At 37.6% G+C, this 72,089-nt stretch overlaps 2 long non-coding RNA genes across 2 annotated transcripts; one reads left to right on the top strand and one right to left on the bottom strand.

Annotated features, from left to right (window-relative positions):
- Nucleotides 1-21,322: 21,322 nt before the first annotated feature.
- Nucleotides 21,323-56,024, bottom strand: LOC125270544. Its single transcript, XR_007185386.1, has 3 exons — nucleotides 55,898-56,024; nucleotides 32,134-32,302; nucleotides 21,323-21,751 (listed from the first exon to the last, which is right to left on the bottom strand). It is a non-coding gene; the product is annotated as an uncharacterized LOC125270544 (long non-coding RNA).
- LOC125270543 lies at nucleotides 52,313-58,962 on the top strand. The gene is made up of 3 exons (XR_007185385.1): nucleotides 52,313-52,851; nucleotides 55,915-56,003; nucleotides 58,681-58,962. It is a non-coding gene; the product is annotated as an uncharacterized LOC125270543 (long non-coding RNA).
- The last annotated feature ends 13,127 nt before the right edge of the window (nucleotides 58,963-72,089 follow it).

The following is a 72,089-nucleotide window of genomic DNA, read 5'->3' as shown; positions in this document are numbered from 1 at the left end:
GGAGGTGTTTTATTATTATTATTATTATTATTTGACTTCATCAACACAAAAAATTGATGTTACATGAGCTGCTCACTGAGCAATACTTGGTGTTATGTTTGTGCTCTGGCTTCTTAGAAACATCTTAAATAGTTAGCAATTGCTAACTGGTTTATCACTTGTAATTAACTGCAAACATTTTATTGAATGTAAAAAAAATATGTAGATAACCATAAATCTAGTTATCAACCTCCATTTTGCCAGAATAATTACAGTGCGGTGAATTGCACACACATATTTTCTCTCAGTTTCTTTTAATCTATCTTTCTAGCTTGCTCACATTTTATTCACTCTCTCACCTTCCTCTTTTGCCCCCTTTTTTTCTTCGATCAATCCCAGCTGGTAAGCACATTTCAATGTTGAAAGTCAATTCAACCGGTCAGCACTGAATTCACTCCTATGAAAATGATTTCAAGCAATAACAGATGACCAGTGGTCTAGTGTATTTACTTTTAAATTGAGATAAAACAACCAAGATCCAATTTCAGAATGTAATATTTGTGTCAGATGGTCCTGTTCTCCTTTCTGAGCCACTACACATTGATTCGCCAAAGGTGTGGAGACCGATTGAGCTTTTGAAAGCGCCCCATTGCTTTGTGAACCCCATTACAACCATGAACCCACACAGAGAGAGACATTTTTAAGAGCTCTCCCCAGAAATCCACACAGCTGATGTAATTAGTCATTTCAGAGTCATGCACTTCATAATACTCCCTATAAACAGACATTCAATCCTTTCCTCAGTGTTCACTGTTTATCCTAGTCTTTTACAATCCGTTCTGGACCACCGTCTGTTTATCCTTCCCCAACAATAATGCTCCTATACTGTGGCAGAGGAATGCAGTTCATTTGTCCAATTAAACAAGGAAAATAAATACAAATCGATTATGGACACAGTGTCAAGATTTGTTCCCAAAACACTTTTATAATGGCACACAACTTTTAGATTTACGATGCACATATAGTAGGGGTGATGAATGAAAAACGTCCTTGACATGTTTTTCAAAGGTTTGATCTACATCATTATCTAAATATATCCAGCCATAAATCTGCATTACACAAGCAAAGTGACCTTCCGTTTGCCAATGAAAGTTTTCCGTCCCATATACTAACATATTGACAATGAACGATCACTGCTTTGCTACAAAAAAATTGATTGGTTCATAGTGATTATGTGCTTTCAAAAGAAAAATATACAAATGGTAGCTTTGAAAAGACACTGGTAGTATACAGAAACTCATAGTAATAGCTTGTTTTATCTCTTTAAGTCAGGCACACACAATATGAATGTCAATCTTATCCGAATATTCAGGAGTAGCTAGGGCTAGATCTGGACGTGAGCAAATGTTGTTTCAGATGTCAACGTAACCTCAGTTATAGATGCACACACAGCGGACACACAAACCGACACATGGTGAAAAAGGACCCGACTTTCTTCCCATGTTCCTAACTAATATAAAATGGTTGAACGCAACAGAGGCTGTCACACCCATGTGTTATTCACCCGTTGTGAATAACTTTTAAGACATGTCTACAGATAATTTATAGTCTACATACTTCATTTTTGAAGTATAACAAGAAGGAGACCGGGGCTAGTTGTCACACATCAAAAGTCAAAAGTGCACTTGCACAAATGTGTGTTTTTTTTAGCAGGGAATTATATTTCAAAACCCTTTTAATACAATTTGTTTTAATATTATTATAACTACAATTGGCCAAAATCAGGATCACGAGCCTAAACATCTCAAAGGCTATCGTCTGTGACATCTTATGATCTTTCTTATGTTAACTCACCCCCTCAAAAAAAATGAAAAAATCGAGTAAAAAATATTTTTGAGAATTCTTTATCGAGTAAATCAAGAACAACTGGAAAAGTCATGGGTTCTTTGAATATTGTTGTGGACAATGGAGGGCCTCGGGGTCAAAAAGTTGAAAAACCTCCAATATGACAACTTTACTAGTATAGTATGACACAAAAAGTCAACGTACATTAAATGAACTGCATCTTTTGTCCTTGGCGATAAAACAAAATGAAAATGTTCAATGATTTTTTTCATTGTAGCCAAGTGTGACAACTAGCCCCGGCCGTCCCTGCATATCACTGGGTTCAGCTGTCTGGCAGCAGGTGTGGGTAGGAAAATCCAACATCCGTGATTTTGAGCAGAGGATCAGTGGGGATGATAGGATCTCCTGTCCTAGGGATCTCTTTGTTTTGTCCACTGCTCTGTTTAGATTCTGTATGCCGTTTCTCTCTGTTTCTAAACAGATGTAATTATCTCCAATTAATGGATGTTTGTAAAGTTCACCAGGGTCTGGTATGTAAACATCCCTGCGTGATGGACGTCTAAGACCACCAGACGGTGTGTGTGCGAGGACCACATCGATCACAGCTAAGAATCTGTATTTAGACTGTTGTATTTGTGAGGCTCAAATCAGTTGGGCTGTGAGAGCCTTCAAAGAACGCCCGTGAAGTTCCTCTGGCATCGAGACTTGATATATTTCTGCAGTCTGTGAAGAATTGAAAGTAAACCAAGTCAAAAACGAGCCGTAAAAAGCGAATTACACACAAAAAAAGTCAGTGAAAGGTTGTATTCATTAGAGACTATATGGTTTTTCTTTTTTACTGGGAACATGTGGACTCGGAGCCCCACATGTCAGAAATGCCTTCGGGGATGCGATATTCATGCCTGACATGGGTATGGTCAATCCCTTTAAGGTTTACTTTTTTTTTTAAAAAAGGAGGAGGACAAAATAAAAATGTCTTGAAGGCATGCAAGCTGTCATAACCATCCCTCCCCCCACACTAGCACCGCAAAGACCACCCAGACCGCAGAGTGACCTGTCAATCATCAAACATATGCCTTCATTTTTATAGACTAAGCAGTAAAACTTTCTCAAATTAGCACTAAAGATCCCATATTTCTGATGTGAAGGTATACCAAGAGATATAAACACATCGGCTCACCTAAAATGTCTCATATTTCATTGACCACAGCACAAAAAATAAGTCAAGGAGCGCTGCCACCTTCCTATTCGAGAGAGCGTTCAAGGTTCCACACCGCTTCCCTTCCATCTGTCAGCACAACCGGATTGAGACGTAGATCTCGCTCTAATCTTTTGGCCAGTGATCACACCTCAACTGGTCCCACATCACAGGACCCCCTCCACCACCATCTCCCTTCTGAAAGCCCCGGGGTTTGGTGTAATCCTGCACTAATAACATCTCAGCAGCTTCAGCACACACTAAGAGGCCCAGATCCGTCCCAACACCCCCGTACAACAAAGGCAGACGTACTGACTGCTTCATATTAGCATTTAATTAAGTTAAAGAGTGGCCCCCGCGCTCGTTCCCTCTCTGTATGCGGAGCAACAAGCCATTCCGATGGGCTGCCATCACCGCGACGGGCAGGACGCCGGGCCTCCTGCAGCCTCTGGCCAAGGTTGGTCTCCCACTCATGTGATTAATTCAATAAAACCATTAAAAGTGATCCCCATCTGAAGTTCTGCACAAACAAGCGGAACACACACACACACATACAGACGCTCCCCGAGGCACTGAAAGATCTCTGCTTAGCACCTTCATACGCTACAGATAACCTTTTTAGCACGGGCTAAACAGAGCCAGACCTGATCTCCAGAGATCTTCTCCAGAAGAGCGAGATGTAATCTCGTATTGGGTGAGAAGAAAAATCTTTTTGGTTCGACAAAAGTGTTTTTGGTGTCTTGAGTTACATTTTATCTGGCCAAAGTGCCACAGGGCCATAAATCTCTCTACGCAATAAAATATTATGTGCGCTTCAATGACATGGCCGTTATTACAATGCCCCACAAAAGAGAAAACGGTTTAAATCTATCATTGAACATTTTACAGTACGGAGTCTTGTATTTATTGTGGAACATAGTATTTAATTTCAACTGCATTTCGAATCTCATTATTACACCAGCATACAGTGTAATATTTATACAATTAGATCCCTCTTTCCACACTGAAGGGGAAGGGGGATTTAACGGCCCCTCTCTTATGAAATTTCATGCTCATAGGGATGTAAGATCACACTTCGCTGAGGTACTGTTAGGGGGGAAGTGTGGCTTTGTTTCCCTTGAGTCCCTTAGACAGTGCCCGTATGGAATTTATACAGTTGTTAGTTCTAGTCCTCCATTCTGATTGGCCGAGCAGCATCCTGAGAGTGTTGATATTTATTATACCAGCTCTGGGATGTTTCACTGCTTGTAACACTATTCTTCTTTTTGTTAATGGTGATCCAGACCGCAGTACACGACCGTTCAATAGTTTGGGGTCTGTTATTATTTGGGGTTTGTTATTATTTTTTAAAGAAATTCATATTTTCATTTAAAAAACACACATTAAATTAATCAAAAGTCTCAGTAAAGACATTAATAATGTTACAAAAGTTTCAAATAAATCTTTCTATTCATCAAAGAATTCTAAAAAAAAAATTTAAACAAAATAATTAAGCAGCACAACTGTGTTCAACCAAAGTCCCTTTAAGACAAGTCATTTCACTCGGCGGCCATCTTTGAAACGCCTCTCGGGCATCCTGGGCATCATGCAATCTCTTTGAATGGGGAAACATCAAATTCTCCAAAACTGTTCGCCAACCTTACGATTAAATTTCATATTTGAAATCACCAATGAAATCTAACAACCGGCTCATAAATTTAGTTTCTAAACGCTCGAATCATGACAAAAAAAAAACTATTTTTCAGGCTGCATCAAGCTAATGCGCATGCGCAGACCTAAATGCGCGTCTCTTCGGAGGCTAAAACTACTAAAACTTCGGAGGCGCGCGTCTGACTGACCGGTGATTCTAACCATAGACATATAATAAACACGTCTATCCCTGCGTCTCAATCAGCTCCCTAGCTTCCTAGGTCGTGTATCAGTATACCTTGTAAATGAATGTGGCCGACACCCTGATCAGTGCCCTGACTAGAGAGAGACGCACGCTATGATTCTAACGGCCGCTGAAGTGATGCGATGACTTTACCAGTCGGCGATTGGCTCTTATTTAGAAGGCGGGACTTATTCCGCCATATTGCACGTTACACTTTCTCCCATTTAAAACAATACGAGTGACACGTCTTGTGTTATTCTAGAGTCTTTGGTTCAACATTGATAATAATAAGACATGTTTCTTGAGCATCAAATCAGCATATTAGAATGATTTCTGAAGGATCATGTGACAGTTGTGTGATATTGCAGGTTTTTTGAAAGTCGGACTGTCTGTTTTCCACAACATGGGTTTCTTTCTGTGGTGAAAAAAGAATTTAAACATACTGCACTAGGATCTATAATTTCAAAGAAATCTTGCATGATATAACAAATTGTGAATATATAATATGAAGGAGATGGAAAGTTATAAATCCAGTACTGTGGTGCTTTATTATTTTCAGAGCCTGGTGTGAGTTATGACCTACCCTGAGCCTCTTTTTAAGAAGTGTAGACTGCTTCATTACTGTGACAGATCCTTCCTCCCTCTCTCTTTCGCTCAGTCTGCTGTACTCCGATAGGCCCAGATCTTCTTCCCATATTTCAACATCTCAGTAAATCTAAGCAGCTTGCATCTAGGCATTAAAGGTCCTCTGTAACCCTGGTCCTTGCTTGACATTTGGGTTTCAGTATGGCACACCAACTCCCCAGACAGTTAATATAGTGTTCCAAAGGGTGTGCGTTACACTGCAGGTGTTTATGTATCATTTGTTTTAGCCATGACTGAAAATATGTCTGCTGGGTCACCATACAGTATATGGCCATTGTCAATTCCGCATCATCATAGAGAAATACACCAAATAATCAAGGTTATCATTCAACCGATCGCTTTTCGGAAAATAAAACAAGGATTAGCTGTTGTTATGATGATGTCAGCGCTGTACTTGAGTTTTCTCTGGCAGTCTTGTGTTTGTGGTAACTGTGCTGTACTGGGGACACGCTCGGCTCTCATTCTGACTATAGGTCTCTCTGGACCCCTAAAACACAAGACTGCCCCTGTAACCTGATTCCCAACACACATGTTCAGCCTAAAGCCTGTAAAACACAAATATTAAGCACCTGATAATTTGATGGGAAGCAACAGAAAAAGTGCAGAGTTGAACTGGACACCTTTAGTCTACGTCCTAATTTATATACTGACCCAATTTCATAAGGCTGTGAAGCTACTGTAAGAGGTTTATAGGTAGACAAGAATTTGGCCTCAATTTTATGTTCTTTTATTGTCAGATTTTGACAGGGTATAGTAAAATTTTAGTAATTTTATATATTCTATTATATTAAATATATTATTTAAAAAAATACACAATGGCCACAATGTATAAACAATGGCCATTCAACTACCATTACCAAATTTGCAAATCCAAATGGAATCTGCAGACCTGGAATCATTTTTTGGGGTAAAATGTGTATAGTAAAATGTGTATAAAATATAGTAATGCTGCCTTGGCACCTAACTGAAATAAAATAAGTTTATATTGAAATACTAAAACTGAAATACGCACATAATTAAACTTAAACTACAATTAAATGAAAACTGAAAATATAAAAATATTAATAGATACTGTAACTAATGCTGGGCAGGAGATGTTTTTCATTTTATCTGGTGTTTTGCACGCACAGACACCATGTGGGAATGGTAATGTGAAAACAATACATTCATATTTATATGTAACTCATATGTTTCCAGTCATATGTTTAAAGCACAATCAGGGAATGTTAGCCAATAGTGATTACTTTCTAGTAGGAGTATTCAGCCAGATCATGGCTTGTGGCCAATGCTTCAGTCAAAAGAAGGGCTCCCCTGCAGCAGGATTGAGAGGTTTCTCTTCACTGGAGATCCTAGTACCTTCTATGATGGCTGCATGTCACCAAAGAAAAAGAACCCTGTATATTTATGCATGTGTGTGTTGAGGACATACCGGAAAGAAAAGGAGCAGAGGAGCAGAGAAACAGGAGGAGAACAGGAGCGAGGCTGAGGCGCGTGAGGAGGTGAGGAGAGGGCCATAAATTCATCAGAAGCTTGAGCTGGGAGAGGTGTGGATGCAAAGGAAGAAAGACCTTTAGAAATTTGCTGACAAGATTAATATGCAGTTGATGGGAAGGTTTTCACGACAGGGTGCCAACAAATAAACACAATTCAGGGATGCCAGATCTCCTGTGGTGTGGCTCCACAGAATGAACACCACCATTCCCAGGATTCCATGGGGGTGATCCAGTGTCAGGTGGTCCCAGCCGCTCTCACTCTGCCTCCGGGGACAGAAAAGTTATTTCATTCTCTGACAAACCAGAATATTGAAGTGCGATAAGGTTCACTAGGACAGCTGGAAACTAATCTCACATCCATGCCAACCAAAAAGAGAAACACCAAAGGAACTGAGTCCAGACATACGATACTAGTGAGAAAAGATCTACTCAAGATATCAAGATCATGCCATTAAAGTATTTTCATCTCTTTCATTCTATTCTTAACTTAATGTCACACTTTGTGGTCCCACTTTATATTAGGTGGCCTTAACTACTATGTACTTACATAAAAAATAAGTACAATGTACTTATTGTTTTCATATTGTATTGCAAAACACTTTTGCTGCTGTTGAGGTGGATACGGGTAAGGTTAGGGACAGGTTTGGTAGTATGGGTAGGTTTAAGGGTTAAGGTGTAAGGGATGGGTCAACAGTGTAATTATACAGGAATTAATTACAGATGTAATTACATGCAAGTATTTTTTTAAATATAAGTACAATGTAAAAACATGTATGTACACAATAAGTGCATTGTATCAAATGATTAATTAAAATAAATTTGGACCCACTTGGTTTGGGAACTCAGTAAACTACTAATGACATGATACAAAGTTTTTTTTTTGTTTTATGTATTATTTTGTCCTATCATATTAAAAAATATCTAGTTTATACATACAACGACTTGAATACACATGTTCTATGAGCTTGTTTGTAATTTCAGAATGAAAATGCATTTTGTTATTTTTGGGGTGCAAATCAGAAAATGTAAAAAAAAAAAAAAAAATGTTAAAAAATGTTTCACTGATTTTAAGCCACTGGAGTCACATGGAGTACTTTAATAATGTCTCTCCTACCTTTCTGGACCTTGGAGTGGTAGTTGCATTGGATCTCTATGGAGGGACAGAAACCTCTCAGACTTCATCAAAAAGATCTTAAAGGGATAGTTCACCCAAAAATTTGATGTTTATCTGCTTACCCCCAGGGCATCCAAGATGTAGGTGACTTTGTTTCTTCAGTAGAACACAAATGATGATTTTTAACTCCAACCGTTGCCGTTTGTCAGTCATATAATGCATTGCAATGGGAACAAAATCTATGAGAGTAAAAAAAACATGCACAGGCAAATCCAAATTAAACAATGTGACGACACATTGACGCCCTAAGACACGAAACGATCGGTTTGTGCAAGAAACCAAACAGTATTTATATAATTTTTTACCTCTAATACACCACTATGTCCAACTGCCTTGAGCGCGCGCATAGCATCCGGTGCGTGAGGTGTGTACGTGCTCTGGCGTAGTTTATGCAAGCGGCGGAAGTGATCTCTCCCGCGCGTATACGTCATACGTATTGTTTACACAGTGCACAAACATTGTAGGTACGACAGCTAATCAAAATGGTACTTACTTGCGCTTATCCGGATTGTTCAAACCAACTTAAAACTAAAAGATTACTGATGTCTTAGGACATCAATGTGTCGTCTAGAGCTGCAGGGTTTAATTTGGATTTGTCTGTGCATGTTTTTTTTTACTCTCATAGATTTTGTTACCATTGCCATGCATTATACAACTGACAGAATGCAATGGTTGGAGTTAAAAATCATCATTTGTGTTCTGCTGAAGAAACAAAGTCACCTACATCTTGGATGCTCTGGGGGTAAGCAGATAAACATCAAAGTTTAATTTTTGGGTGAACTATCCCTTTAATTTGTGTTACGAAGTTGAACTAAAGGCATTACAGATGTGGAACGACATGAGGGTGAGTAATTAATGACAGAATTTTCATTTTTGTGTGAACTAACCCTTTAAGATTAAATGATCAACAAATGTAAACTTTTCCTGAAAATTGTATAAACATTTTCCAAATTCATACGAAACCATAATAAAACCAAAAAAATAAATCGCACTCAATAAAAACACTCAACTATGCCAATGAAACAATTAATTTTGCAAAATGTAAAGCAGTAGCAAACAACCATATTGCAAATTGCTGATAAACTTATTTCCAAGTGCAAAAGCCTTTCAGCTGGTATAAGCATGCAATGTACAGATCCCAGTGTCATGTTTATTAGCTGGCAAGCAAAGTCTCGCTGATAACTTGTCCAGATCAGAGATGCTAAGACTAAGATGCCATGTCCAGGATCACATTTGAGCCAACTTTACTACCAGAAGCCTCCAGCGTATTGTCATTCTGTCACGTTTTGGATCAGAGGTGAGCCATTTTTATGACCTGGTAGCCAGGACCAAGGCTTAACTGAGTCACTGAGCTTGATCTCTAAATACGTTTTAAACCTCCATCCATTTCAGGACAATGATAACTTTACATAATAACTGAACCCACAGCTGATGACAATGGATCTGAAGCACTGGTTTTCCTCAAACCACAAGGGGCCTTTAAACATTGGCAACATAGTCTTTTGCATAAAGGCCTGAATCAGTTAAAACTTGTCATGTCATTTGAAGGACGGGAACAGCAGCAAGACACCATGGTTAAAACATTTTCTCATGATGACTTGAATTCTAGAAGCTCATCTTGTACTACACTATTCAGATGTTTAGCCTCTCTGCCAGCTTGTTACTGAACCAGTGTGGTGTAGTCTTACCTTCAAGAGGAACGCCATGGCAAAAATGTTAATGGAGAAACGCACGATAGTACTGTTTGTCTCAGAAACATGCCAGATACATGGAGACTACCCACATGTGTTCACCTTCACTCATCTGCACAAGCAAAGCCGCTCAAACACTCACTTAGCAGGCCCCTGATGCACCTGATTTATGTGGCAGTTTGTATCGGGACAGAACCACAGGGCTCTAAAAGCTGGAGATGCTTGCTGAGGGAAGGCGTGAGATGAAGGAGACTTGAGCGCTAAGGTGCCAACAGACAAGTGATGGACAGACGTGCTAGGGTTTAGAAAGATCCTACAAGTGGAGAGCTCATCACTTTCTCCTTCTGCCTCAGCTCATGTCTCCAAGAGCACATCCAATCCCTCCATCTATATTTAACTCAAGGTCTTGAGGACTGTGAGAGCCTGGCTTGTCAGACCTGTCACCGTGCTCCACTCTTTTCACTAATACTTCTCATGAGCTGCTGGCTTTACACATTCTCACTCTTTCTAGACTTTTTCAGTGATATGCCAGTAGAAATTTGTCAACAGGTACTTTTTCAAGTAACATGTTTATTGCGGTTATGTATGTATTTCTATCTGACAGAAAAAAAAAGGAAAAAGAATGAAAAGGTAATTTTGAGTTTAATAAATAAAGTCACATTGTGAGATATAAAGCCACACCTTAAAGGTGCCCTAGATTATGTTTTTAAAAGATGTAATATAAGTCTAAGGTGTCCCCTGAATGTGTCTGTGAAGTTTCAGCTCAAAATACCCCATAGATTATTTTTTATAAATTTTTTTAACTGCCTATTTTGGGGCATCATTATAAACGCGCCGATTTTATGCTGCGGCCCCTTTAAATCCCGTGCTCTCCACCCACAGAGCTCGCGTTTGCCTTAAACAGTGCCTTAACAAAGTTCACACAGCTAATATAACCCTCAAAATGGATCTTTACAAAGTGTTCGTCATGCATGCGGCATGCATGAGTCGGATTATGTGAGTATTGTATACTGTTATATTGTTTACTTCTGATTTTGAATGAGTTTGATAGTGCTCCGTGGCTAACGGCTAATGCTACACTGTTGGAGAGATTTATAAAGAATGAAGTTGTGTTTATGCATTATACAGACTGCAAATGTTTAATAATGAAAATAGCGACGGCTCTCTTGTCTCCGTGAATAAAGTAAGAAACGATGGTAACTTTAACCACATTTAACAGTACATTAGCAACATGCTAATGAAACATTTAGAAAGACAGTTTACAAATATCACTAAAAATATCATGTTATCATGGATCATGTCAGTTATTATCGCTCCATCTGCCATTTTTCACTATTGTTCTTGCTTGCTTACCTAGTCTGATGATTTGGTTGTGCACATCCAGACGTTAATACTGGCTGCCCTTGTCTAATGCCTTTTATAATGTTGGAAACGTGGGCTGGCATATGCAAATATTGGGGGCGTACACCCCGACTGTTACGTAACAGTCGGTGTTATGTTGAGATTCGCCTGTTCTTCGGAGGTCTTTTAAACAAATGAGATTTATATAAGAAGGAGGAAACAATGGAGTTTGAGACTCACTGTATGTCATTTCCATATACTGAACTCTTGTTATTTAACTATGCCAAGATAAATTCAATTTTTCATTCGAGGGCACCTTTAAGATAAGTTTTTAAGATTAATTGATCTAACTTTGTTTCACTGGAAAAGAGTAATCTGTGGCATTGTATTAATTTGAATGCCAAAGCTTTTCGTGTCTATTCTTAATTAGGGATTTGTGCAGTAAAAAAATATAATTTTTATTTTTTTTTATTTTAAAGTGAAAAAAATAAAATTAGCTAACAGAATTGGCACAGAAGGCCCAGAGTGGAATGTTACTAGTGTTATTGTAATTCATGGGGTTATTATTCACTAAATCCATGAGTTAAATGAAATTTCATATATCATCGCTATTAATTCAAAACCTATAGGCTAACTTTTTTAAGTTGCTAAATATCTTAATTTCATATGAAAATTAAATATGTACATATAGACCTTATGTAGCCCCGCTACATTATACATATAAATTAAATATTAAAGGTGCAATATGTAAGAATTTTGCAGTAAAATATCCCAAAACCACTAGTGCTAGACCAGTGTTATATATTTTGTTCACTTGAGTTCGCAACTATTTGTAAACTGTGAAAATATTGAAATTTTATCAAAGGCTCCTGGACGTGCGAGTGGCCTGTCAATTGCCTCATACCCGCGTTACCCTCCGTTTTCGGTTTTATTTTGAAGAAACTATGGAAACACCAAAGACGCTTTAATATAGTACAAGTTTTAATAGACAAGGGAACAACTGTTTTGATATATTTATAGACAGAAAACTAATTATTGTTATATAGCTCAACACGTTTAGTCTTATTGTTTAAATCTAATTTTCTTGATTTTTTGCGAGTACCATGCTTTACCATGCCTCAGAGAAAAACACTATTTTGTGAAATAGCTAATATAGCATAATCAGATGCAGCTTTATTTTTAGTAACAGTAATACAGAATTTTCTCCATCATACAATACGTTTTAAAATGAATTGCATGCCATTTATCAACACAAGCCATCCAGGATTTAATATGATATTCTAAAATCGATCTATCTTACTGCAGTGTGTAACAGTGTCTCACAGCAGAATAACGTTATACCATTTTCAACACACTCAAATGTATCTAATATGATAAACAGAGCTGCGTTACCTCACACTCATGACCGGAAGAGCGGAAGCGGCGACTGTGGCATAATAAAAGTTCGCGGTGTGTGTTACACAATCGCACAATCGGCCTCGTTCAGCTCCCACAACACTCGGTCCTGCTCTGCTTCATACTACAGTAACGTTAATAATCACATCCTGTCACAGTTGTTTTCCACCGGCTGTGATTTGAAGACCACATGTCCCAAGATTCCACTCTCAAACTTGGCATCAACAAGCCTTTGTTTTGAATAGGCCTCTAGCAACCTCTAGCAGACAGAAAATCTTACATATTGCACCTTTAATGTCACTTTAAAATATATAGATACTATCTGTATATTAATAAGAATGGTATTGAAAGGCTGTTCATACCTTCTTATTGTCCTTGAATAATTTTACATTTTGTGCTATGACAACAAAATTAGCAAATGTTTCTATTTATTTCCCTTAAAGTCACAATGACATCAAAATTGACCAAAATAAATAAATAAATAAATAAGGCCACGCCCTTACTTAAATGGCGCTTTTATGTTAAAAATAAGGTGGATAAAGTTACATTGTGTGATATGAAGTCACAGTTATGCAAAAGCACAAATGGTCTTCCACAGTTATGAGAGTGACTGCTGCACACTACAGCAAAAGAAATCACGTTCAGTGAATTGTGAATGCGAGTTCTGCCTGAAGTGTATGTTTTGAGAGAAGAAAAGTGTTTTTCTATTGAGTCGTTCTGTCCTCGCAAGCTGAAAGCACAAACAAACATGCAGCACGAGATGAGTGTTCGCATCCCTTGGAATTCTGTGGAATTCATGTCTGCTCATAACCTCTTGACCCTTTTGGGGAAAAGTAGACCATGGATCTCATACTAACCCTGACCAATGATTATCACTCACTCCATTATCACTCACAATAAAAAATGAGATCTCCCTAAATCGCCACATGCGGCTTTAAAGTAAAGGCCACAAAGCTTCTTTATTGAGTAGCAAAATTAACACTATCCTTCACTCCTCAGGGTCTCTCACTGACATCAGCACTCACACATATTCACACTCAGCATACAGACCCATTGTTGCATTATCACATTGAATGAAGTTTAAGGGGTCAAAGCAGAAAACCATTCTCCTGAACAAGGACTTGTGTAAACATGGCACCTTATAAGCACTGGACAGTCATGTTCACATTAAATCCATACACATTTATATTCATATGTTCACAAGCGAATTCTAAAAGTAATGTGTATTTGGGTGGCAGGCAAAAAATAATGTTCAGTTGGTTCCAAGGTCACTGGCCCTGCTCCCCTTCCCTTGGCACAGAGGATTGTAATAGCTGTGCTGACAGACGTGTCTGACCAGCTGGGACCGTCCGCACTAATATGTTAACCCTTTAAGACCAGAGGACTTATATTCCATACAGCAGTCAAAACCTCATGGGTACACTTTCAAGGGTACAATGTTTGTCATATCACTTTCATGCTACTCTTTTTCTGGTGCTTTTTCATGCATGTTCTTAACTGTTTTGTGCTACATTATCCTCATTGCCTCATCTTTTCATCTACTGTCATTATTAACTCTGCAAAATGTCATTTTATTAATCAGTATTTTGTCTTGTTTACTACCCTTAAAACAAGATACATTACCATTCAAAAGTTTGAAGTATCAGTAATATTTTTTTTTGAAAGAAGTATTTTATGCTTACCATCAAAAATAAAAACATTTTTCATTTGAATATGTTTAAAGCATAATTTATTCCTCTGATGGCAAATCTGAATTTTCAGAATCATCATTCATAAGTCTTCAGTGTCATGATCCTTCAGAAATCATTCTAATATGCTGATTTTTGTGTTTAAGAAACATTTCTTTTTTTAATCAATGATGAAAACAGTCATGCTGGTTAATATTTTTGATGACAGTGATACATTTTTTCCACCTTAGATGAATAGAAAGTTCAAAAGAACAGCAGCATCTTTGTAACATTATAAATGTCTTTACTTTTGAACAATTTTATGCGTACTTGCAAAAAACAACAACAACAAAAAATTTGAATGATAGTGTAAATTTACTATAGGTTATAAAGGTGTTTTTTTTTTTTTTTTTTTAACTTTTTTTTTTTTAGAAAATAAGACAAAATACTCATTAAGAAAATTTTTGTTTATTTTTTTAATTAAAGGCACAATATGTAATTTTTCACCACTAGAGGTCATCTATTCAAAACAAAGGCATAGCTTGATGACACAATTGTGTGCAGAATCACGGGAATTGTCATCTTCAATTGTCGTCTATATATACATATATATGTATAAACCCGATTTCAAAAAAGTTGGGACACTGTACAAATTGTGAATAAAAAAGGAATGCAATAATTTACAAATCTCATAAACTTATCTATATTCTATTGTGAATAAAATATAACATATCAAATGTTGAAAGTGAGACATTTTGAAATGTCATGCCAAATATTGGCTCATTTTGGATTTCATGAGAGCTACACATTCCAAAAAAGTTGAGACAGGTAGCAATAAGAGGCCAGAAAAGTTAAATGTACATATAAGGAACAGCTGGAGGACCAATTTGCAACTTATTAGGTCAATTGGCAACATGATTGGGTATAAAAAGAGCCTCTCAGAGTGGCAGTGTCTCTCAGAAGTCAAGATGGGCAGAGGATCACCAATTCCCCCAATGCTGCGGCGAAAAATAGTGGAGCAATATCAGAAAAGAGTTTCTCAGAGAAAAATTGCAAAAAGTTTGAAGTTATCATCATCTACAGTGCATAATATCATCCAAAGATTCAGAGAATCTGGAACAATCTCTGTGCGTAAGGGTCAAGGCCGGAAAACCATACTGGATGCCCGTGATCTTCGGGCCCTTAGACGGCACTGCATCACATACAGGAATGCTACTGTAATGGAAATCACAACATGGGCTCAGGAATACTTCCAGAAAACATTGTCGGTGAACACAATCCACCGTGCCATTCGCCGTTGCTGGCTAATACTCTATAGGTCAAAAAAGAAGCCATATCTAAACATGATCCAGAAGCACAGGCGTTTTCTCTGGGCCAAGGCTCATTTAAAATGGACTGTGGCAAAGTGGAAAACTGTTCTGTGGTCAGATGAATCAAAATTTGAAGTTCTTTTTGGAAAACTGGGACGCCATGTCATCCAGACTAAAGAGGACAAGGACAACCCAGTTGTTATCAGCGCTCAGTTCAGAAGCCTGCATCTCTGATGGTATGGGGTTGCATGAGTGCGTGTGGCATGGGCAGCTTACACATCTGGAAGGGCACCATCAATGCTGAAAGGTATATCCAAGTTCTAGAACAACATATGCTCCCATCCAGACGTCGTCCCTTTCAGGGAAGACCTTGCATTTTCCAACATGACAATGCCAGACCACATACTGCATCAATTACAACATCATGGCTGCGTAGAAGAAGGATCTGGGTACTGAAATGGCCAGCCTGCAGTCCAGATCTTTCACCCATAAAAAACATTTGGTGCATCATAAAGAGGAAGATGCGACAAAGAAGACCTAAGACAGTTGAGCAGAACTAGAAGCCTGTATTAGACAAGAATGGTACAACATTCCTATTCCTAAACTTGAGCAACTTGTCTCCTCAGTCCCCAGACATTTGCAGACTGTTATAAAAAGAAGAGGGGATGCCATAAACCTGGCCTTGTCCCAACTTTTTTGAGATGTGTTGATGCCATGATTCCCTTAAAATTATACGTTTTGTCAGTTTAAACATTTGATATGTCATCTATGTTGTATTCTGAATAAAATATTGAAATTTGAAACTTCCACATCATTGCATTCTGTTTTTATTCACAATTTATACAGTGTCCCAACTTTTTTGGGACACTGTATAAATTGAAACGGTGTGCAAAGTTTGTATCTGGTGAGTAAAAAAAATAATGAAGGGTGGAAAGTTCCACAAAATTTTTGTATATGGAACAAAACATTTTCTCCTTCCCTCAGGAAATCTTAGTGGAGACCATCAGATCCTGTGACAAAAATCAAGGAGAATGTGAGTTTAAATATCAGAGAAACAAACTGAGTCATGTGAGAGACAGCCTTTTATCGAGGTCCTGCTCCAGTCCCAGCTGAGTCGGCTGATCTGAGAACAGCTGGAGAAACACAGGTCGCATGGGACTGGGCTTTCCCTCCTAACAGCTGGAAAAACAAACCACCTCAGGACTCAGTACATAACCGTACATATACTTACTCCCATCATGCACAGCTAACTCAGGCTCAGCCTACACAGACATAAAACCTCTGCTTTAAACCAACAACATCAAACATTGCACATTTACCATCATCACTTTTTCCTAAGAAACATTACTGCACATGCTCAAAGCAGAAACAGATTAAACAGCAAACACTAAACCTGTTTAATGCACATTTACACTAAAAAGAGCTTTAGACCATTATTTATGTCAGTTTAATACACATTCAAAATCCTTTAAGGAATTATGAATGCATAATTCTCTTTGCACGAGACTCTATAAACAGACTCTGTTTATGTTGCATTGGCAGATCACTTTTGGAACAGATGTATTAAAAAGACCACTGTGGATGTCAAAACAGATTTAAATGTTTGATGTTAATTACACACTATTTTATTAAATATACTGATGTGCCAATACAACATTTGTGAGTATTTGTGTAATTTTCTTTCCTAACCATAGGAAAGTTTTACAAATATCTGAAGCTAAACTGATTTTTAAATGAAATATGAATTAACTATGATTATGAATATGTTTTGAAGAGGTGACTACTGTTGCTGTTTGGACAAGAGAGGAGGAATATAAATTAATTTTACCATTTTATTTAATTCTGGTTACAGGTTAACCAACACATGTTGTGTCAACTAAGTTTGTGCTCCTCTAACAATTTAATTTGATATAATAAATTAAGATTTGATATAATAAATTAAGAGAGAGGTTGAGGGGTTGGACGCTCATCCATCATCTTTCTGTAGCATCAATCATTAATCTGTAACAACATTGTTCACAGCTTATCAGAAAGTTTATCTCACACCCAAGTATGTCTGCAGGCACAGGAGCCTGACAGGCTGACAAACACAGATTAAATGAGAATGTCAGCAGGGGGCTTGCGTTCAGAGTGGCGGTGCAGGAGACGCGGAGCTAAATATAGTGAAGGTGAACTGCAAGTAGGAGTGGGTGATGGCAAGGGTGACCATGTTCAAAAACGGTGCGTATTGTTCACACTAAAAGAGCACCACGTCTCAGATTAGAGGAGATCATAACAGATTCAGAACTAAACATCATCATTCTGCTCAAAAAGGAAACTTATTGTCAACAGCATGGCATATTAATTTATATTTAGCAGATGCGTTTATCCAAGAGAGTAACAAAAGCAATTCAACAAGGAGCCAACAACATTCATAATATACGAGGTCAGGTTTGTCACAACTAGATTAGGAAGCAAGCCAGAGAAGAGGAGAAATACAGAGAAGAAAATTTTTTTTATCTAATCTTACCCAACATTTGCTGTCCCCTCACCTAGTTTTCACCAGCAATTTTCTCTTCTCCAACCTGCCACATTACATACAGCTTGTTTGCCAAATTCGCCTTTCCAAATTCACTTGCCAAGTGTAATCTGTCCGGATCATGCATAATACACAGATGGAGCCATGTAGCCTGGTGGCTGCATGTGAGTTAATCAACAGATTATCAACAGATACAAAGTCTTAGTTCTCCTGAAACACAATGGTTCTTCATATTTGCAGGTTTTATAATTGTTAATCCATTGTGAAATAGTTTTATTCTCCTCCTTTAATTAAAGATTATGTAATATCCCAAGAGTTCCATTCCAAGAGTGCTGATATTTAACAGCACTGGCACTTTACTGTTTTGTACCTTAACTAGTGTTTGTTATAGAGTCTGTCAGTCTGTGCATTAGTGGTGGAGATTTTTCAGTGTCAGTGTTTACATCAAAAAATAAGTACAATGTACTTATTGGGTTCATATTCAGAATTGATCAAAACACTGATTCATTCAGGAATGAAACGAGTGACTGGCTGCATCCAAAATTGCATACTTTCCCACTATATAGTAGGCAAACAGTACTTATAAAAAAACAGTAAACTTTACTATCCCATGAGGCCAAGGGAGAGGATATGGACATATGGACAACATGTGAATGTAGTAATTCATACTACACACATTCACAATATGTAGAACACACTTTTTGGTCCCACTTTATATTAAGGGCCTTAACTACTATGTACTTACATCAAAAAATAAGTACTGACAGCTTTGGTGGTATGGGTAGGTTTAAGGGTAGAGGTAAGGGTTAAGGGATGGGTCAACAGTGTAATTATGAATGTAATTACAGAAAAAGTGTAAAAACATGTATGTACACAATAAGTGCATTGTATCAAATGATTAATTAAAATGTAAGTACATAGTAGTTAAGGCCACTTAATATAAAGTGGGCCCCACTTTTTTAGCAGATGCAAAGTAAGTACTGTGGCGAGCAGGGCGGGCGAGAGCCGTGAGGGAACGGCGCGAGGCCGGTGACGTGAGAGATGATGAGCTCCACCTGCGAGGAGCACCGGCCTTGAGTCTCTAACGGATGAGCTCTGGGAGCATAAAAGGAGGAGCGCCAACAGTGAAGGATGAGAGAGGAACAGGCCTGGATATTATTTTATGTTTTATTATGTTTGTGTGGCCGGCAGACGTCCGCGAGGGCATTACTTTCGTTTTGTTCTTTGTTTATTTTATATTAAAGTTATGTTGAATGTTCGCCGGTTCCTGCCTCCTTCCCATATATACGAACTGTGTTACAAGTACTTATTCAAAATAAGTACCTAATCAAGAGACTATGCGATTTCGGACGCATCCATTGTCTTTATGAGTAAGTCATTAAATTGATTTGTTTCAAACTCTGATTCATTTAATAATGAAACAAGTGACTGTCTTTATGAGGGAGTCATTGAATTGCTCACTAAACCAATTAGTTCATAAAAACTAATTAATTCAGTAATGAAACTGTCCTTGTGTGAACACTTTTGTTTGTGTGATCTTGCTTAATGTGTCTGAATTTCTTCTTCTTCATTTTTAAGAAGTCTAAGAACTAGAGTTGTCAAAAGTACAGACTTCGGTACTGAAATTTAAAAAAATGTGACGCTTTGAGTGCTGTTGACGCTTTGAGCGCTGTTGCGTCCACTGATAGACGCCTGCTTTCAAAGGCTTCCGCTTTCAAAATGCTTTCATATTCAAGCACTTCCATGTGCTATCAAACACTGCCATGCGTTGATCATTGTAGCCAATCACAGACATATCCAATGAGTGCGTCAACATGGCCAATCTGCAGTGTTTACGACTCTGCTCAACAGCGCTCAAAGCATCACATTTTTAAAATTTCAGTACTGATTGGTACCGAAGTCGGTACTTTTGACAACTCTACTAAGAACATTCCAAACCTTTCAGTGGCAAAAGCACACAGCTTTCATCAGCTTTAAATGATTTACATGTTTTCTGTCAGTCTCAGTATTCAAACACAGCCTGAAGTGAGCCCATGTTTCAGAGGTCATAGGTCAAGCAATTACATGGTGAAACAAAAGGGACTTTTCCCTCTAATTAGGATCTATTTAAAAGTCCACATATGTGCAGTAGATTGTCTAAAAACAGTAATATGTTATAATCATTCTCAACAAAAAATCCTCAGAGATTCGTTCTCCTATATAGGCCTGGGGAAGTTTAACAAGTCAAAACACATTCAAACCATTAGATTTGTATGACAAATACACACTTAACCTCTGTCCCAAGTAATATATGATATTCTCTAAATGCTTAATGAATTAATAGTATGCTTTCAAAACATTCTGTCTGGTCATGCATGTATGTGTGCAGAAGGGACTTTGGTAGGTTTCTCCTGCTGGCCAGATGTGCTGGTGAGAGATGCCTTCACCCCCAGACACACGCATGGCACTAAAGGCTGTGGAGTGATATGAATCCTGACAGGAACCTGGCTGTCATGAATACACAAAATTTTACCCTTCTCTGCAAATGTTTGAACATGTGTAGGACATGCCACACACACAGTTTTCTTAGAACTGCCATGTTTAAAGTATGTCTGTGGAGGTGTGTGTGATGGATATTAAAGTATTCTAGAATGACCAGACTTGCAGACGGTAAGTTCATGCATAATATGTCCATGGACCAAGATCTTAGGATAAAACTTATATAAGGGAAAGCATATACAATATTTTACTTCCTATAAATGGATAAATGCATTTTTAAAATGACAAATATTCCATGTGATTTCTTAATTAATAAAACCTGCATGCATAATAATGATAAAAAACAAGCAAAATGCTGGTTTAAAATTGTTAGAGTATTACGTGACATGCAGCAGCACAGTAAACTACTCAGATTTTACCTTTGGATCCTGAGGACAGCTGACATTGGTTGACAAGTTGATGCCATTTTCATAAAATAAATATCCAGATAAATTAATTATAAAATACATTATACAGTAAATGTTTAAAACATGAATCATACTCTCAAAAAGAGAAAAGTGTCCTTTCATATATTCACACAGTCGAAATATCTCAAACCATTACTGAAAATGTTTCTATTTTTCTGTTAATTTCATATAAAATGTTAATTACAAATTATAATAATAATAATGATAATAATTATATTTCAAAATGTCACAGTATTTGGTGGTGGAAACACTAGAAGCAAGGAAATCTGACCTTTTGTACAGAAAGGTTCACATGCTTAATGTCACAAATTTGCTTACATTTAATTATGCAGAAAACATTTCTTATTCATTTTATGCAGCGACTATTGTGTATTTTTTTTTCTTTCTATTTAAATGAAAGGTTTACATGAAAAAGAGACAGAACTGAAACAGAACATGTGAAGTTGACAAAGCAAGCTGAAGAATTATTTAGAGACACACACTTGTTAAACTTACACTGGGTCCTTTCCTGTGCGGTAACTGACAGTCAAGTCCACTTCCTCTGGCTCCAGGGCCTTGATGAAGTGCTCTCAGGGACCCACACTCACAGAGCTCTTTAAATTGCCATTCTTGCTCAGGACCACAGCAACTCATGTAACCCAAAGCCGTGACTTTCTCCAATGCTGCTGTAACGCTGCCTATTTACAGACAGAGAAAGAGGCAGTGATGGCTTTAACAGAGTTCATTGTTTTTGGTATCACATCCATTGTAAAACATACAGTATCACATTTTAGAAAGAGAATACATAGAGGAATCATTCATTTCATACTCTTGACCTACCTCAGTTTTCATGTGAAATACTGCCAGTCAAATCAATCTGACTCAACAGGTAAAGGTGTGAAAAATCACACATGGCCATAATTACAAGAGGCCAGACATGTGGCCTTCTTTCAGGGTTTAATAATATTCTAACGCCAAGAGGACACCGTTATGGGGGCTCTGTGAGCTGGGTGAGCGGCCCGTGTGCATTTCTGCAAAGGCCACTGGGATATTTACAGCATTTGGACATGTGAAGGTCACAGGCGTAAAGCAGGATGATGGCTTTCACAAATGGAGCCCCCCACCGGATCCCCGAGTGTTCATTGGATGCCGACAGGCCGAGCCTTCATACCTGTGACTGGGGCTCAATACATCAGTGAGAAGCTCGCAGTAAATCGGAGACCTAAAATGGATCCGCTGACATTGCTGTGCAATAATTAAACTATCGAGAGGGCTGCGGGGGTAAGAAGGACTGGGGTGCAGACAGTTCCTTGATGTAGGAAAAATGGAGCGGAAACTCATTCTGAGAGCAGGGGACTGAGAGCCGTAAAGGGACGTCTGGGGCCCAGAAGTTGTGTCCAGTGAATATTTCAACTTGAAAAGTTTTTTCCTCCTTAATTTTCTGTCTGGCAGCCCTTTCCCTTTCATATAATTTAAGGGCTGTTCCTAAGGAGCCCTGGGCACGAGTATGAATTGGCCCCCAGGTCCTGACTTTTTATATTACTGTGCAAACACATGGAGCCACCACAAGAAATGCTGTTCACTTCTGAAATAGTTTGTTACCATTTATTTTAAGTGCAGAAATGCAATTATAATTCAAATTTTTATTCTTTCAATGGTGTAGCGAAATGACCGGGAGAGTGTGTAGAGTTTGATTTATTGTACTGTGCTGTAATTACGACCAATTTAGTAGCATAAAGTTCTTCATTTTACAGTACTAAAACAAAATGACACTCTCAGACACACTTTTTAAACTATGAGATGCCATTGTTGTAGCCCACCTAACATTAAGGTTGAACCGCTGTAGTCACATGGACTATTTTAACAAATAGAAAATGGTACCTTGAAAATGGTAATGGGCCCCAGAACTACCTGCACCACCATGGACCCCTGAGCTACCTCCACTGCCATGGCGCCCAAAACTGCTGGCGCCTCTCTGGCCCCCTGAACTGCCGTTGCTGCCCTGGTGGCTTTCTGTTCGCCTGAAGCCGCTCCTTGTCAGTGCCCACCCTCACATCTGTTTTTCTGTTCATGTCAGTTTCTAGATTAGTTTTCTAGTTTGTTAATTAGGTCTGTCATCCTCCATTCCCTGCCTGTTAGTATCCCTGGTTACTGATTGTTTTAGTTTTCTTTTCAAGTGTGTCTGATTGTTGCATTCCATTCACCTGTGCCTTATCAATTAACCCATTAGTCCCTGTGTATTTAAGCCCTGTATTTAGTTTAGTTCAGTTCAGTTGTCTGTTATTGTTACGTTTAGGAGGTTGTTCTGTCCTGTGTTTTATGTATCCTGAGTTCTTTGCTGAAATAAATTTAAAACTGTTTGTGCTTAGATCCTGCAATCTACTTTATTTGCAACCCACCATGACAATTGTATGACATGATAATTTATTCTTTCCTAAGATACCTTTTCTGTCATGCAGGACCCTGTTCACAGCAGATTCTAAAGTGGATTATAGGAGAGGTGAAGTGTATCTCAGATTATGTTCGGGTCCGTTGCTTTCACAGTGGCTAGTTATTTGTATATGCACCTGTAATAAAAATGTGATTAAATGCTGCAGCTGTAGGTCTTCTTGGCACATTAGGCTCTCCTTCCAAATTGTCCATGGAAAAAACATAAGGATAGCAGGCCAACACATAAACCCACACACACTGAGAGTGATCATATACACACAGAAATGCACACGTGTGCCAATGCTCATGCTGTAGCCTGTATCTTCTAAAAATATACATTCACACAATCCACTTCTTACACACACAGAAGGACGGATGATTATTTTAGCATATCGGCTCCTTACTTTCCAGGGGGACTCCTGAAACAGATATCATAGGCAGCCAGAGTGTGTGAGACTGAGTTGTCAAAGTCAATCTCTCAGCACTGTAGTTTTACCCAAATTCTTCATTCACATTTCATAACTGCCACCTCAAATATTGTAGAGGCTTTAAAAGACTTGTTACATAACAGTCAGTATATCTACCATCTTTTATTACTGAAATATACAGTATTCAGCCTTTTATTGGACTTTAAAACTCATTTTAGATTGAATAAATGAATGATTGGACCAGTGGACTTTTTATGCTTAAATACAGTTTAAATCCACAGAAAAAAAAGTATTTTTATATAAAATAAAAATGAATCATTAGGAAATTTATGTTACAAAAACAGAGCCAGTAAAATTTTAATTGAGTTTATTAATATTTTGAATGAACAAAATTACTAAAAATTAAAAATTAAAAATATATAGCTAGCTGAAATAAAATAATAAATAAAGTAAAAAAAAAAAAAAAAAAAAAAAAAAAATATATATATATATATATATATATATATATAAGCTTATTTTATTTCAAGCAACAAAGGTTTTTATTATGGATCTTTAGTTTTAGTTAAGAATAACCCTGCACATATGTGAAGAGTACTATTGTAATGCAGTCCACTAAAGGCGAGTTATAAGTGAACCCCGGTGCAATTTTTATTTAAACAAAAGATTAACAAATACAAAATAAATTGCTCTCGCGATACTTTGATGTCATATACCAATCAATCTGCACAGCACCGCTTCAAGTCGAACACACCTAAAACTAACAGAAAGTCCAGGAGGGTGGTGGAGTGGAGGCGGAACAGGGGGAGTGATGGAGGGCCAGGCCCATGAAGTAGAAGAGGGCCTGGATCATGGCCTGGACCATGGCGGAGTGGTAGGCCTGGACCGTTGAGCAAAAGCGGGCCTGGGCCATGGATCATGGAGTCATGACAGACCTGGACCATGGAGCAATGGTGGGTTTGGACCATGGAACCATGGTGGACCTGGACCATGAAGCAGGGCCGGGCCTGGATCATGGAGCAAAGGACTACACCATGGAGGAACAGGTGGCCATGGTGTATCCAGTGGAGATGGGTACCACTAGGGTGGAGCTGAGATGACCACCTCAGCAGAGCAAATGACCCCAGGGGATCAGGGGTCCTCCTGGCCATGACATAGGGCGCAATGAGTTCATGGAGTTCATGGCCTCCGTGGCCGTAGCATAGGACACAGTGAGTTCTTGGACAGACTCCCTAACTATAACATGACAAGCCAAGGGCTCAGAAATGGCTTCCGTGGCCGTGACAGGGCAGATAAAAAGTTCAGAGACGGTCACCGCCACCTCTGTAGGAGCTGTAGCAGTTGCCGCTGCCTTTGGAGGAGCTGTAGCGGTCGCCACCACCTCTGGAGGATGTGTAGCGGTTCGCTGCCACCTCTGGAGGAGCTGTAGCTGTTCGCTGCTGCCTCGGAGGAAGTGTATGTGGCCCACACACACCAGATGACTGCCATAACAGGAAGCGCATCCAATGGTGCCAGGACCTAGCACCACCAGGACTAGGAAGCACAGGCGTCTGGGCCACGGTTGCCATAGGAGCGGCCTCTGGCCTCCAATTTTTCCCACCTGGTAATTTGGACCGTAAGGGTTTGTTCAATCCCACATGGAAAACATCATTAAGCTCCACCTTATTAAAATCCACTCAATGACAGAGCTCACAAAAATCCTACACGGTTCGATTTTTGCCGTATTCAGTTTGTAAAAATCCTCAGTTCACAAGCACTTCAACTGACCATTCCACAATAATCTTCATTTATTTTGATTATATATGCCTACCTGAGCCTTGCCAATAAACTCAGGTTTAAGACTATGGCAAAAGCAGATTCATAAAACTTGCTACAGTACAACACTACAGTACACAAGTTAATTCGTTCCATTTATTAATTCTTTAATAAATTCATTCACAGACTCAATTATTCATACATTGTGTAAGTACCAATTACACTTGAAAGTATTTATATAGTCTCATTATTTGTATTGCTTTTATGTTTTTCATAGCACAAACTAATTTATTAGCCTACATGAAACAACCAAAAAATGGCTGGGTCGTATGGGATGCAAAGGCAGCTTTTCCACCTTTTGACCACAAAATGTTGTTAGTGTGCATGGTGTTGAAAAGCTTCGAGTAATTAACCATTTTACGATACAATTGATGGGAAAGCCTCAGTACTTTGAAAAGCTTCATTTCACCATCACTAACAAATGATGTTTTATTAAAGGTGCCCTAGAATCAAAAATTTAATTTACCTTGGCATAGTTGAATAACAAGAGTTCAGTACATGGAAATGACATACAGTGAGTCTCAAACACCATTGTTTCCTCCTTCTTGTGTAAATCTCATTTGTTTAAAAGACCTCTGGAAAACAGGCGAATCTCAACATAACACCGACTGTTGTGTATCATTAATATATATGACCCCAATATTTGCATATGCCAGCTCATGTTCAAGGCATTAGACAAGGGCAGCCAGTATTAACGTCTGGATGTGCACAGCTGAATCATCAGACTAGGTAAGCAAGCAAGGACAATAGCGAAAAATGGCAGATGGAGCGATAATAACTGACATGATCCATGATAACATTATATTTTTAGTGATATTTATAAATTGTCTTTATAAATGTTTCGTTAGCATGTTGCTAATGTACTGTTAAATGTGGTTAAAGTTACCATCGTTTCTTACTGTATTCACGGAGACAAGAGAGCCGTCGCTATTTTCATTTTTAAACATTTTAAACTTGCAGTCTGTATAATGCATAAACACAACTTCATTCTTTATAAATCTCTCCAACAGTGACTACGTTTACATGGACAGCAGTAATCTAATCATTGGCCTTATTCTGAATAAGACAATATTATGATTAAGATTTTTACATGAGTAGCTTTTAGAACATTCCTTTAGTGTTCCCGTTATACATGCTATAGAACAAAAATCAATTAATGGCAAACGTCATTACGTCCCCACGGCACGCCGTCAGACGTTCTCTACAGAATTTCACGTATCACCACACAGTTCGTGCCATATACAGTTTTGGGTGTTTTATTTTTAATCTTACGAAAGCTTCAAGTGCAGTTAATTATTTGACATGCAATAGATACGGAGCCCCGCACATGACATGCAAGAAAAAAAAAAGTTGTGCGCACGATTTACTAATTCGTTCCATCGATTTATAAATTCATAAATCGTTCGTAAATCGATTTAGCCTAGGCTAGGGGCTACTATTTATTTTCCCTCTCATGTGTGGGTCTCTGTAAATAGACAACGGATACAAATTCTCCAGCAACAGGCCTCCTGTACTTTAATTCGGCAACTTTCATTCATGCCACCGCGACAAACTCAGAGGTAGGCCTACTGGATGAAAGATGAGGTGAGAGGAATTTGATTTGTGGCTTCTTGTTTGAAGCTTGCCCTCTTGTTTGCCGTCAAACGGTTGACCACTGCCGTGTGTGTATTATGTGGCCTGTGGCAAAATGCGGTGAAAACTCCCACATGACGTTAATAGTGTGTTTAAGGTGTGTACATGTCTATAATGCACTCCAATAACGCGACTAAAATAGGAATACTCCACTTGTCTTAATTCGATTTGTGTTTACTTCAAGTATGACTTTAGTCGGATTAAGGTAATAAACTATCGCTGTTTACATGGTCCTTTCTTAATCAGAGTATTGTCTCAATCGTATTAATATCGGATTACTGCTGTCCATGTAAACATAGTCAGTGTGTAATGTTAGCTTTAGCTACGAAGCATAGCCTCTAACTCATTCAGAATCAAATGTAAACATCCAAATAAATACTATACTCACATGATCCGACGCATGCATGCAGCATGCATGACGAACATCTTGTAAAGATCCATTTGAGGGTTATATTAGCTGTGTGAGCTTTGTAAATGCACTGTATTATAGTTGAAAGCTCGGGGGCGGGGAGCGTGCGATTTAAAGGGGCCGCAGCCTGAATCGGTGCATAGTTAATGATGCCCCAAAATAGGCAGTTAAAAAAATTTATTTAAAAAAATGATGGGGTATTTTGAGCTGAAACTTCACAGACACATTCAGGGGACACCTTAGACTTATATTACATCTTGTAAAAACTGGTTCTAGGGCACCTTTAACATAGTTCGGGAGGAAGTCAAATAAGCTATCCAATTATCACATCATCTCAACCAGCTGTCAACAATCAGTAATCAACATATCTACCCATTCAGAATGAGTACAGGCACCAACAGAGGTTACAGGGAACAAAGCTAGACAAAGGAACAATGAAACATGACTGCTATATATACACAAGACTAATGCCCAAACAAGACACCTGTGCACAATCAAATAATGAACCAATAAGAACGTGACACATAGACAAGGGAACCAATCAGAACATGGCATATTAGACAAGGGAAGCACATGACATGATCACATGAGGGCATGGGAATCACATGACAAAACCAGGAACTAAGGTTGTGAAAATGACAAAATAAAGGACCGGAACACAAACAAAATACAAACCAAAAACACACAGATGTCAAAAAGTGTGCAATGGATTGCTTGGAAGGTTTCTTTATTTTTCTTTTTTTTGCAAACATCATCGTCAAGCATTAGTTTGAGGTGAATGAAGGCACTGCAACAACAGCTTTTACAGTTCATATGTGCTCATTATTTAATAATAGTATTGATTTTATGTAATTTAGAGTCAACATGCGCTATAAACTATACTTTTTAAATTCATATAACAACCCCTGAATCAGAAATGTGCCTTGTTTTCATTTAATCTGATAACCTTAGAGTATACTTGAATATCATCAATATATCAATTATATCACCATGACATAACCAACTACTAACAAGCCATTGGTTGAGCACAATAAGCCACAGCCAGTCCACACTTTCACACCAAAGCACTAGGGGCCCATCTGGGCTTAACATGTGATTTCTTTAACAATGTTCCAGTGGCTATCACAACATCACGCCCAGCCTGCTTAATATTGCGGTTCTTATGACAGTGTAGCACCTAGTGCGTCAAATATTCCAGTTCTTCTGACAGTGTAGCACCCTGGCCATTTAACAGGTGGGCGATTCTCCAGCTATGACAGCATCACACCAACACTCCGTGGGCCAGTTGTCACCAGGCTGTAGATACTGTGTGGATAGAGGAGCAAATGGCTGCTGAAAAACTGTTTGCACATGTGTGGTTGTTTATGCGCGTGCCTAGACGACATTGGTGAAATGGCCTCAAATTATCTAGAAAGGAATTTTTGCTGTAAATCTTGGTGTGTGAGATATATAACTGCATATTTTAGTCATTTGCCCCAATTAACACTCATCATTTTGAGTCTGTGGTGTTTTGGGTGTCCACATACTGATGGCCATATATTGTATATGTGTCATTCTAGTTTGTGTTTGTGTGTGTGTCATATGTTGATTTCACTGAAACAGGAGCCATGTCCAATCTTCTGGTATTCGACTGGTTCCCCTTTCTCTGTCTGTCCACACACCATAGCTCCCGGTACTAACAATGGGGCCACTGTTACGGGACACAGCCTAACACAGGCCAGACAGCAAACATACAGCTGTGTAAAGACACACAGTCCTGCATCAGAAAGCTAATCTTCTTCAGGAATGCTAACACTCTTGAGATGACACCAGCACATGAACCTTATGAACACCAAAACAATGAAATTAGGAACAAAAATATAAAAAACAATAATTAGTAATAATAAATAAAATATGTAATTCAATCATTAAATAATCAAATAATTTAATAATTAATTAAAAAGAAATTAACATGTAATAAATCATGCCCCTTGACCAACAGGACTCTTGGCAACAGGACACAGTCACTGAGAATTGGCAGCAGATAGTGAGTAAGGAGCCGTTCACGCATTGTTCAAACAGCTGAATGGCTCTTGACTGAATTCATCATTTCTCACTTTTACGAACCGATATAGATCCTTAAATCCCAAGAATCAATTAGCCTATCCTGTTTTAAGTTGCTAGCACACCACATCCAATAAATAGCAATAATCTTTGTTCTTTGTTACTTTTGATATGAAAGTCTCAGATTTCAAATGATGTCCATTTTATTATGAAATTTAAAAAATAAATACCGTTTTGGTGCTCTTTAATGTGACGTGACAGATCGCTGTAGCGCAGCTCAGTTCAAGAGAAGCGGCAGCATGACACATGTGAACCGATCCTATCCTCCGCTTTAATACCAGTTACAGCACGAAATAAACATGAATGAACATCTGAAGGTATGTTAAAAGATACAGTACAACTTACCGAAATCCATATCATGTCACGTGTAATCGCTCAGTGTTTCAACAGCGGAAAGACTTCAATAAAACAGCTTGTAAACACTGTCACGTTTACCTCAGAAAAACCATTGACCATAAACTCCTTAGTCAGCTATAAAAATTAACTCTAGAGAGTAGCATTCTTATAAATATATGCATCATATTACATATTTATTATAATTTTTATTGTTCTTCAATATTTAGTGCATGTTTGAATACACCATGTTATGACAGCCACGATTTAAATGTTTATATTTCAAAAAACGAATTGGAGTAGAAATATAATTATGTAGGCCTAATTCTAAAGTTAGTTTTAGAACTTTACTTATTATAAAAAAAACATTCTTGAGTGTAATTAAGGTGTTTGTATATAAATTATTTCATTTCATTTTAATATTATAGTAATGTAGTACCAACTGACTCCCATGTGTAGTTTACAGCATTAGTTGAGAGATTTTTTTTTGCCATGTACTGTATCTGATATATATCCAAAATAATCGATATCGAATCGAATCGAAATTGGAATTGATTTGAAAGCTTGTGAATAGAAATCTAATCGAATTGTGAAAATTATGTCAATACCCAGCCCTACAATATAGTATATTTTTGTAATGCCTATACAGTATTCCAGGGGTTTTCGTAACTTTTTGATGGCATTTATAAAGAAATGTAAATAATAATAATAATAATAATAATACTTTACTTTTATATGGTCATGAAATTGTTCAGATATTGTAATATTATATTTTTATATTTTTTTTTGCTAAAACATTAATAATAATATATATTTAAAATAAATATATTATAAATATTAATTTTAATTTTAAATACAGGTTTGTATATATATATATATATATATATATATATATATATATATATATATATATATATATATATATATACAAAATACAATATATATATAGTATAGTAAAGTAAAGTATATAGATAAACAGTGATAATCCCAATTATTCATCTCATGATTTCTAACTAAAAAGCAGAATGAAATTTCGTACAATTCTGTGAACAAAAACATATTTCATTAACATATTAAGTGCACATGTCAACATTGTCAAAATCTTTTTCGTCTCTCAAAGTTTTCTCTGGACCCCAGTTTATAAACCTCTGACCTATTTAATATCGGCCACAAAATATTTGAACTGAGTTAAATCTTCATTTGGAGACCTTTCTCAGCAAATACTGATATGCAATTAATTTCATTAGCATATAATATGATTGTATTTTTTAGCCCTAGGTAAATATATATACACTAACAACCTGCATTTACAACCTACAATGTTTTGGTTTACAATGTTTTTTCCCAAAAAGTGAAGAAAAAGACAGCTCGGCAAAAAAAAAACCCCAAAAAAACCCTGCACTTGGTTTCACATCAGCTTCAAAAACTCGTTAGCTCAGACGTTTAAACCTGCTGGGGCCAGAAGTGACACCTTAGTCCAGGGTTTAATTTTGAGCAATAGCGGGTGTTAGAGAAACACATGATGTAGCCAGTTGTTTTGGGGGCAGTTGGGCCGTGATCATAAAGGCAGGTTTTATTAGCTGTTGCTTGATTTGTTCCTGCAGACTGTGGAGTGAGCTGCTAAATCAATGCGTACAGCTGTTCTTCCCGCTCGGCCTCTCAGCTCGCACAGCAGGTGTACGGCTCACAACGGCTGTCACACACACCCGCTCACATAACAAATAATAACGGCCTCCACACACACGGACCATCCATCACTGTTATGGCCTGGCCCGGGAGACCGAAGCTCACATACACACGTTCAGCAAAGTGCAGAACTACACACCCTGCTGCACAAATTGTCTGAAATGGTCACAGACACACATTCAGCCAGGTCCAGAGTATGTATGTATGTGTAAATAGACACGATATTCACAAACAAACAGGTACAAACCTGCACAAACCCACACATGCTCACATGGGGACTATCTATCATGGTTATGGCTTCGCTCCACTCCAGTGGTTGAAGCTGGCAGAGGAAAATGTTCCATGTACTTCAATGAGCAAGTCATTCCTCTCTCAGCTCTGCTCTCCTCACTAGACATGACTGTGGCCTGGGACGTCTGAAAAAGAAGACCAAAAACTAATGTTAAATACATTTATGAACATGTAAAAAGCTCCAATGAGATTGTAGTAGTGAAAAACAATTAGTCTTCCCAACAGCAAGGCTCCACATCTGGTGTAACTCAACCTGTGGGGGCTGGGGAACACAGAGAGAGGGATTCAGCAGGTGATGGTGGCAAGACTACACCAGACTGCCAGAAAACTACGCCTAAAACTGATGGAGAGGAAAGGAACAGGGAGAAGATGGGCAGAACGGAGATGGATAGAGTTTTGTGGAGGTAGGAAAGCAGCAGGAAAATCTGAGACATGTGTGAGATACAGTGGGTACAGAAAGTATTCAGACCCCCTTAAATTTTTCACTCTTTGTTATATTGCAGCCATTTGCTAAAATCATTTAAGTTAATTTTTTTTCCTCATTAATGTACAAACAGCACCCCATATTGACAGAAAAACACAGAATTGTTGACATTTTTGCAGATTTATTAAAAAAGAAAAACTGAAATATCACATGGTCCTAAGTATTCAGACCCTTTGTTCAGTATTTAGTAGAAGCACCCTTTTGATCTAATACAGCCATGAGTCTTTTTGGGAAAGATGCAACAAGTTTTTCAACACTTGGATTTGGGGATCCTCTGCCATTCCTCCTTGCACATCCTCTCCAGTTCTGTCAGGTTGGATGGTAAACGTTGGTGGACAGCCATTTTTAGGTCTCTCCAGAGATGCTCAATTGGGTTCTGGCTGGGCCATTCAAGAACAGTCACAGAGTTGTTGTGAAGCCACTCCTTCATTATTTTAGCTGTGTGCTTAGGGTCATTGTCTTGTTGGAAGGTAAACCTTCGGCCCAGTCTGAGGTCCTGAGCACTCTGGAGAAGGTTTTCGTCCAGGATATCCCTGTACTTGGCCGCATTCATCTTTCCCTCGATTGCAACCAGTCGTCCTGTCCCTGCAGCTGAAAAACACCCCCACAGCATGATGCTGCCACCACCATGCTTCACTGTTGGGACTGTATTGGACAGGTGATGAGCAGTGCCTGGTTTTCTCCACACATACCGCTTAGAATTAAGGCCAAAAAGTTCGATCTTGGTCTCATCAGACCAGAGAATCTTATTTCTCACCATCTTGGCAAACTCCATGCGGGTTTTCATGTGTCTTGCACTGAGGAGAGGCTTCAGTGATGGTTGACTTTCAACAACTTTCTCCCATCTCCCGACTGCATCTCTGGAGCTCAGCCACAGTGATCTTTGGGCTCTTCTCCCCCGATAGCTCAGTTTGGCCGGACGGCCAGCTCTAGGAAGGGTTCTGGTCGTCCCAAACGTCTTCCATTTAAGGATTATGGAGGCCACTGTGTTCTTAGGAACCTTAAGTGCAGCAGAAATTTTTTTGTAACCTTGGCCAGATCTGTGCCTTGCCACAATTCTGTCTCTGAGCTCTTCAGGCAGTTCCTTTGACCTCATGATTCTCATTTGCTCTGACATGCACTGTGAGCTGTAAGGTCTTATATAGACAGGTGTGTGGCTTTCCTAATCAAGCCCAATCAGTATAATCAAACACAGCTGGACTCAAATGAAGGTGTAGAACCATCTCAAGGATGATCAGAAGAAATGGACACCACCTGAGTTAAATATATGAGTGTCACAGCAAAGGGTCTGAATACTTAGGACCATGTGATATTTCAGTTTTTCTTTTTTAATAAATCTGCAAAAATGTCAACAATTCTGTGTTTTTCTGTCAATATGGGGTGCTGTGTGTACAATAATGAGGAAAAAAAATGAACTTAAATGATTTTAGCAAATGGCTGCAATATAACAAAGAGTGAAAAATTTAAGGGGGTCTGAATATTTTCCGTACCCACTGTATAACCACATATTTGAATAATTGTATAATTGAATAATTTCAAATAATTAAATAATTAATTTAAAAAAAAAACATTTATAAATCATGCCCCTTTGACCTACAGGACACTTGCCTTGCCAAACCACAGTCACTGAGAGCTGGCAGCAGAAAGTGATTTGTCTGCAAGAATTAGACAAAAGGAAATATATACAAAGTTCTGCCATGAAACTCTAGACGGCACAGGCTAATAGGTCCTTTATCTCAACCTGCTCGTAATTACATCATTATCTATAGGACACAGCTGATTGATTCCTGCTGTATCATTAGCCAATGAGCTTGCGTGCTTAACATTCAAATACATGGGTAGCATTTGCCTTAGCAGTGCAGCGCGCTTTCAGAAACCCTCCACCTTCCCTAGCTCCACCTGTATTTATCTGCTATGGGTTATTCATGTATGCTATATTGTACAGCAGCATCATGTCTTACTTGCTCACAGCAGCTGGTCGTGTATGTATTGGCAATAGCAAGCCCCGTACTTGCTCTGCAGCAGCAATAACTTACAGCAGCAGCGTACCAGATCTATGAAATACATTTCATGTTTTTCTGAATTCAGTGTCGGATCACCTTCTAACAGTATAACTGCAAAGACATGTCATTCAAAAGCTGTACTTTACACAACTTTGAGGATTTACTCATAAGGTATAGGTTAAACAAACATATGTTTATGGACCAAATCATATTTTGGTGCTGTAAAAATCAAAATAATTACATTATTTAACCTTTTTTAAATTATATTTGTTATTACTAATTTTATATCTCATTATTTTGTATTTCATTTTCTGATTTTTTCATTTGTTCAGTATGTATTGATCATAGACAGTCATCGAACATATAAAAAATGTTAATATAAAATACTATAATAAAACTTTTACAATACAATACAATGTTTATTTATATAGCACATTTTAAACAACCGAAGTCCACCAAAGTGCTGCACAGAGTATGCAAAAGAGAACAGTCAACAAAATTACAAACAATAAGACACAATCTATAAAACACACACTGTAGAATGGATCACTAAAGGATCACTAAGGTTCAATAAAATAAAGGATCATTGCACAGCAAGTCAGGAAATATTAAATGCCAGGGAGAAGTAATAAGTTTTAAGAGTAGACTTAAAAATAGATAGAGTTGAGGCAGCTCGAATATGAATTGGGAGACTATTCCACAACTTAGGGCCAACAACAGAAAAAGTATGATCACCTCTGTTTTTGAGACGTGCCCTGGAAGCTTGCAATAAACCAGAATCAGCTGATCTGAGTGCTCTTGACTGAGTGTATGGATGTAGCAAATCAGATATATTACTCACTATAAATAAAGCGCAAAAGAAACTACGAGCATGCAACGTCGTAGTTCTGTCATCTATTACGTCACGAAATAACCAAAAAGGCGATTAAAGCTGTGTTAAAACGGTGCATGCATGTATGTAGGCCTATTTGAGATATATATGTGTCACATGTCTCTGGACTAAAATATTCTGCCTATGTGAGATCACAATATAAGGCACAAGCTGATATGTAATTTTTTAATGCATAAATAAATGTGAGAACTGTGCATTTGTAATAGAAGATGCTAATTTTGTTAATTTATAAAGTACAAACAAAAATATCACATTTAAATGCATAATTAATTTTACATTCTGGCATTTATGTGCTGTTGATTTCTGCTTCCTTGTCAGCAAATGGGAATTCAAAAGAGAACTTTTTTTTCTTTGTACTGAGTTTAATTTAGGTATGATAGAACTGTTGCAATTATTTATTTTGACAATATAGAAAGTTAAACATTTAGTGTTTACTTTTTTGGTTACTTTTTGAAACAGACAAACTCAGAATTGTTGAGGTTCATTGATTATACATAAAATTAAATGAAGGTTGAATAATCTTTGAACTACAGTATGTAGTTATCTGCATGTCTCATCCATGGAGATGCAACAATGGAGAACAAGCTATTGGGGGTTTTGAGAACCAGAACTGACTGAACAAGTTGAAGCTATAGTGTGAGCCCCTTTATTAATATGCCTGCAAGTGAGGAATGATTACAACAAAACAACAAAAAAAGGTCAAATTCACTCAGCATTCCATGATCTTAATTACAATTAAGTACAAATTAACTGTATTCAGTTGTGTTGTAATCACAGTCCAGTAGCCTACATTATAGTCAGACTCATTTTTATGTTGAAATTATGAATATTTCGGTGCCACCCCGGACTGGTTGCTGGCCCCTGCCTGGCCACCCCTATGAAAAAATCCTGGCTCCGCCACTGCCCACAAAGAAGCAGAGCTGCTGCATTCTGAACCAACTGTACACGTGAAACACATGACTGAGGAGCACCGATATACAATGAGTTGCAGTAATCCAAGCCTACATTTCTTACACATGTAGTGCTGTATGGAGTATATATAATATATAACATAACATATATATATAATATATATAATAATTAGTATTTTATAATATTTTATTTTATTTTTTACTTTTTTTTTTGGGTTGAACTTTTCCTTAAATAGAAACTAATATATATTTCATTATAAATATATGACGTATAAACATATCATATATTGTCTATAATATTTAATATTGTTTAAATTAATATTATTTATATTTTCTTATTATTATAACACTCTTAGAATATTGCTAAAACATATATATCAGTACTTAGTTTTTTTTACAATTATATATAAATATTTAGAAATAGTTATATGATACGTAAGTCATTTTTACAGTAATTATTATAAATATTTTGACATTATTACTGTATATTATTTATATTGCCCTATTATTTGTCTCTGTTTTCTTTCTTTGTAACTATTATTACACCCAATTCTACTTTTCCAATATGCTATTACACTACGAACCATTATATGTCATGCCTATAAAACACTGAAAAATTGAAACATTGGGAAAGAGAGGGACTGAGAGACTGGCAAAGGATGAAGGGATTTTGGTTAATCATGTTCCCCAACTGGCAGACTGGGGACATAAATCTCCATTTCTCTTGTTTGAGTCCCCTCTGTGAGATCTTACTATATGAAGTTCTCATGAGCACAAGGTTATTCACAAATCAACTGAAGTGCCAACCACTAATGATCAATAAGAACCGGCACACATGAATCAGAGAGCTGCCATATTTACACACCCTGCCTCTATACACTTCCCATCCTCTACTATGTGTGCAAATATCTGTTGCATGATGCATCTACAGGTGTCTCTTTGTGGCAGAGGGATGCTGGTGAGTGCTAGACACAACTGCAGCTTCCTCAAACAGCTGGTCAACAGTTGCCCAATGTGGCGCATAAAAGCAGCCCAGTGCAGGGCATTGTGGACACATGAATATGAGAGAGGCATCATCGCTTTCTGTTTCCCATAAATCAGTGCACCCAGGCCTGCCAAAACTGTATCTGTGACAAAAAATGCTTGTGGTGAGTATCATATTCACTCTTCCCTTTTGAATGATGATTATAAACAGTATCACACAGATAATGTGACCCATTCATGAGTTAGGCTGCTTTTACATGAGACTAAATGGAGGAGATCAGTATGTCACTAAAGAAAACAATCATAAGGCCTCGTACGTTTCACTTTGCCAACATTCTTCCCTCCCAACAGTGTTTACGCTGCGTAAAATTATAGAAATGGGATTTTTGCCCATTCGATTCATCTATTAAAAGTGGAGGCTACTAAAACTGCACTGACACATTTCATGTTTGACATTTAATTTCCTTTCTAAAACAATTACACTACAATCTACCATTAGTTCCATAACTCAGAATTTGAATAAATCTGTTCAAGTGTGGCTAAGTGCTAAAATTATACTGAAATCTGAGGAGAAAAGGAAACTCTACTGAATTGAATGAAACAGCTGGGAGTTTAATTAGCTTTCAAAGGGTGTGTGTTCGTGAATACTGTACTTAAAGTATGATCTCAGAATAATGGCTGCATGTAAAATAAATGACTGTGCGTGAGCCTCATTTCATTTTCTGACAGTCCACATCAGTACTGGACTTGCCAAACGTCATGATTTCTGCCATACTCATTGAGCATAATCTGAATGCTGGATTCTCCAGAAGCCCAGACTCCCATAAGTGATCTGGAGCCTTTCTGGTGCGAGGGGACTATCATCAGTAATATGTGTTCCCCAGGCTCTTGGACAGGTCTGTGACCATCAGTAACCACCCTAGAGTCCTCACCTCACATTTAAGAGATCATTAGCAGCCTGCAGAGTAGAAGAATCAGCAGCCAGATATGTCATATCATGGCGCCTTACCATTCCACAGGGGTTTTTCTCTCTAAAACTTTCTTGTTCAGTCATTCATTGTTCTTTTAAAGGTGAGGCGTGTAATTTTTTTGCACCACTATAGCATGCCTTTTTCAAAATGCTGTAGGTTTCTCAAACATTTTCCATTGTTTAGACAAACAATACTCACAATCTCACTATTTGTGAGGCCAATGTTGATACAGTATGTGGGGCTGGTCCAAGATGTGAATCATTATGCAGGCAAGAGTAATCTTTCTCTGCCATTTATAATTTAATCTGATTATTTTTTTTTTTTTGCAAGCAATATATATACTGCAAATATTTACACTACTGTTAAAAAGTTTGTGGTCAGTAAGGTTTTTTAATGAAATAAATTAATACTTTATTTAGCAAGGATTGCCACAAAAATATTAAGCAGGGCCACTGCTTTCAACATTGATAATAATAATAATAAATACATTTTTTGAGAACCAAATCAGCATATTAAAATGATTTCTGGAGGATCATGTGACACTGAAGACTGGAGTAATGGCTGCTGAAAATTCAGCTTTGCCATCACAGGAATAAATTACATTTTAAAATATACTGAAATAGAAAACAGTTATTTTAAATTGTAATAATATTTCACAATATTACTATTTTTTTTTTATCAAATAAATGCTGCATTGGTGAGTATAACAGACTTCTTTGAAAAGTATATTTTAAAAAATATCAGACCGAACAGTGTAAAATGGTGATTTCTTTTTTTAAGTTGTAAGTATTGAACATAGAATTTAACATATACAAACATCACCTTAACTTTTTTCCTGTATTACCCCTCCCCCCTTCTCAGTAATCTTCATATGGACCAGTCTGATGCATCATTAAGGGAGTGAAGTTGGATGGATGGATGAGAGAGGCTGGGATTCACTTCACACCTCCATTACCTAAAGCTAGGAAAAACATTACTGTCACAACCTTGAATGAGTTTGCCTTCTCTTCCTGTATGAGATTAACGAGAGCGATAGAAGGGCAAGAGAAATGATCAAACGAGCAGTAACTCAAGACTGGGAAACCAACAGAGTGTGGGGGGGAGGTACAGGAGTGGGGTGGGACACAGAGAGAAACGAAACACTGACAGATCACTCAGGTGCAGATGCGATACGTGTTCCTGGATCAACATCTTTGTTGGTCCTGGAACAACATTCCAATCAGATTTGTGTTTTTTTTCTTTTTTTTTTCTTTTTTTGACAAGTTTAAAGTTTATGTTAAGTTTAGGCTTAAAACCAGGGGTAGGCGCTTCTACATCAGTGTTATTCACTCATCATCTTTTTTAGACAAGCTTTGGATGGGTTAGGTTTAGGGGTAGAGAAAGGGTTAGGATAAAATTATCGCTGCTCTCCCTGCTCTTATCCATGTTATAGCTTGAAGGATGGGCAGGGAGTTCTTGCCGAGAACAGAACCATACCACCTATCCAAACTGTATGCTAATTGTCAATCATCTTTGACAATGGTGGTCCTGACAGAACTAAGCAGCAAATAAAAAATACTTACTAAAATAACACTAGCAATTATGTACTTAAGCATGCAAATATTGCCTGCACTACAATTTAAAAAGATTTTTTTATTTAATTGAATTCATTATCACAGCTTTCAAGGGTGCTCTACTCAGGATTACCTACGAAGTTTTCTTTATTTTCAAATGACTTTAATTTCCAGTAATTGAGAGGTGGATGCCTGTTCCACGCAAGATATGGTTGTGTGGACGGTCCAGGCTGGCTCTGGGGCCCCTGCCTCTGGTCCATTTGTCAGAAGAGGAAGCTGTCTGTCTGGGCAGAGCCAGCTGTATATCTCCCCTGCACCGAGGGAGCTGCTCCCTGCCTCTCATTTCCTCAGGGGACCACACAGTGATAAATGGAGGGAGGATACCATGCACACACAGCAGGGGTGGTGAACAGGTCAAAAAGACACACTTGTAGACAGAAATCCCACATACTTTTCATTTGCACATACATACACACATTGCATCAGAACATCAAAAATGTCTTCTAGATGTTGCAATGCATTGCGATCCTTTTGATTTATTAGGCCTAGAACAATGTCTTTACATTGTGCGCTCACAATCACTCCTGTACACACACAAAAAGTATGCTACAGATGGACCCTGTTATCCATGGGTTTCATGTTCAGAATTGAGTACCACCGTACATTAGCGAATGGATGTTTTGAGAATCGAAGCGTTACAGTATGGACATGGAGTGAAGGATTTCATATACAGCTTTGGGGAGAAGCGACAAATAGAACAAGGAAAAGGGTGGGAGAAGGTGGGGGCCGACTAGTTAGAAACACATTTTTTGATTGCTCTCATGTGTGCGGGATTATGTACTGCTCTCATTACGCTGTAAGTGCGTTCAGTGCCGATGTGTTTACATTGCCGGACCGAGGACGTGTGCTCAGCCGGGCGTCTGTTTACAGATGCAGTTGGACACATCCTCGACCGGCAGCCTTGAGAGGCAGTAGCCCCCCGGCCCCGGGGCATGCTAAAGATATTATATTCGTTTATGGCTAAACAACAGGAGGGTTAGCGCTGCAAGAGAAGCATGCAGCCAGAAACAGATGCACCGCAGGAGAGAGAGATATGTTTGGGTGATCAGAGCCGCTTGTAATGATCATGTTCGCTGGCCAGCTTTTCCATCCCATACATCCGGAGTTCAAATGAGGCACCCAGTCGGTAATGCTACACAAATACAGAAATCTTGCAGTAAACCATTGAGAAATACAGATACGGCCTGTAAACGGCGGCCCGCCTGTGTTTGGACAACTGCCCGATGTGTCCATGCTGAATGAACTGCTTCCAGAAATAAATATGATTCGCTTCCTTATATAAACTACATTGATGTTGATAGAGAGGGAGCACAGGCTAAAAGGCATATATACAGGCATACAGTTTCAGCTCCATAAATCTGAGCTCCCCTGCAGAGAGGGATGAAACTGCCTCCTACAGGGCTGGAATGGACAGGGAGAAAGTGCCTCATATATCAAATCAGCAAAAGATGCTTCCTCCAGTGCAAATTTGGAAATATATTTCTCTCTTCTTTCATGGAAATATAGAAGCAAAGCTTCTGCATTTTACTCATCCTGCTCTCTGTCTCAGTTAAATCACAAATAAAATGTTAACTGATATATATTATATAAGTCTTGATATAATGAATTTCTTACCAAACCTTTTTGTCACCCTATGACCTGAAATATATACTTATAGTACCCCCTAAGATTTTGAAATAATATTTCAATAATTAAATAAGAAAAACTTCTCAGGTTAAAATTGTAACCCTGGTTCTCTGAGAAGGGGAGTTGACTGAGTTGACACTATAGGGTACGCCCTCAGGCTGTGCCTGGTGTCTGAAGATGTGTACCAAACTATTGGCCAACGACAGTCTATGATGTCATGAGCGGAACACCAGTGAGTATAAGAGGGCGCCTGCAAAATACATTATCAACTCTTTTGTCTAAAGGAGACGTGCAGGCAACCTGTAGCATGGCTACGAGACGCCACGTCTCATTCCCCTTATCAGGGAACCAGGGTTACAGTTGTAACCTGAGATTTTCCCTTTCGAAGTGGAACTTTGATTCGTCGTCTGGAACAAATACCCACTCCACCATGCTGAGGAGGTGCCTGCCTCACTAGGTCGAGTAGGTAAACCATAGTGGGCATAAAATAACCTGTTTCTATAGGTAAATCAGATAGAGTCAAGGCATCAAACAGTGGAGCCACTCCCTAAGCTTTAATTTCTCTAATAGCAAGATAAATATTCAGCTTCAGTGTTCTAATGCAAGGGAAGTCCCTCATAAAACCTAAATGCCCCAAGCTTAAGGTTCTGTGATACTAGCTATGTCAGTATATTGACAAAGAGCAGGGAGAACTAATCTACAACCTTTGATCCACCACTACTTCTCAGGGGGAGAAAAGGCTCTCACTTCATCAAAAAAGGAGATGAAATACATAAGAAGCATAGAGGAAGGGCTGATAGAGGAAAAGCCCTCAACTGAACCCCTACGGAAACTGCAAGGGATCTAAAGCTCTACTTATCTACCCTAGAACCATAGGGGAGAGAGTTCAACTCTGTCCAAGTTGTCTCAGGGACCTGCTCAGAGACCTACAAGCACTAATTGAGCAAGTGCTTTTATATCAAGCCAGGAGGCCATAGGCCAACTGCCCTAACTTGCCAGGTCCTCTAAGCATAGATCGACCAGAGTTGTGAATGATACCCACTATTAGGGGAGCATAAAGTCCTACTTCAGGACCCAACCATTGTTGGGAAGGAACAGACTGAATTGGATTAATTACCATTCCGTCTATCCTGCTCTACCCTAAAGGATATCGTCAAAGCAGCGCAATGACAGGGAGCATGTTTTCAAGATGCTTTCAACCCTTAGTAATAGTTTTTAACTATTAATAATGCCACTATGCCAAGGGGGAGACAATCCCTACTTCAACTTATGGAAGCAGGAACATGAGAGCAATGCATATCATTGCTTATTAAATTATTCTCACTACTCTGGCTCTATACCGCAAATAGGCAACAGGGGAGCCATGCCCTACTTAAAGACCACCAGATAACTGGGGAAGAGCAGCTCATACCCTATCCTACGATAAGTGAACTCTACCTAGAAAGCACCCTCCCAAAGGGAGCAATATTCCTCTTTATGGCGCCAACTAATGCAAAGGGGAAGTAAAAGAAACAGAAGTCATGTGATTTACACTCTCTAGTTTTGTTCTTCTTGCTCTACGCTAAGAGGTAAGAAAGGGAGCCTGCTAATTAAGCCTACAGGCTACAACCTTACCGCTGTTGCCCAATTTCATTGATTAATAATTTTCGTCATAATTTTCATCAACAAAATTTTTTTTACTGACGGAGACTAGACGATAACTAAGTAAAAGACAGTTTTGAATGACAAAACCTATGACAAAAATCTATTGACATTTTTGTCAACAAATAAAAATGAGATGAAAATGTTAGGGAAGAACAATTTGGGAAGAGGTACAGTCAGAATATTTAATGCTGTCTCAAAATAGCACAGTTGAGTACACTCAGATGTTCTTAAGATGATCTTAAGAAGTACTAAAGAAGAATTTTTAGTATATTAAGTACAAAATTAGTGCACGAAAATAGAGCACTCTAAGTATATTATAGCAATGTACTTTTTTTTCACCTGGGATGGTTCCATTCATCCTGCTCCACTCTAAGGGGTGTTTCAGGAGCAGACTAGGAAACGAGCCTAAAAGGAGACAAAACCTTATCATTTATCCACCAGGCTACAAACTCCCTATTGCTGTCCATACAAGGGGAAGACTACTCCTTACTCCTCCTGGGGAAGGAGGGTGAATAAGTACAGGGCATCAAATCATGTGCCCACTATACTTATCACTTCAGCTAACCACCATGGAAGCTGGGCATGTAAGGAAGGATATTATGCAGTCCTAACCTCATTGCTCTACCTATAAAACACAAGAGCAGATATAAAAAGGGAGCACACAAAATGCTAGTTTTATAGGCCAACATTACAGGCTTCAACCTTATTCCCCTCCTGGAAATTTTTTTATATGATGAACAGATTGAATTTAGGCTTTTATTTACATATAAACATTAGCGAACATAAACAGAAGCTCTACCGTACTTGCTTGATGCGTAAGAACAAATCTCATTCGTTCTTGCTGCTTAACACACGAGAATGAAACTCATTGGTTCTCGCAAGCATGCTTGAGTTTCCATTTACCATATTGATGTGTGCGTTGGTGAATGTTTATATGTGAATAAAAGCCTAAATTCAATCTGTTCATCATATAAAGCGATTGTGTCTCTTCAGAAAATTTTGCTTAAACCGCTCAATTTGAATGTACTTTTATGAACTCTTCAAAGCGTCAAAGTGGTCAAAATTATGTTGTAGAATAAATTGTGAAAATATATTTTTCTGGTGTTAACTACAAACCTTATTTTTGCCATTTAACCAAAAACCCACTGACTTTGGGATAATTGATCCAGAAAATGTAACTCATTTATGGGTTTTAGGACTCATTCCTGCAGCACTCTATAGGTAAATTTGGGAAGGATGAGGCAATTAGAGCCCTATACTTTTTGAGAAATGCCTTGGGATTGTAGTGATCACTGAAATTTCACTGGGTAACAGGCAAGAGCTACAGGGTGATCACTGCTGGCATTGACACAAAGACTCACAGTATCACACAAGTGCTAAAATCATGTTCAACTCATTAAAGTATTTATGCTATAAAAAGTCTATGTATCAATTTCAAACTATAAACTTACTAGTCAGGGCAGTTGTCTTATTCCTGTTTAATTGGGTGCAAAAGAACAGACATTTAATGATACCTCCTCAAGGATCTGAGAGGAAGTGAAAGTAACTCAAACAACAGAGCTACCCACGCTGTCTTCACGAGATGAAGATTCATGGTCAGGTGTTAACGCACCTCAAGTTTGTTTTGCTCTCTCACCACAAGTAGATTGGAGGGAGAAAGAACCAGAGAGCGAGAGAGAGAAAGCAAGCAAAGAAAAAGGTGATGAAAGAAACCATCTGGCCCAGGAGCTAATGTACATCAACACATTAATCCTCTATCCCAGAGTGATGAGTAGGAGCAGGAGAGAGAGAGAGAGAGAGAGAGAGAGAGAGAGGAGAGCAACAGAAGCAAGGAAAATTAGACGCGTCTAACACTAGTACTTCTTCCATCTCCAGGGAATCTGACTGACCAGAGCTAAAAGATCCATATGCAACCAGAAAAAAAGTTGCAACACCTACAGGATAAGCCTGGCTGTGGTTGGAAATGAGTGAGATGGAAATATTGTTCCTAAGACTGTATTTGTGTCAGTGTATGCGTATGTATACATTATCATCTCATAAAAGAATGTGTTTTTTGGAATTCAGTGGATTTCAAAAGTCTGAGGCTACATGGAAATATATTTTCAGGTACAATACAATACAATGCAATAAAGTGACATTGATCATGTGAACTCCTTAAAGGGTTAGTTCACCCAAAAATTCTGTCGTTAATTACTCGTCGTTCCACACGTGTAAGACCTTCGTTCATCTTCGGAACACAAATTAAGATATTTTTGATAAAATCTGTTTTCCTTTTTCAATGCCCAGAAAGCTACTAAAGACGTATTTAAAACAGTTCATGTGACTACAGTGGTTCAACCTTAATATTATAAAGCGACGAGAATACTTTTTGTGCGCAAAATAACTTTATTCAACAATATCTAGTGATGGGCGATTTCAAAACACTGCTTCATGAAGCTTCGAAGCTTTACGAATCTTTTGTTTCAAATCAGTGGTTCGAAGCGTGTATCAAACTGCCAAAGTCATGTGAACTATTGAAATTTCAAAACACTTATGACATAACGAACCTTCGTTTACTGAAATCACGTGATTTTGGTGCTCCGAACCACTGATTTGTCGTTATTCGTCATTATTTAGTTTTTTTGGCACACAAAAAATATTCTCGTCACTTTATAATATTAAGGTTGAACCACTGTAGTCACATGAACTTTTAAATGTTTTTAGTACCTTTCTGGGCATTGAAAAAGGAAATGATCTTTGACAAACTTGTGGAATTCATGCTGCTATCATTATACCAAAAGGGGGACAAACTGTTTATGTTGTCAAATTAGAAAAATACAAAATAGAAGCATTTTCACTAGTGGTCTCAGATTTGTGGACACCTTTGTACAATGTTTGTGCTTTCTGCATTTGAGAGAACAGTTACATTTTGCTGAATTTACTTACTGTCACAATTTAACTGTAACAATCAGTGTAAGATTGGAATAAAATTTGAAAGTAATCTGAATCATTAATCCGAATGAATCCAATCAGATTTCAGATTATCTGTTTTTATGCAATTCGATTCACCTATTTTTTACATTGCATTTGCAGTGCCCAGTCAGTAAACAGTCAGTATGCCAGTAAAGATTGGTTGAGTGTCAGAAGGCCAGCACAGTTCATAGTTCATAACAGAGTTCATAACACAGGTCAAGCAAAAGCTGTGCAGAATTTAGGGGTTTGTTCAAAATCAAAAAAGCCTGGTATGATCCTAAATAGTTTGCCATATTACATCTGTATTTATTGTACTTCATATCCTATATTCAGCAACAAGAATTGCATCCTCCACCATCCTCTCTGAATGGTGGAGTGATTCAATAGAGCACAGGACACAAACTGACACTTTTTCACCCACTGAGCCCATGAAACTTAAACTGGCAGTAAAAAAAAAAATTGTCTGTTTCAATTATTGTCATCTATTTTACATGATCGAACTCAAAGACCACCCCAGAACCACTTTTGTATAAAGGAAATGATGCTGAACTGCCTCTGTAAGGTATTGTGGGCATCTCTCTGGCATTCCGGCTGACCTGACCAGTTTCGCCTCATCTATCAGCCACCCTGTTTTTTATGGGGAGAGAGATCGATAGAGCTGTACTCTATAAAAGTTAGTTTAAAAGACCCCCCCACTCCTCCTTCCTTGGCATGTTGGAGCCGCAGTGAAGCGTGTAATCGTAACACCATGTCCGAGGCTGGAGAGAACTCACAGGCCAAATTGCCTGTGTCATCGCCCGTGTCTGGCCGTGAAATACTGGGCCTGACGTCATGGCCCCTCACAGAGGGAGGCAAGCGTGCTCTGGGGGGGGTGGGAAGGCATGTTAGAGTGGAGAGGGGGGGTTCATGCAGGGAATGGTGGATCTGCTCAGATCGTTATATCCTATTCCCTTGATAAGCATTTAAAATTATTACCTATTCCTTTTGCCCTTTAAATGTTGTTTCCGCCTTCTCCTGTTCTCTTCCTCCAGTGTGCCCATCACCCTCTCTTCATCTTGTCCTGTGTTTGTTTCATGACCATAAACTTAACGTTGACTTCTCTCAACCCTGCAGTGAACTCTGGAACTCTGAAGAAACATAGAGATCTTCACGTATTCAAGATATTTCTAGAAAGTCAACAGAGCTGAAATGTGAACACTCTTCCAGTGTTAAAAGGATAGTTCAAAATCATTATTTACTCCCCCTCATGTCATTCCAAACCTATATGTCTTACTTTCTTCTAATGAACACAAAAGAAAATATTTTGAAGAATTTTTCTTTTTGTTCATACAATGAAAGTCAGAGGGGTTCAATGCTGTTGTTCTGGACCCTATTGGCATTCATTGTGTGTACAACAACAGTCGAAACCAGTGTTATTGTTAACTAAAAGTAAAACTAACACTATTAAAATAATTTTCGTCAACTGATATAAAGCTGTAATAAAATAAAATATAAATATTACATGAAAAACTAGTAATGTTGCTTTGGCAACTAATGGAAATAAGTTGAAGTTCGAAAATTACTAAAACTAAAACCGAAATAAATATAAATTAAAGCTTAATAGCATTTTTAAAAAACAAAAACTAATAAAAACGAGAGAAGCACATAACAAAATGATAAAAATTAATATGAAAATATGAAAAATTCTCAATATTAACAAAAAATGTACATAAAAATAAAAAAAAATCATAATACTAATAAATACTATAACAGTATATAAATAATAATAAAATGAACATTCTGCAAAATATCTCATGTCATACAAGTTTGGAACGACATGAAGTTAAGTGAATGATAAAAGAATGTTAATTTGTTTTTTGGTGAACTATCCCAAAGGAAACATTGAAAACTATAATGACAGCAGGATCTTTGATGCTGTTGTTTGCGACCGCTTACACAAGTTGTTTTGTAGACTGGCAGCAGCTGCCGTGCTTGCTGACGAATGACTACTTTCCCCTTTTTAAGTGTGTGACATATGAAATATGACTGGGATCATCTGTACCTGATCCACTGGGAGATCACCAGAGGGAAAAAAGCATTAACCATGACCTTGAGTTTCTGATGTGCATGCACTGAGAACTGGCTCTCGAACTCTGTTTAACATACGCACACACTCCTACACACACACACATTTGTGGTTGTATATCTATTCCACACGCCCCCCTCCTCTCAACCATCTGAAACCTGACCATAAGACTGAGCCCTTTCAGGCACTGAATGAAATAAATAGATGGACCAGGTCTATTTATAATCCTTAAGCTGTTTTTATTCTGAAGTTAGATGACTAAGAAAGACACTTCTCAGAACACTAGGTTAATTTCAGCCGTGCACCTCGGAGGGCAGATCCAACTGGAGATGTGCGTCAAGTCTCATAACCCTGTGGTCTCTGTTACATTTTGGACCCTCTCAGGCCCTGGCATCCACATTAAATCCCACCCTCATCACAATACTGAGTTCTACACAAGCAGCCCTGTTGCCCGGCTGAAGTTCAACTTCTCCAACATGCTGCAGTAAAGGAGAATGACATTTGTAGAGTAAAATTGCACATTTCAGTAACAGACCAACATTAAAGTAATTAAGAGAACATTCTGATTTTGGTTGACCATAAAAGGCCACAGAAGAGGCATTCAAAGAAAATTGCCTATAGTGCATGTTGAGCTACTTTATAACTGTGCTGTGTGCAGCGTGTTTCTGTATTTGATTGTGTTGTGAACTTTTGCAGCGCGTTTCTGTATTTGGTTGCGTTGTGAACTTTTGCAGCGCGTTTCTGTATTTGGTTGCGTTGTGAACTTATGATGTTTTATTAACAAAATTCGGGAGGAGCAGATAATTAACCTAATTAGCACAGGTGGAGAGCATTCAGTTAATCAACTCAACCAATGTCAAAAGGTATAAATTCAGCAGACTGACTTCTGTTCATCTGAGAGTTTATCAGCATCCCTCCTCCACCCCATCTCCTCACTTATAGTTCTATCTACTTTTACCACACCGGGGGGAGTACTCTGGGTTCGGGCCAAAATTCCGAGCTCGGAGCCCTCTCCCCGGACAGCATGCCAAATACGCAAAACTTTACTCCATTTAATTATATGGATATGTGAACTCGTGAATTGCAGTGCGTTTCTGTATTTGGTTGCGTTGTGAAATTTTGCAGCACATGTGTTGAAGATGTTTTCTTAATTTGCTGATGTTTTTCCTATTTGCATGTGTTTTCTTCAGTTGCAGCGCTTTGAGCTCTCTCGGCCACCGTAATGCACTACTAATATTTTTACATTTTTTAACTATGATGAATCAGACTTTCCAACGTTAAGTAGTCACTACGTTTAGTTAGTTACCCCCAAACATTTCCTACAGTATTGAAGTCTGGTACTGTACAGTTTGTGCATTGGTTATAGAACAAACTACTTGTTTCTACCTCATATTTATTTAATTTAGAAATATTTTAACACCATTAGTCTACCTCAGAAAGTCAGATTCGATATTCACTTGCAAAAAGTTTACCATCTGCACTAGTGTTTTCCCAATATTTCACTATAATCATGTGTCACATACTAGTTAAGTGTCAGATTCTCTTTGGTGGATTATCATAACATTGAGATGACCAAATCATTGTACTCTACGCCAATGATACGTACACTCTCTTCTATCTGTGCACAGGCTGAAATAACTTAATATCTTTGTACAGTATGATAAATAGCCTGCAATTGAAGTCCATTCCCAATGCTCTCCTAATCTGATATGTGTGACACAGAAAACCAAATCCACCAGATCTGCCTCTTCTATCTCTCTTGTTTCCTCTTTTCTCTTTTGCCGACCCAGCTGTGGACAGCTGCTCCAAATTACCTAGAGGTATTAGTAAGGGCTCCCCTGAGAACGTGTACGAGCAAAAATTACATGTCGGTTCCGTGTGGTCTCAGTTCATTTTCAGCTGCGATACAAATTTAAATCTCTAATCAACTGTGTCCCCATTCAGACAGGCCAGAAAGTCCACTAACCTAACAAACTGCTTACATTCTCAGTACTTGACCACATGAACTTTGTTTTTCATGCAGCTTTAGGATAATGGAGAAGAAGTAAAATGAGCGTGAAGAAAAAAATGCATAGCATGGAGTGTATTCATTTTTGGCACTTCCTCCATCAACCACGTTTCCCACCATCACCCTCTGCCTACAAATGAAAGAATTTATAAAAGTCATCTGATGACAGAGGTGTCACGCCTGAAGCCTGTATAAAAGAATGTGTTTCTAAGAAACTCTGAGCATATGCAGACCACCTGGATACAGATGTCGGCCCACCTGAAAATACAACTTTTGCCAATGATCAGAGCAGCAAAAAGGCCTCTGTACACTGCTGAAAAATCCAACATAAACCTGCATGAATTCCATGTTGGTCCAGGCTTGCTGGTTAGAGTTGGTATAGTGCTGGTCTAGCTGGTGGACCAGCATATGAAGTTCTCAAGCAAAACCAGAAAAAAACAAAAACCCAGCAAACCAGAAGCCAGCAACCAGCATCCCATGCTAGTCACAGCATTAAAAACATACCTTATGCTGGTGACCAGAAGTGCTTGATTTCATTAACAACTGTAATGATTAACTAGAAAGATCATGGTGCAGTCACATTTACTGCAAAATTTTGCTGAGCAATGATAATTGTGACTGCACATTCAGACATAGATGACTTCTTTTTGGTAATAAAATAAGCTGATATATAAACTGATATGCTACTGTATACAATGTAGACAACTAGTTTGGGTGAGTCAGAGCCCTTCACGGTAACACTTTAGTTTAAGGTCCAATTCTCACTATTAACTAGTTGATTATTAGCATCCATATTACTAGGATATTGGCTGTTTATTAGTACTTATAAACTACATATTATTGCCTTATTCTGCATGACTATATTCTACACCCCTTAATAAGCATTAATTAGGTTTTTATTGAGGCAAAAGTCATAGTTATTAGTGAGAATTGGACCCTAATCTAAAGTGGAACCCCCTTCACACAAGACACGTTCTTGCATCTCTCTCACATTTTGATATGCTGTATTAAATTAACAACAATGTTTTACTTTTAAAACATCCTCTGTTTTACTAAAAAGCTGTGTAACCAACTTCCTGTGGCCCACTACATGTGATTACTTATTGCCTACTTAATTTATCACTGTGATTATTCTGTTCCTTTGTTTTAATTTAGAACATAACTTGTTTTAATTTCAATTTAAGAGTCTAAAAAGGACGAAAAATTGACTAGTGTCCAAGTGTTTTAGCACCTGAAGTCTTGTGAGAGTAATAAACGTCAGGAGGATATTTATAGCGTAGTATATGGAGAATGTCCAAATCCCCTCTCTGCAATAACGCACATGCATCTGCTAACCACATCAGACCTGCCCTCTCTCTTTTTCATTTGCTCTCTCTACTTTCCTATGACAGTAAGGTGAGCTAATAGAAAAGTGTATAGCATCAGCCCCTACTGATCTCTCATCGTACACTTTCTATTCATTTACACATTCTCTGGCAACCCAGCAGGCCACCATTGCAGGATAAATTTAGCTCACATTCATCTTTAAGTAGTCAAATGAAGTTTGATATCAGATTAGATTACTACTGATACCACTGGGTGTCAGGTCAGTGTTATCTGGCAAAGCAAAGTCACACATATACACAATGATTTACATAGTACCCATTCAATCTTAAGTGCCAAGCCACCACTTCTATAATGATTTTTGTCCATGCAATCCTTTTCAGTTACACTTTTTTTTTTTACAGTGCTCATGTTACTGTGTATCTACACAAGTAGTAGAGCAACACCATGTCTTAGCTCACCCAAAAATGAAAATTATCCCAAGATTTACTCACCCTGAAGCCATTCTAGGTGTATACTGTATGACTATCTTCTTTCAGATGAAAACTGTCAGAGATATATTTAAAAATATCCTTGGTCCTCCAAGTTTTATAATGGCAGTGAAGGGGGGCCAGATTTTGAAGCAAAAAAAAAAAAAAAAAAAAATGCATCCATCCATCCATCCATCCATCATAAAAGCAATCCATGACTTCAGGGGGTTAACAAAGGTCTTTTGAAGCAAAGCGAATGGGTTTTTGTAAGAAAAATATCCATATTTAAAACTTTATTAACTATAATAACTAGCTTCAGACAGATGGTCATACGCATCGATTTGCAGTGGAAGAATATTCTCTGGCATGACACAGTGACGAACGCGGAAGCGCAGAGGATAGAGCAAAACAAAACTGGTCACGAATTACAGTAGAAGTCTAAAACGTTAATTTTTTTAGAGAAATGTTGGAGGATTTTAATATAGGCTAACTGAAGAGTAGACTGAGTTCGTTGCCCAGCCCTATTTGTTTGAACCGTGAGAGCAGTGTTGTAGTCAAGACCAGCTCATTCGAGTCCAAGTCAAGACCGAGTTCAGAGAGGGCTGAGTCCTGAGTCGAGATTGAGACCTGAAAGTTTGGAGTTCTAGACACGAGAGGTATCTAATCTTTCTGGGGAATAGACGTGATAAATGTGAGGTGACAAAAGAAAGAACGACTCTGATCTCGAGGTAACTAACAGACTGCATAGCCTCAAACCCTGCTAAGCAATTAATTAATCAATCTTTTTTTTACTCATAATTTGGCCTTCGTGGCTGTATTAGCCTATAGTTTTTTCTTTTTCTTTTTACAAGTGTGATAAACGTTTGCGCAAGTAGTATGTGTTGGGGAATTTAAAATGTAACATTTCAATTATATTCTGCTGAAATGAACGAAATGACTTGAAAAAAGATTTGTTAGTTTTGCTGAACGAGATTCAAAGATCCGAGTCAGTAAAATGATCCGAACTTCCCACTACTACCTGAGTTCTGCTACCTTTGCACTAACGTTAGTCTCAAGTTATGCGCAGCTGCGCACAAGAAAATCACCAATCATTGGACGTGTCAATCAAACATCAATTTACAGAAAAAATAACATACAGTAAAAATAATGAAATATTTTGAATGGGAATGTTTTTATTCTGTTGTTGTTTTTAGAATGACTCGGGAATGAGTCCAATTCCTAATTCAATATGGTCTCGAGACCGAGCTCAAGACTGATGCTGCGTCCCAATTCGCCTACTTATACTACGCCCTAAAAGTATGTACTCTTTCTGTGAACAAAAAGTACTTACTTTTGAGTGTGTAGCAAAAGAGTAGACAAGCTTTGGGACATACTATCACGTCATACAATTGCGTCTTTGCTCTCTGCCGCATCCAGTCACCGTAAACTGCCCTGTCAATCATCTTACATCCTCCACATTTCATTTAACTAATTTCCTACCGTATCCGAGAGAAATGCAGCACGTTGATCTGCAGTCACGAGTCTTTCATGTGGAGAACTCACCTCATTAATGCATAATGATGCATTTAAAAGTTAATGGCCAATCAGATCTTTATAAAAGTCCACATTGGTATTTGCAGATGAAAAATAACACAGATAACATTAAATAAATATTTTCTATCAGGTTAAACTGATTATTAGTCGCTCAAACAACCTCTCAGCGTCGATCGTGCATATTCGCCATGTTTTGTAGTTTTTAACACTTTTTACTCGTGTTTGTAGTTCTGAACTGAATCCTCATACAACGCGCAATGGGTTGTGGGCAATATTAGCCTTTATAGTGTGCACGGATCCACACTTCGAAAATCTACCGGAAATAGTAGACCATCCGGGGACTTTTGGCATACTCTTTTCAACATACTATGCTTTGGGACACACTTATTTAATCTCACATACTATTTAGGATGGATAGTACAGACGTTGGGACGCAGGATGAGTCTGAGTCTCGAGTAGGCCTACTACAACACTGCGTGAGAGGCGTCTAAACTTACTCCTAATATACATCACTTCAGGGATTACTCATTTGGTGCAAGTCGACTTGCGCATTCTGCTTACGGTCATTTGCCTGAAGCTAGTTATTTTATAAAGTTTTAAATATGGATAGTTTTCTTACAAAAACGCATCGCTTTGCTACAAAAGGCCTTTATTAACTACGGAAGAGGATTAGGGCCAAGAAATAATGAAAAAATAAAACCATCTCGAGATTAAAGTTGTTAAATTTCAAGAAAAAAACTTGTTAAATTACGAATTTGTTCTCATAATTTAACGACTTTTTTTCTCGTAATTTAATGACTTTATTCTCATAATTTAATGACTTTATTCTCAACATTTTATCTCGACTTTTTTCTTGAAATTTAACGACATTTTTCTCATAATTTAACGAATTTGTTCTCGTAATTTAACGACATTTTTCTCGTAATTTAATGAGTTTATTCTCAACATTTTATTTCGATTTTTTTCTCGAAATTTAACAACTTTAATCTCGAGATGGTTTTAATTTTTTTATTATTGCTTGGCCCTAATCCTCTTCCGTAATTAACCCCCTGGAGTCGTATGGATTATTTTTATGATGGATGGATGAATTTTTTGGGGCTTCAAAATCACTACCATTATAAACCTCGGAGGACTAATGATATTTTTAAATATATCTATGCTTGTCTGAAAGAAGATTGTCATATACACCTAGAATGGCTTGAAGGGTATAAATGTCACATGTAACAGTTGTGTAAATCATGGGATAATTTTCAGTTTTGGGTGAACTATCCCTTTAACCAGGCACAATGTGGGAAGTTTCAACAGTCTTTTCAGACTGAACTCATACATTGTATTTGTTCCCCTTTGTCTTCTAAACTGTATCCCCTATCCAACAGGTTCACCCTTCTGAATGTTGAAAACAAACATCAAAATTACCGAAGTAAAAAAAAAGAAAAAGAAAAATCTGTTTCTTAAAAGTGGCATTTGCCCATGAAAAAGCTTGATGTGGAATGGATGGTTACTTGCCAGAGTGTTGCTATATGGTTGCAATACAAACAAAGATATTGTTTTTTGCTTTTATGATGTTGTGTCCCCCGATATGGTTGGGAGTCTTTCCTTCAATGTAAACCCATATTTTCACACATTTAACATAGTTAATTTGCATCCATAGTTTATTTTAATATTAAATATTAATATTTATTATTTTTACCAGACAATTAGGCATACCGGTAATCGATTGCTTAGAAAAATGACACAATTCTCAAAAAGCCACATGATTTGAGACAAAAATGTAAGATGTTTAAACACCCAAGTTTAAGTTTAAAGGTTTTGTTTATATCCTTAACCCTAAGTATGAGCAATAATCATAGTGATGCTCAAAGTACTAATAACAGAAACATTAATGTTTTATGGGAGCAACTTGCATGCATCACTATGTTACTAGAGCACAAGGACTTTGGTGTGAAGGAGTTGTTGGACCGCTGTTGCATGGCCAGTGTGCTGGTGGTATTTTTAAAGATTCATCAGTGACCACAACTACTTTTCACAGCCAGCCTGAGCCAGACACATCAGAACGTTGTATTGTGTACAGTATGTCTGGCCACATCTAGGGTGTTGAGAGCATGATGGGAGAACATGAAGATCATACATTTGAAATTTTGCTTGTAAACATGTGAAAGAGTTCGAATAAGTGAGTGTGAGAGAAGGGGGAAGAGCAGTACTGAGTATGTGTGTTTGAGAGAGCATGTGTGTGTTTCTGACCATATAAATCATTTCAGCGCAGCTGCAGCCCGCTCCCCGATCTATCTGAAGATAAGCCTTCTCAAATCTCCCTCCGACATCATCTGGCTCTTCACGGAGTTCTCAGGTTTGTCTGGAAGCATGTGCGTGTGGATTGCTGCAACTGTAGATGGCATTAAATATAAATATACACAATTAAACTAATTTATATCAGCTGATAAATTGTTATTGTTATTACATAACAAAAGTACATACGTGTGTGTGTGTGTGTGTGTGTGTGTGTGTGTGTGTGTGTGTGTGTGTGTGTGTATATATATATATATATATATAGACACACACACACACACACACATGCACAAACATAAAAATATCTGTATATTTTATTTAGCAGATACTAAATGAAGTAGTCTGAAAAATATGTTTTCCAATTATCACCTTCAAAGTCCTGTTTTATCACCTCCAGTTTTTTCCTGCTTCACAGGATGGTTTATTTAGCAACAGTACAGAGGAGATTTTAAACTGAAATGGCTTTATCCACATGTAAAGGGCATGTGGGTGGACAGGGTGATTTTAGCAGGGGGGATTGAGAGAGTTCAGGGAGTAAGAAGAGAAGAAAACAGCAGATGGACTTTGGATCAGTCTCACAGTGACTTGGCAGTCAGATTTCATACTTTGCACGTATGAAGTGATTCTCTCTTTCAGGCTTACAGACTCGCACACACTTACAGTAAAAGTAAAAAGAGACAGAACTTGGAATAGCCTTAATTTCACATAAAAGTTTAAGGCAAATGATTTTCTTTTTCAAGACTAAATGTTCTGACAGCATTTGTAGCATAATGTAATGTAGTTCCTTTACTGTAACTCTGATATTTGCTAAAATATTTATTTATTATTAAATCCTCTATACTTACAGATATTCTCAGAAATTCATTGATGTAAAACTGGCCACAAATGTCTAATTAATTAATAAAACAGTAACATATCAACATAAGGGCTGATAATCGAAAGTGTGAAAAACAAATACAACCTTGTGTGTGCAAACAAACATTATAGGTACAGTGTATATAACTGGTGGAAGCATCAGTAATCATATTCAGGAGCTTGTCATAATAAAATGCTATGCAGTGATTTGTCAGCAGCTCCATGGGCCAGGCTGGGCAACAGAGTGTGTTTTTTGGAGCCTGGCCTTTTGCACGGGCAATATAACACAATAAGGCTACATTAGCCGTTTCTTTTCCCAGTAGAGAGATGCTTAATGAGCTGGACACATCTCCAAACCCAGCGCCAAACACTCGCACCTCGCACCTCAGGCGACAAGAGTGTGAGTGTTTTTGTGGTCAGGCGCATTATGGCTTTAAACCAGAGTGAAATACATATTAGTGCCAACGTGTGTACAGTCTTTGGGGAATGTTCAAGAAGAAAGAATTTTATATTACATACATTTTTTTTTTAATTTGTGTATTATCAATTGTTTGTGTATCCGAATGAAATCTGATCTAAATAATTGACTGTTCACATTGTGTATCGCAACTGTTCAGATCCAATTTGTGTGTCCCATTGCGCTCTTTTATGCTGTGTGGTTGTCTCTGTTGGTCTCAAAATTCAAAATAATAAAGTGCTTCCATCCACATCCATCCGTCATAAACGTGTACTCCACATGGCTCCGGGGGGTTAATAAACTTCTTCTGAAGTGAATCGATGCGTTTGTGAAAAAATTATCCATATTTAACAAGTTATGAAGTAAAATATCTAGCTTCTGCCGGATCGCCTTCTGTATTCAAGTTACGAATAAAGTGTAAACTGATGTCACGTCAGTTAAGCTTTTTCCATAAGTTGAATAGGGAAGGTATAGGACGTAGCTTAAGCTTTTTGAACTGCAAGAGTTTTACACTTACTTTGTACGTTGAATACGGAAGGCGGAAGAAAGTGTAAAAGGACCCACTTTATATTAAGTGGCCTTAACTACTATGTACTTACATTTAAATTAATCATTTAATACAATGTACTTATTGTGTACATACCTGTTATTACATTGTACTTATATTTTAAAAACACCTGCATGTAATTACATCTGTAATTAATTTCTGTAATTACATTTATAATTACACTGTTGACCCATCCCTTACACCTTAACCCTACCCTTAAGCCTACCCATACCAGCAAACCTGTCCCTAACCTTACCCGTATCCCACCCCAAAAGCTGCAAAAGTGTTTTGCAATTCAATATGAACCCAGTAAGTACATTGTACTTATTTTTTGATGTTAGTACATAGTAGTTAAGGCCACTTAATATAAAGTGGGACCGTGTAAAACTCTTGCAGTTCAAAAAGCTTATGCTACATCCTACACCTTGTTAAATATGGATATTTTTTTACACAAATGCATTGCTTTACTTGTTCATCAGAAAAAAGAAAGTCATATACACCTAGGATGGCTTGAGGGTGAGGAAAGCTTGGGCTAATTTTCATTTGAAAGTGAACTAATCCTTTAACACTTGTTAAATATGATCAGATATGCACAAAAATCAGATTCGGACAGACAGTTTGAACAAGGCCTTTTGTCTGCTGTCTCTTTGACTCATTAGACTTCCTCAAACAGCAGCATCATTAACACCTCCATTTGATGACAACTGCCCAGCCGCTCATGTTCCTTCTACTGTGTGTTCATCTCAACATGCTTATGTTCAGGTCCATTTGCCCATATTGCATATGTCCAGGAATGCCACTGATCAGCACAAAGTCTCAAGACTTATCACTGTACATTTTTAAACACCGTGATCAGAGTTACTTTGTCTGATCCCACAGATGCCGGGAGATAATACGGCCGGTCATGTGATGGGCATGAGATGCCAGGGAGGTCTGAGCAGCCGAGAACAGAACCAGCGGCCTTCAGCTCAGTCTGGAATAGTAGTGTTAACAATCAACACGAGAGCAGTGACGTAATCACGAAAAGCATTGACGTCACTTTACTGTACAACTGCAGGAATAACACAGCTGACCAAATTCACAAGGATCTCAAATTAAGATTGCAATTAAAGAAATATAATCTCTTGAGATTTTAATTCAGATTAAAGCAGTATTTCCGCACTCAAATTGTATTTGTTTGCTGGGGACCCGGTGTCACACAGTCTCTCGTGTCAGCCATTATCACAGATCCCTTTTTACTGTACAAACTGTATATTCCTAACCCCAGCAAACATTGGTCCGATGGCAACGTCGTGGTTATGGTAGGACGGCATAAATCGGTAAAAATATGTAATACAGAGCATTTCCTAAAAATACATTCAGATACGTTTTTACATGTCTATATATCTGGGGGTTGCATGTGTAATTGTTACTTTGACTTTTAGCTACATGTAGTTCAGTATATAATACTTACTTACTTACTTACTTAACTAATTAATTAATTAATAAGAGAAATGTTAAAGACATAATTTTCATCAATTTCATTTTGGAATTATTTTTCAACCATGACGGGACGTGTCGGAGGGACATCGTTTCAACGGTCATTAAACGTCCAAATGTTTGCTGGGAGCCCTACCCCTAAACCTAACCATCACAGAAAACTTTCTGCATTTTTACATTTTCAAAAAACATAATTTAGTATGATTTATAAGCTGCTTTCCTCACAGGGACAAATAATGTCCCCACAAGGACAAGGATTTGGGATACTGCCAAATTTGTGGGAGCATTTTGATCCCATAACGTAGGGTTTACAGGACGACACACACGCAGTCCTAGGCGCCAGTTACTCTTGATGGTAAATTCTCCAACAGTTGAGGGTTGTAATGGGCTTTCCAGGCTAAATTAAATAACATGTCTTCAAAAATAAGGTGCAGAACACACACACAGACACACACACACACACACACACACACACACACAATATATATGTTTTAAAGTACTTGGGGTTCAAAAAATGGCACTTTTAATATGCCATTCCTTATGCCATAATTTGGACAGCAGGATGTAGCGACAGAGACAGATAGAATTTAGTGGGTCAGGATACACACACAAACCCCAAACATCCACTGACTGACCTCATTAACTCAGAACAGACACTAACAGAGCTACCGGTCATTGCTCTCGTTAACACTGCCCTGGGGTATGGACAAGGAAAAGAGTGGCAGCTGTCCATAGGGAGCTAAAGCATTTTTAGAGCACAGACTCATCTTCCCTGAATTAGCTTCCGTGACCTGCAGACCCTCTGCTGTAGGGAAGTGACCTCCACCTGTCCGGCATAGATAACAATGATGCTGAATGCCTGCTCAATAGAAACTAGCAAATCAGAAAAGACTCTAGTTCAAAACTTGTAGTATATGGCTGTAATACTTAGGCTGAAGCATTATGTGTTCATTGAGATGAAAACAGGCCAAGTGCTGATATGACCTGCAGGTGCTCAGAAACATCAAAGGAATTTCGCTTTTGGAATTCATCTGAGCCTTTAGGGCAACTCTAATGCTAGCCAGCTTGAGGATTCATCCACTACACACTTAAAATTGGAAAAAAGTCAACTTTTTTTTTTTTTTTGAATATGCATAATGTAATAGCAGACTATGGCTCTGTTGCCTGTTCCATAATTTAAGCCTTGCTGCCAACATAGAAAACTGCCTGCATACTGAGGACACATGATAACTAAAATGGTGGAACACTCTAATTTGGAACACTCTACATAATCAGCAACTCCTATAAAAGTGCATCATATAAATAGCACCCTGGTTGTGAAGCAAATAAGAAACTTAACTCACAATTGAATCCAGTAGTTTGGTGCTTTGTTGCTAAGTTAACAACATGATACTTAAAGCAAAAATACAGCTAGCACACACAAATACTGGAGATAAATCCTGTTTTTAAACTATTTTTATTAATACTTTTATACAGTATACACACCATTCTAAATTTTGAGGTCAGTAAAATAAAAAAATAAATAAAAAATGTAAAAGAAGTCTCTAATTCTTACCCAAGCTGGATTTGATATTTGATCAAATATACAATATTGCAATTTAAAATAACTGTTGTCTATTTTAATATATTTTAAAATGTAATTTATTTAATGGCAAAACTGAATTTTCAGCATCATTATTCCAGTCTTTAGTGTCACATGATTCTTCAGAAATCATTCTGATATGCTGATTTGCTGCTCAAGAAATATTTCAAGGTGCCCTAGAACGTTTTTTTTTTACAAGATGTAATATAAGTCTAAGGTGTCCCCTGAATGTGTCTGTGAAGTTTCAGCTCAAAATACCCCATAGATTTTTTTTAATAATTTTTTTAACCGCCTATTTTGGGGCATCATTAGAAATGCGCCGATTCAGCTCACTTCCCCTTTAAATGTTTGTGCTCCCCGCCCCCGAGCTCTCGACTCTATATACATTGCATAAACAAAGTTCACACAGCTAATATAACCCTCAAAACGGATCTTTACAAGATGTTCGTCATGCATGCTGCATGCATGGATCGGATCATGTGAGTATGGTATTTATTTGGATGTTTACATTTGATTCTGAATGAGTTTGAGGCTATGCTCTGTGGCTAACGGGCTAAAGCTAACATTACACACTGTTGGAGAGATTTATAAAGAATGAAGTTGTGTTTATGCATTATACAGACTGCAAGTGTTTAATAATGAAAATAGTGACGGCTCTCTTGTCTCCGTGAATACAGTAATAAACGATGGTAACTTTAACCACATTTAACAGTACATTAGCAACATGCTAACGAAACATTTAGAAAGACAATTTACAAATATCACTAAAATATCATGTTATCATGGATCATGTCAGTTATTATTGCTCCATCTGCCATTTTTCACTATTGTTCTTGCTTGCTTACCTTGTCTGATGATTCAGCTGTGCACATCCAGATGTCCTGCCCTTGTGTAATGCCTTGAACATGGGCTGGCATATGCAAATATTGGGGGCGTACATATTAATTATCCCGACTGATACATAACAGTTGGTCTTACGTTGAGATTCACCTGTTCTTCTGAGGTCTTTTAAACAAATGAGATTTACATAAGAAGGAGGAAACAATGGTGTTTGAGACTCACTGTATGTCATTTCCATGTACTGAACTCTTGTTATTCAACTATGCCAAGGTAAATTCAATTTTCCATTCTATGGCACCTTTCATATAATTTTGAATGTTAAAAACAGTTGTGCTGCTTAATACTATATAACAGTGAAACATGTTTCCAGGATTCTTTGATGAATAGAAAGTTCAAAAGAACAGCATAATATGACTTGTCTATAACTTATTATATCACTTATTATATGAGCATTATAAAGGTCTTTACTGTCACTTTTGATGTTTAATGCCCCAAATTTTTTAATGGTATTTATATTTAGCATTTCTCTCATCCACAATTTTAAAATAATTTAATAAAGTAAATAATAATTTTGCTGCCTACCCTCCAGAACAGCTTTTGTGTGGGAATTACATCTATGATGCCTTAAAATGCTGCCTACATAGGCAGCTCACTTGGATTTAAAAAGAGCAAGTATAAAGAAACTAAGTGCAGGCACAGAAGAGCACCATTAATTGTAGCTGTTGAGCCAAACACATATAGGCCTACACAAGTGAGGTCTTTCATTTGGAGGGCTCTTCATTTATAAAAATGATTATTTGTTTCACAGATGGCTGCAGATTGCGTATGTCCCTATTATGTCATCCAGCCCACAGAAAAATTCATTTCCTCTTAAAAAATGAGAAAAGCAGGAAGACTGGTTTGTAAAAGTGGGCCTCACATTGACCATACTGTGCCTCTCACCACAAATAAGAAATAAAACTTTGGTAGAAGAACAAAGCTCAAAGACACAATAAAGGGTTGAATTAAAAAAAAAATTTAAAAAAAAGACAATCACTCTAAATTGGTATTATAATACTTTGAATGAGTGTTATACCAGACTTTACATCCCACCACGTGACGTGTCATATATCAAAGTTATATTATAGAGCACATTTCCATCTCACAGGCCTCAGAGGGATGGATAGATGGACAGCAGTGCCAGAACCCTATTACAGGCTTTAAATGGTGAAAGTTCATGACCGAAAACGAGAGGTTATATATAATAGACATATTTCATGTTTTATTATAGTAAATTCAAAGATAAGACTGTACAAGAAGAACCGCACAGACTCACTCTCTCTTTTTGGTCTAGATGTTACAACAGATTCACAGTGCTTTTACATACAGTGCCAGCAGAGGGAGTTTTGAGTTTTCGTTTCACACAGAAGACATGCTTGCTGAATGATTTTTTTCCCCTCACAAACTGAGTACAAATATGCAGAGATTAAATGAAAAGAGCTCCCTCAGTTGTGCCTTCCTTATTATATTCTTTGAATTTTTTAAAGAACTATTTCATTCTGAAATATGCATATCCTTGGTGTAAATATGGATAAACTGCCACAATTTATGAACATTTCTCTAGTTAATTCTAAGTATGGTGAAATAAAAGTGCTCACAGAGTACAAGTGTTAAATACACCTGTTGTTGGCAGGGAGAAGCGAGCACTGTGAATGAGTTTGGCAAGGTCAGTTCAGATCACACGGGGGGCCCCCCTGGTTTCTGTGGATCTCCGGTGTGAATCCGCATGGATTGCACGAAACCTGTCAATCACAGAAAGGAAAAACATCTCAAGTAGGCCTCTGGATGAGCGTCACATTGGGCTGATGCAGTGACATTCTCATGGTGGCGTTGTAACAAGATAATGATCTTACAAAATTACACTGACATTGAGAAAACATTTTGCACTCTGGCATGTCATGAAGGATAAAATTCACAGCATACTGCAATGCTCCCTAACTTTCACTTGTAGGTGACCATGCACCTGCTTTCTAGCAGACCACAGCTTTGTAATATTCTTAATCTTTTTTGCACATTTGTAGATGAGATTTGTTTTGATGATTTGTAGATGAAAGACAAATGCAAACTTGCTTACCTTGCTTTGCTTGTTTTGTAACTAGATGCTTTTTTTAAAAAGCTCAACCGAAAATAAAAAATGTCATAATTTACTATATCATGTTGTTCCAAACCTGCATGACTTTCTTCGGTGGAACACACACACAAAAGTGTTTCGGTAAGTTTTTTAGTTTTTTTGAATAGAGCCCAATGACTGTTTTTTTTTGTGTGTTTTTTTTTGGACTCCATTGACTTTCTTTGGGACAAAAACAGCTGAAATATTTTTGAAACATTTAAGCATTTTCTTTTGTGTTCCACAAAAGCGAAAGTCTTACCAGTTTGGAAAGACATGACTTCACTGATGAATTTTCATTTTTGGCTGAACTATCCCTTTAAGCTTCAGACTTCAAATGATATTTCCTAGTTTCTCTGTGCATGAAAATAAATCAGTTAGAAATGTTTATTATTCTTCAGATTGGCAAGGTTTAGCACGGCTGAAATGGACTGAGCTCTGAGTATACATACGTCAGAGAGGTCTGCTGCCTTCCTGAAGTTAAGCCCAGCTTAGGAATGGTGTGGCTTTACTGAAAAACAGCGCATCCCACAAAGTCAGAGGCCACCCCACGTGGGACTAACTCCTGACCTCCTCGTGAGCGGAGTAGAAGGTTTGAGGGGTGAAACAGGGAGAAGATTGAATTTTGTTTCCCCGTCAGAGGAGGTTAGAGGATTTAGGCCGAAATCAACTGCCCCTCTTTATCTATCACTCCTCATCTCCCTATTTTTCTCTGCACCCACCCTTGTGCTAGAGTACAGTGCAGCTGTCCCTTTTCTCTTTAATTTTTCTCTGTCAGATTTCAGCCTATAATTAGCAGAAAGGACCTCGGTGACTCCTCACGAATGTGAATGTGTATGTGCTGTCCAGAACTAATAGAACTAATCTCCCCCACCCTCTCCTCCTCCTCCTGGACATCACTGGGCTGACAGGTTCACAAGTGCACATTGAGTGTGATTCGGTTTCTCAACACCGCTACATATCCCCTTAAACCCCAGCACAGTGTACCTTAGCAAGCCCCAAAGCCACAAATCACTGATCAGTTACAGACTCACACGCTCCCCACACTCTTTGATAAACAGGTTTACGCACTGGAATTACATCTGTGCTAAATGATAATAGAGTTTTGCAAATGAAAAGTTATTTTCATAATCGAATACAGTGGCAGTGCTGGATATTATAACACAAACTTAAAAAGAAGTGAAACATTCTATTTAAGAAAAAAACTCATTATAGCATAAAAACCTTTAAATTAATGAAAAGGTTTGCACTTTTTAAAGATGCTACAGTAAAAACCTAATCAAGTTACATATAATACTGGAAAACTGTAAATGATTTAACATCGCATTATGCCATTTTACTGTAAAATAGTGTGATATTATTACATATTATTACATTTTGTATAAATATTTTTGCTTCTCATTTTTATCAGTAATGTACATTATGGTGTTTTTATGGCGTTATTTTAGTGTTGTGTGTCAGTCTGATGGTGTTTTGTCTTTATGTGTGACCCTGTGCACCGTATATATTTTAGCTATGTTTTTTTAATGTTTTTTTAATCACTAAAACATCTCAAGCATTAAAGGAGATTTAAGTTAATGTGAACTTAATTGTTTTATTGTACTATTTTTTATCATTATAAAGCTTGTCAGCAAGGTAAAATAAAGCTGTATACATCCAGTCTCACACTCTCACACCTTAACTGCAGGTCAGTAAGGTGATCAAAAAATCTGAAATCCTACCATAGCAATTTCCATTTTAAATACAGTTGTGTAAGTCAGCGTGAAAAATGCAACAAATGCAAGCAAGCATTTCATATGCAGTAATATTTCTGTTGAAATGTGATATTTATCCCTGTGTAAACCGTGTCATTCATAACATTACAAAGTCATACTTATTTTCCCCTTTCTCACACTTCGTTTGGGAATTATCCAGGGTTAGGATGGCTTTCGTCTGTTCCACAGGCTTTGTGTGCTTTAGCCGTGTCTCCGAAAAGCCTTAAGCTTCGATTTCTACAGCGAAATTTCACATTTTTTTTGCAAGCAGATGCAGTTATCCACCATGAAAAGCATCGAATGTACTTTAACTTAAGTTCAGTTGCCTTTAACCAGGGTTATTTTAATAATAAATGCAATCAATGTAATGCAAATATAACTGATATGACTGGGCTTGTTCTTTTGGCACAAGTTATGCTTCTCAATTGCTTAGTTTGCGTAGGGAGCATGTGTTTTAATTCAAGTGTCTAAATATAGTATGGAATGGTTGTAAACAGACAAAGAAACGCTTACGCTTGTCATGGATGCAGTACAAACTGTCGCAATATAAATATATATATAGAAATATAGCTGTTACATTTTAAAGTAAATTTCTAAAATAATTTAAAAAATATTTGTATATTATTTAAAAATTATGTGTGTGTACGTGTGTTTATACTGTGCAAAAGTCTTAGGCATGTCAGTATTTTCACCCCCCAAAAGAGGTTTTAAGCCAGTTATTTATATCTTTTGCTGTAGTATGTCAATAGGAAATATCCATTCACATTTCTAAACATTCATTTTGCCATTAATTGTAATAATCCAGTGAGATTTTTGAATACACAATAAGACTGATAACAGCCGGTGCTCCAGAGCTTACCATCATCAAATGAAACTGAGACAAACCAAATCCAGAAGAACTGTGGCCGTGTCTCCAAGAGATTTTAAGAAACCTGCCTCCAAAGCTACCTGAAAAATGATGCCCAAGTGTACCTGGACAAGAGCTGTTTTAAATGCAAAGGGTGGTCATACAAAATATTGTTTTAATTTAGTTAATATAAGTTAATTGATAAATAAAATCTATTTATAACAGTATTTTTTAAAAACATCCTCACTTTACAGCATTTTTACACAAGTGCCTAAAACTCTTCACAGTACTGTATCTTTGCAGGCAGGTTTCTTCAAGCATCTTAGAGACACGGCCAGAGTTCTCCTAGATTTGGTTTGTCTCAGTTTCATATGTTTCTTCATGTAATCACAGACGGATTCGATGATAGTGAGCTCTGATCTTAATGTGGAGCACTGGCTGTTGTCAGACTCCTTGTGTATTCAAAAATCTCACTGGATTATTACAATTAATGGCAAAATGAATGTTTGGAAATGTGAATAGATATTTCCTATTGAGACACTACAGCAAAATAACTGGCTTAAAACCTTTTTTGGGGGGTGAAAATACTGATGTGTCTAAGACTGACATGCCTAAGCACAGTACTGTATATACACACACACACACACACACACATTTTATATATATATATATATATATATATATATATATATATATATATATATAGATGAGCCAAAACATTATGGTACTCTGTGTGCTGCCAAAACAGTCCTGTAGGTCCTGTAGGCTGCGAGGTGGAGCTGCCGTGGATTGAACCTGTTGGTCCAGCACATCCCACAGATGCTCAATTGGATTGAGATCTGGGGAATTTGGAGGCCAGGACAACACCTTGAACTCTTCATCATGTTCCTCAAACCATTCCTGAACAATATGTGCATTATCCTGCTGAAAGAAGCAACCTTCTTCCACTGCTCCAATGTCCAGTTCCGACACTTGCGTGCCCATTGTAGGCACTTTCGATGTTGGACAGGGGTCATCATAGGCACTCTGATTGGTCTACGCAGCAGAGTGGGATGCACTGTGTGTTGTGACACGTTCCTCCTATAACCATAATTAAAATTTTGCGTGACTTGTGTCACAGTAGACCTTCCCTCATGCATCGATCAATAAACCCTGTCGCCAGTTTGTGGTTTGTCCTTACTCAGACCACTGTTGGTAAATTCCCACCACTGCTGATCGGAAACAAACCTCAAGCCTTGCAGTTTCAGAGATACTCTGACCTAGTCACCTTGCCATAACAATTTGGCCCTTGTCAAAAACTTTCAGATCTTTATTCCTGCCCATTTCCCCTGCATCCAACATGTTGATTACGAGAACTGATTGTTTGCTTACCATCTCAGACCTTAATAAGTGGCCTTGTTAGGAGATAATCAACAATATTCACTTCACCTGTGACTGGTCATAATGTTTTGGCTCATCAGTGTGTGTATATATATATATATATATATATATATATAAATCAAATGGGACAAGGAAAAAATAGGTCATGATACTTTGATTGACAAGTTCATATGGAGAGACCCGTACCTTGGCAACCAAACTCTGGTTGCTAGGATAACATGAGCAGATGGATGGAACGGCTGATTTTCCACAGTGACTGTCATGTACAACCCCCGCCTGCAAAACTAGCCTTGATTCTCCCCACACGAGTAAGAGAGAACAGCAAGATGACTTGGCACTGAGAAAATGTATTAGATTCAGGGGACGAATAATTAACTGACGTCAGCTGGAGGGTAAGAGCAAAGGTTGAGCTGCAAATATAGCTGAAGTTTTTTTCCTCAATAAATCGTCTGTGGGTGGGTAAGAGCGTTAGGAATGGCTGAATATGTCAAGTGGACAGGTCCAGCACTCTGATTAATGTGACAGAAGTCAATGCTGAAATAGAACATCAAACACACATCACAAACAGCAGATCATTCCTCTCTTCTGGGAGAGAGAGCTCTGAGGATACTATAAACAGCCGTTACTGGTCAAAGACACATCTCAGGTGAGATTTGTACCAGTAACCTGTGGTTTTAGACTGACATCTGTGAGAGTCAACTGTGCAAATCATTTAGGTGCGGATACTGCTTTCATCTGCCAACAGCACTCTTCATTCATGTGATTATTCCACAAGTTATGATCTGTTACAGCCATATATTATTGCATATGAAGTGACCTGACAGAAAAAAAAACCTTTTGCTAAATTTAAAGTAAAAACAGTTGGCTGAATTTTACCATAAATAATACATCGAGGATATTATAGGCATTTTATCAACAGTTACATGCATTAAAATATTCAAATTAAACAATCAAAATCTGCTAGCTTGACTTACAGTTAAATCTCAAGTGGCCAACTGGAAAATAAAAAAAAGAACACAACATAACTGTAACACAAACCCAAAACACCATTATGATAACACACATAACATTCTAGGCACACAACCAAAACATTAAAATCAGTCATTCAAAATTAAACATAACATTTTATTTAAAAGTGAGGATGCCCCTTTCCCCATAAATTATTGTGTGATTCATATCTTTTAATTATAAAAAGTTTCTGAATATATTTTAACAATATTTTACCACAAAAATACACAATGCATAAACATAAAAATCTAATAAATTACAAATATTAAAATATTTTAATATAATATTATTTATGATTAATAATCAGGGCTTGACATTAACATCCACCAAATGCGGGTGGATTTCAGCAGTGGTGTGTAACGCAGTCACTCCTACTGACCACTTTGGTGGGTTAAATTTGTATTTATAATATATAATATTTTTTTCAATTGTAGTCTTTTAAAAAGGCATTTGAAATAATAAACTAAGTGCAATGTAGTATTGTCAAAAATATCGATATTGAAATGCTGAAATGCTTCCAATACACATTTTCCGCTGAATAGATAACACGATACCAGTTGCGGTTTCTCGCTCTCTTATCTCTCCGACATCAAGTTGACACCCAAACCCATCTCCCCTCACTCACTTGTTTCATTTGCTCCAGATGAATAATGTTGGTGTTTAAGGTTGTAAAGGGGCGGAAAATTTCCGGTAAATTTCCACACAGTAAAATCCACAGAGTTAAATCAACTCTGCTCAGATAACATTTGGTCCCTCTCTGAATAGTGTTAAAATAAAAGCAGAGTTAAAGTTAATGAAATAATTAAATTATTAATTCAGGGGTGATTGAACATTAATGATGAACACCTGCTGTTAACAAGCAGAATAAGTGAAGAAAAGAGAAACACAAGAACTACAAGTGACTTCAGCCAAAACTAGTGACTTCACACTATTGCAATTGCTCAAACACAAATTATTTTAAAAACATAAAAAGGTCAAGAGCCCAACTACACTCAAAAAAATAACTTGTTGGTCTAACTTAATTTAATTATGACACCTATTTCCACACAGTTGAACTGATTTATTTGAACTTAAGCTAGGTTAATTGTACTGATGAGTGAAATTCATCCTAATTGAATGAGCTCACACCAGTTTCATTTGACGTATTCTGTGTATGTTTCCTGAACATAATTCATTCTTGTTGATCCAACCAGTGCTTTTTTTTTTTTTTTTTTTTTTACCATCATGGTGAAGATGTGCGCTTGTGCTTAGGTTTTGAGTAGCTGTTGTACACAGACATACATGTTTCATGACCATTGAGAGGGGAAAAGCTGATGACCATATGTAGACTGTGTAAATTATGTGCTAGCCCTCAAACTAATTTATTTATATTTCTATAAAAACTAAACTAAAATAACACTTTTTCATATGCTAAGTAACATTTATAGCATGCAAGTAATGATCAGATAAAGAACTTCTCATCACTGGCTTTAGCACAGTTAATGCTCCCTGAAAACAATATAAATTTATTCTACGTAGCCACCTAAAGCCTAACCACAAGGTCTACACTTCAGCATAATGGTAACCTCAAAAAAATCGACATAACATAAACTCTTTTAAATGTCAAATATAACTGAACATCAAACTTTAAAAGGTATTTCCCTTTACTAAAAAACACATTAAACAGCACTTAAGTTCAACATTTACTGTCCCAATCTTTCCCTACGCAAAGCATGCTGGGAACTAGAAATCCACTGCCCAGGTTCAATCAATGCAACATAAATGATTCATGTAGTCCCAACACAAATGGTTTAGGTTGACCTAACATTTTGCAAATTTAATTTCATTTAACATAATACAATTGAGTGCAAATGCCAATTAAGTAAAAAACTAAAGATTTGTGTTGGTTCAGCTTATTTTATTTAAATAAACTGAACAAGCAGCTAGAATCATTTTTTTTGAGTGTAAAACAAACCCTGACCACCACGATGGTGGCATAATTTATTGACCAATAAAACACCAACATCTAAACCTATGTTAATTTTCAATAAGAAATTATTTAGACATGTGACAAAAATAAAGTCAATATGGTTAGTAATAATTAAGTCATATCTTGAGAGATTTAATGTCTTTTACCTTCAGTTGATTTCAATTAAATGGTTTTGGCTGAAGTTACTTGTATTTCTCTTTTCTTATTCTGCTTGTTATTCTGCTTGTTAACAGCAGGTGTTCATCATTAATGTTCAGTCATCCCTGAATTAATAGCTTAATTATCTCATTAACTTTAACTCTGCTTCAGTGTTATTTTACTACTATTCAGAGAGGGACCAAATGTTATCTGAGCAGAGTTGATTTAACTCTGTGGATTTTACTGTGCAGAAACTTTCCATGGGAAGTGGGGAATTTTGGGAATATTTCAAGTTGGACAGTTAACAAGAATTTACTAGAATTAATTGGAAATTTGGGGTAATTTATACAAACTTTATTATATACAAACATAAACATTTTGTTGCGTCATAAGTAGACATGCAAGCAAACCAATACAAATTTTAAAAATAATATTTTTGAACTGTACCCAGCATTATCACTTAGTTTTGGGGATCTATTGGCTGTATAAATGTTTGATTTTAAGACATTTTGTTAGCTTTTTTTTGGTACTATGTTGGGTCAAGTCTGTAAAGTAGTGTGCTGTGTGCATGTGATTGAGTAATGTGCAGGGTAGAAATTAAACTGAATTTGCCTTAAATCTGGTTGCTTTAACCAAGATTATGCTGCAAGATTTAAACTACTGTTATAGGCTGGAATTTTGCAACCCTAATGGTGTTACAGAGCTTGAATTTTGGCGTGGGATTGCATGTATTGTTCATAATTTTACTCATTCCCACAGATTTTGTGCTCACACCCAAAGTGCACGCATATAAAGTCGCCTCTCAGTTCTAAATTGAGTTGTTTTTCACTGCTTAGTGCTTACAGTCAAATACACACAAAATAATGCCAAAATGTCGGTCTTTAGCAAGTATTCATGTAAACATGGTCAGTTATGTTGTATGTGAACGTAAACAGAGAGAAAGAAAACGTGTGTGAAGTATAATGGATCCGTGCATCAGATCTTAAAGTGACAGCAGCCTAATATACCTGCTGCCAAATTATGAGATAATATTAAAAATATCTATATGGCAGTTTTTCCCCATGGTATCGATGTCAAAACTGTGGCCAGTGAAAGTGGCTAGTAACTTTAGAAAACCACTAGCCACAGAGCAAAAATGTCAAGCC

The sequence above is a fragment of the Megalobrama amblycephala genome, linkage group LG6 (assembly GCF_018812025.1).
Source record: "Megalobrama amblycephala isolate DHTTF-2021 linkage group LG6, ASM1881202v1, whole genome shotgun sequence".
Classification (NCBI taxonomy): domain Eukaryota; kingdom Metazoa; phylum Chordata; class Actinopteri; order Cypriniformes; family Xenocyprididae; genus Megalobrama; species Megalobrama amblycephala.
Note: the sequence above shows the minus strand (reverse complement) of the source record. Positions and strands in the feature narration are given on the sequence as shown.